Raw genomic sequence first — 72089 nt, forward strand, 5'->3', positions numbered from 1 at the left:
TAAGTATTTTCACAGTATTGTATAGTTTTATTTAAGTTATTATTTATCATGCTACGTGAGGAACGTCATTGCCTTCATATGCCTTCACCATAGTAACACACTTAATTTCGCGCACCTGGCTGCAATTAGAAAACACCGATGCCTCGCCTTCTCCTTTGAATTAATTAAGCTAACATTTTTAGCTGTCATTCAAACACTTTTACCGAGAATATAGCATTTCAAAAGTAAGCTAGCATACAAGCAACCTTATTTTGTTAATTAAGGACGGATTTATGGACTACAAATATGTTTTGGGCAAGACCACAGCATTTATCTACCTGGTTATACCGGAAGTCGTCGTAAACAGCGTTCCTGTCGTCACTGCTTCACTTCACTAGGGTAAGCTTTATTAAGTCATTAGCTGCTTGTGCTTGCTATTGGTATTTCAAACTAGTATTTTAAATGAATATCTTGAAGTGGCTGACTGACATAATTTTCTTTTGGTTGGTGTTTGGAACTAGGCCAAGACCTACAAGCTGTTGAATTACATATGGGTGAACAGTGTTTACCATATTTGGGGTTGAATTGTTTTGTGCACATGTCCCAGTTGCTTTTCTGCTTGTTCCTTGTGTTTTGTTTATTGCTATGGTCTGTTACAGAAAATAATTTCATACATTGGCGTTAGGGCTGTAAGCATGACTGCACACAGCACATTCACATAATTATAATCCTGTAATATTGGTTTCATGGGGAGTTCTGTATGGCTTTGTCACATGTTCTCCACACATTTCATATTCATCAGAGCATTAGGGAGATATTTAAACTGAAAGCCATGGGTTTATGTGACCGGCCGCTTGCTTTACTATTCTTCAGAACCGACAAATCAATTACATCTTTACTGCTGCTATTGTGTCATTGTATCATAACTACATTACAGTACAAGCATTGCATTTTTATGATTTTAATATTAATTTCTGCTGCATCATGGAGGATGTGTTTTTACTTGCTGCTACAAATCATGTGGTTTGCGGTGATAGTGATACATTCCCTGCGGTTTTGGGAGGATTAAGTTTACTATTGTCACTCCTGTTGTCTCAGTTGTGTTGAAAGTGGGGTGTGCTTGTGGGGAGGGTTGAGAATGGGGATAACAAATATTCGCTTTTTGGATAATTTGTACATTTACATAACAAATCTGTTCCATGAGAGATAGCTGACAGAGCTCTCATTTCATGAAGACAAGGTTCAAGGTTCAAGGTTCAAGGTTCTTTATTGTCAATCTGACATAGCTACAGAGTAATTATGCAGTTGAAAATCTTATGTCACAGGCTTCTCCAACAATGCAACATAATAACATAACATAATAACAATAAGAGCAAGAGCAATACAAAAATAATAATAGTTATAAAAATGAAATAAAGTTATGATGTGGAATAGTGCAGTATGAGTCTATATACAAGTTATTGGAATGATATATATATATTAGGTATTAGATACATACTACTGAGTAGCAGTTGAATGTTTGAAGTTGTTTCAACAGTTCAATTTTTTAACAGTCTCACTGCCCGCGGGAAGAAACTGTCTCCGAATCTTCTTGTCCTTGCCAGGATGCTGCGGTAACGTCTGCCAGACGGCAACAGAAAGAACAGTTTGTGGCTGGGGTGATGGGGGTCTTTGATAATCCGTAGTGATTTCTTCCTGAGCCGCTGGGAGTCCATGGATGGCAGCTCCGTCCTGGTGATGTGCTGTGCAGTTTTCACCACCCTCTGTAAAGCCTTACGATCGAGGTCGGTGCAGCTGCCGTACCAGGCCGTCATGCTGCCAGTGAGGATACTCTCTATCGTGCACCTGTAGAAGTTGCAGAGTATCCTGGAATCCATTTTGAACCTCCTCAACCTGCGGAGGAAGAAGAGCCGCTGTCGAGCTTTCTTAGTGATGGTGGTGGTGTGAAGAGACCATGTCAGGTCCTCAGTGATGTGGACCCCAAGGAACCTGAAGCTTTTGACTCTCTCCACCGTAGTCCCATTGATGGCGATGGGGGCGTGTCCCTCTCCCTGCTGCTTCCTGTAATCCACAATCAGCTCCTTTGTTTTGCTGATGTTGAGATGGAGGTTGTTCTCCTGGCACCAAGATGTCAGGTTTTCGACCTCCTCTCTGTATGCCGTCTCGTCATCGTCTGTGATCTGGCCGATGACGGTCGTGTCATCAGCAAACTTCACGATGGTGTTGGAGCTGTGTGTGGCCACGCAGTCGTGGGTGAACAGGGAGTAGAGGAGAGGGCTGAGCACGCAGCCTTGAGGGGCACCGGTGTTAAGAATCAGGGTGGAGGATGTGATGTTTCCCACCCGCACTGCCTGGGGTCTGCCCGTCAGGAAGTTCAGGATCCAGTCGCAGAGGGCGCTGTTGAGCCCGAAAAACTCATTTTGCACAATTTGATATCAATGACTACAGTCTGAGAAAATACTAACTAATATAATTCTAGTTGATATGAAATAGACCCCAATAGCTGAATCACTCTGGGTCTGTGAGAGTATATCATTATAAGGGGGGAAAAACACATTTCTGCTGCAAAGGTTGTGATGATTATTTTTCTGACTTCTCTAATCTTTGCTTTCTTTAAATAGTGGAGGGATCTTTAGGTCTCTTACAAGTATTTTATATGTTAGTGAGACATTGTCACTTTGCTCACTATGTCATGTAGATATTATTACATTTGTTTAATAATAATAATAATACATTTGATTTATATAGCACACTTTAAAAACAACGTCATCTCAAGGTGCTTCACAAAGCTATAAGGAACAATAAATGTTTGACATTTTCTTGTACTTTTTGTGTTGCTGCAAGACCAGGTTTCCCCTAGACTTGTGAAAAAACATATTTGGGAAATATACAAATATTTAGTAAGTAAAATATACATGTCGCAACTACGCAATGTGTCCAATGTGTCCAATGTGTTGGAAGACAAAGACAAGTAAAAACAGAGGTTCGAGTTCCAATTCAAAGGCCTGTTGAAAGTTAATTCCTAGTTTCTCACAGTTTATCACTTTTTGATATTATCCAACAAATTCTCAATCCTGTTTTGTTCTAATGCATCACTTAGTTGTGGTCCACCATGGCTGTATTACTTGGGCACACACAAGCTCTAGTTTTAATGGACATCATGAAACGGGAAACATTAATATCTACTTCAGTTGGATCTTAATGTGGTTTCAGTGCCACAGAAGATCTAGACAGGGCATCGGAGAGACAAGGCCTAATGGAGTTTTAATCGATACATGTTGGCAGGATGTATCTCGGATTCCTCAATAACAGCAGGAAGTGGAAATGCAGCCAATGGTTTTTAAATGGTGATGGATGGTAGCAACTGGTTTGATATAGGCAGATGGGAAGAGCGTTGGTTAGTGGCATACAGGAAGGAGGAGGACACAGATGGAGGGGATAGAGAGAAGTAGTTTGATGAGCACAACTTGTGCAACATGATAGACAGAGGTGGATGAGGGTTGGATAAAAGTAGAAGCTTATTAGGAAAGCTCAAATCAACCTTGACAACTTGGTAACGAACGTCTTGGTTGCCGAGGGCCTTTGACGCAAGCGCGCAGCAGGTGCCCAATTTGAAGCAAGGTGGAGGTCTGACAGGCCTGTCACTCTGTCTCTCGCCTCCACCGTCATCTCTTTGCTTTAATGATGTTGGGCCAGTTTTGGCTGTGGCTCTGTCAGCGTGGTAGGGTCACTGCTTTGAAGCCGGATGAATCATCTCATGGTGTATTGATTGGCTGTTAAAAAAGATAATAAATAAATTGAAGCTTGGATAGCCACCAAACTCATTAAAGGCAGTAAAAGGTTGAGTTAAAAACACTACTTCAATTCTCTAACCTCCATTGATTTGAAGTTTTTTTTCCTTTACCTTAGATCAAATAATATCCTAAATAAAAACTTTAAAGGTCACCTATTATGTAAAATCCACTTTTTCATGTCTTTTAAACATAAACATGTGTCCCCTCTGTGTAAAGAGATTCTGAAAGTTTCAGGAAAAAAGATTCTCTCTCTTTTTGTCCTGATCCATTTATATAAAAACCTGTCTGAAAATGAGCTGATCAGATTTTGGCAACTTTATGATGTCATAACGATGTTTTGGCTTGTGTAACCATTAGCCAATCACCAACCAAGGTAACCCCCCCCCACCTTATCACCTGAATCTCCTCCTAGAGCACCATTGTGTTCTTTTTAACCAAATATCTCTCAGAGGGGCGTGGGGAGGGGCTCCTTATTTTCATCTAAAGTAACAGACAGAGAATCAGCACTTTTGAAACAGGGCTGAAACAGAGGGGATTATGGGATGCTGCAATGATCTGTTTGGTGTTTGGAGCCAATCACTTCAGAGACATGTTCTGTATATATCTGCGACCTATAATATATTGACGAAAAACAGTATAATAGGGGACCTTTAAAGCCATTCCCCTGCTATGGAAGGAGATTGTCCAATCAAAGTTCTCAAAGTATATTTAGGCCTAGCACAGCTATTTAGCTACAGTGCTACATTCACAGCTATAATGTTACTGCTAACTTTATAACGTTACTCACCGTCACATGCATGCTGGACTGCCACCTGCCACCTGGCTTTCAATACAAAACCCTAAAAGGTTAATGTTAGCCTGGCAGACCCACACCTGACAACCTGGCTTAACATTACTGGGGAAGTGGCAACATGTGTCCACAACAGAGCACGCAACATTGTGCCTGATAACTCCCCCCGACAGGTGAACCTGTTACTCGGGCGTCTGCTTTCTCCATATTCTGCAGCTGGCGATAAATGATGGATACAACCCGTTTGTATATCAATTATAGTTGCAGCTTGGTGGCATGTTATAGTTGCCATAGCCACGATAGCAAAAATCGTGGGAATATTTGTGGCATTGTGAGAACTATCAGTCCTGTTTATCTGCTCTTACGTATAGGCTGTAAACGTTAGCATGTTGTGACGAAAATATGAGAATGATATATTAAAGGTGGGGTAGGTAATTTTGGAGAAACCAGCTTGAGTGCGCTAGATTTTGAAAATACACAGCTGGAATCAAATCTGCCACTTCCTTACAGAGCCCCTCCTCCAACACACACGAACGCGCACAAGACCAATGAGGGCACGAGATAAGTTTGTGCACAGATGGAAGGCTGACAGGCAGGTAGGCCATCCAGTTATTTTAGCCGGGCCGGCTAAAATAATTGGTCGTGCTTTTTACAGTATTACGGCTTCCACAGATGACATTTTTTTATGGATTTTTTGTCAAAGCACTTAAGATATTCATTGCTATCGGGATGTTAAGAGCATTCCATGGAATATAACAAAAAGTGTATCTCAAGCCGGTTTCTCAAACGTACCTACCCCACCTTTAATAAATGTGTGCCAAACCCCCAATATAGAACTGAAGATGTGACAAATTAGGCTTACTGGTGATGAGACGAATAATACTAGAATAAAGTTTTAACATTTTTTTTGTATTCATTGGAGGTGAAGGACAACATGAAAGGAGACGTGTGTAATTGCCATTTTTATTTTTTAACTAATTGATCCATTCATTAAAAAAATCTAATTGATTCATTTGTATCAATTCAATCAAGATAGTGGATGAATACAATTTTAATTGCTATTACTTACTAAATTGTCCCACTTTATTTTAATTAAAAAGTAAGAGTGCATTATTGATATTTTGTAATCATCGTGTGTAAAGGACAAAATAAAGTTATCTCTATTTCTAACAATCTTTATTGATACATATTTTAGACTTCTCTTTTACTAACCTTTGTTGGTTTCCATAATGAAAGAAAGAAGTATATACTTTCTGGAAAGAGCACCTGACGCAGAGGGATTTAAACACACTGGAAAAGATAAAACTTTATTTCTCCCTGTCGCGACAATACAAAGTCAACAAGTGCAATAACAATCCAACTGAAAACGGTACTGATCATTCTATCTAAATACATAGACAGAACGTGGTGCACATCATCATCATCACCACCACACCCAACAAGTGAGGTATCAACCACTACAAAGCTTCTGTGTACAGGTGGGTATTCAACTGTAAGGCAACTGTCACCAACCTGGAGAGACTGAAACACACGTGTGCTCTCTTCTTCCCATACATTTTTTTTTATACATGTTGTTTTATTGTTTATTTGGGAAGCAGTTTGAGCTGATATGATTTACAGTACCACATCATCACAAACCAGGCCAGAGTTTTTAAACAAAACAGAAAACATCACAACTTTAACATGTTAGGAAATACGTGAAATCATCCATTTGTGGACCCTGCTACTGCTTGTCAGAGGCAAATTGAAATTGTTTTTCTTCCCTGCGTGTGACTATAACGTTATTGATGGTAAGAAAAGACCTTCTTTGCCTTTTATTGTAGGTCAGAAAATGGAGCATAAACCCTGAAAACCATTACATACTCTATACGTGTTACATTTCCCCCACTCATCCAGCATGATCCTCTTCTTGCTACTCCCCGTTCGCCTCTTCTGTTCACACTCTGGGAATAAGGAGGCAGCTACAGAGAGCAAGAGAGTTTCATATATAACTGCTGATCACATGGACACATTCTATTTCTTTGCCCCTGAAAGCACAAGTCTGCTGGGGCGCACACGTAATTACACTTCAGCCATTTGAATGTGAATGAACTTGCTTTAACAACTCGGCAAATGTGAATATTATTGCTGATAACTGGGGATGAGGCCTGCAGCACATGAGTTCTGTTCAGAGGGGTCATGAAACATAAAAAGGACCATTAGGCGCTTTCACACCGGAGTACTTTTCCCTTTTAGTTCCGATAGTTCCTGGGATTTTGCGTTCACACCAAAAAGAGAACTTAGTTCATGAGAACTTTTCACCCCTTTTTCTTTCTTGGGGAGAAAAAAGTTCAAATTTCTGACCCAAAGCAGAAGAAGAAGAAGTGACGTCAGCGGCTTCATTTGCGTAATCTTCCCTCAGGGAACTTATTCCGGTGTGAACGCGATCTGCTCTTTAGTTCCATGAGGGAACTAAGTGCTGGGAACTAAGTACGGCAAAGTACTTTGTGTGAAAGCGGCTAATATGATGGCAAGACCCCAAGTCTCATGTCTGGCTTATGGCCAACTCCTAACGATTAACGGCATCTCCTGTTTCAGCGAGGACATTTCATATTACATACAGGCTCAGCAGCTGCCATTGCAGATGCAAGATTGGGACCGACACCTTCTTCCGACCTACCGTCTGTCCACCTGCTCTTCACATGCTGCCGCTCATATTCAGTCTGGCACCCACAGCTGCTTTGTCTAGACCTATCTGGATTACAGATCATTTATCTCATCAGTTATTAACAATTTGGGCCTGATGAAATCACTGAGCTGAAATGACAGTCAATGTATCTATTTGTCCAGCTAACTGGATTTGGTTAATCAATGTGTCGATGTTTGCAAAACAACTCCTAAGTTTCAGCCTAAAAAATGAGGATCTTCTGCTTTTCTTTGTCTCCCATAAAATCACTTGAATATCTTTAAAATATTGGTTGTACAATAAAGGTCATTTTAAACTCTCCCCAAATAGTTTAAAGCATTTTAAACTATTTTGTAACACTTCAAAGAGCAGATCATGTATTAATAAATTGATCAAATAATTGCCAGACTTCAGTAATTAAAACAATCTTTAGTTGCAGCCTATTGTCAATTAGACCATTTAGTAATTATTCAAGTAAGTTACAGTGATTTTACATATGGAAAGGATTGTTATCTTTATTTAATCATATCGAATAACATAACTAAACATTATTTGAGTTTTGGACCTGCTCTCAGGCTGTTGTAAATTATAACATGCAGTTTTATTATTCTCTCAGAAGGTATCGACCAAATGATGAATGACACATATCATTAGTTGCAGCTCTAAAGTGAAAGTCTTCCTTTAAAAAGTATTTTTTTTGTTTCTTTTTATAAAGCCAATAGAGAATGAGTTGGAGACCTTTTTTGACAAGAGTTCATTATCCTGAAATACTGTATGCCCATTTCATTGAGTCCTTATTAAATGTAAATCGTCCTGAAAGCTCTGCGATACACCTCAATGATTACCCAGCGCTCATTTGGACGGGCGCCTCTGACTTTTACACACCATGTCATTCTTCTGATTAACATACTGTACATTATTGCTGACAGTGAAAGGGGTTTTAATGGGTTTTTTACATTTGTTTTATTATGGCTAAGCGCTTACAATTGTCTATTTACCAGTGTGGGATAAAGAGCTCTCCTTATAATGGAACCAAATGGATATTCATTTGCATCATATTGCTAATGGAGCTGTTTTTCAGGCAGCTCCGGTAATGAGGAAGGGCAAACAAGTCAATGGATGAGTTTCCAGAGGCGACTGTCTCACACTAACTAAGTAATGCTCTCAAATGGGTCTGTAGGCTCATAGCCAAGGATTCATGTTTAACTTAGCATGAAGCTCTTTGCTGTTGTAAAGGCATCCCTGATCCTCATTCATTGTTTGGATGAATAACTTATTGAGAGTGGACATCCCTTTCCTCAGCATCACAAACCGAAAAAGAGAAATATTGATGACCTAATGTAAAACCTTTAGATCTACAACAGTTTATCTGTATGGCCTTGTGTCCTTGTCAGACACGTTACAATATAGAGAGAACACTTCATACAAGATATTGTTTTTCAACATGGCTGCAGAGACATTTTGTGTCTAGTTTCAGTAAGTAACAAAAACACTCTACTCTAAGTGAGATGCTCAGCATCAACCTAAGCTGTTACATGTTCCCGAATGTCAACCACTCATATATTTCTCTGACTACTTCACATAAATAAATCACCAAATAGATAACCCACATCGTGTCTAACTGCTACTGAACACAAACTGACACAGCAGTGTAATAAACATGTTATATTTAGAAAGATGAGCTCCTCGCTTCATGTGGGTACAGTTGATCCAGTTCAGCTCGGATCTGTTGGAGATGCTCCAGGCTTTGGCAGCCTTTTCAGGGGATCACTGAACACCTGTGAGCATTTCAATGTGTCGCTCCTCTGCTATGGCAGCAGCAGTATGGTCCTCTGTGTCTCCGGCAGCTTCTGTTCAGCTGAGTTTCTTACTGCCATATCAGTCTGTCAGTCCAAGGGGGGTTTGTGCTCATTAGAAAAGGGCAGCAGTCACTTCTTCCTACTACAGTATGGCTAATCCACCACTGGTGTTGAGTCTGTGGTCCAGAGAGGGGGCATCGGGGGGGGGGGGGGGCGTCTCCTCTGTACCATCAAACGAAACAAGGTGTTGCTACTCTTCAGTTTGTCCACTGCAGCATCGTTCTGTTCAGAGAAAAACAGAAATTGAGCATAAATGTTCATTTTTACAAACACAATCTTATCACAAGGTTCACCTTATACATTTTTCTGAAGCTTGAAACCACAATGGCTTGGACATATCTTAGCAGCTTGAGATGCCTTGTCATGAAGATGGTGTGGATATTATCGTTTGACCTAAGTCAGGAATATGTGTCCTTTGAAGAGAACAACTAAGGATTATTTTCATATTCAATCTGCTGATTCTTTTTTAGATCAATTGATTTTTCTTTCTATTAAATGTCCCGTCAAATGAAGAACACACTCTCTAGGATTACTTGCATACTTAGACATTTCAAGTATATCCCTACGAATGGATAAGAGTGAACCCTATTAAGAAATGGAAGAAAATAAATGGAGGGCTTATCATTGCTTCATCCTCTCCAAACTGACATGTTTAGCCCCGACTGCACGCCTGCGTCATGACATTACACCGTGTTGCCACATGAGTTGTTTGGAAAAAACCTGCCGGATCCTTTTGAACAACACGGACATGGGTTTTAGTTGCATGGCTGAAATCGTCTCTGATCCGGATCTGTTGTTTAATAATCCACATTGGTCTGTTATATAACGACATATTGGCTGGATAATCAGTTCAAGGCCTGAAAAACACAAACTAATAAAACGAGGCAGCTTTGCTTTTCAAAAAGCAATCAGATTTACAGGAATATTTTATAAGTCTGTAAATCTTGTAAATACTTTCAGCCCACCCCAACTCTATGAATCACATCCCACATCGCACCCAATTCTGCCACCCAGAATAATGCAACTATAGATGGGAAAATAAAAGTTTCCACTTGAAGGTTATTCTAATGCACTCCAGAGAAATTACCCAAATGAAAAGTAAATGTATGCCAACTGATCTAATAGTAATACAACAATATAAATAGCTGCTTCCTGACTTGCTCGTGGCCATGCCAAAAGTCATTCTCAACTTTAAAGGAGCTAATCCCTTTCTCATACACTTTCCTTTTCGCCTGCAGCAGAACTCTGTCCCTGGCTGCCTTTGTAGCATCTACAGTATGATGTTAATTAACTCACACCACATGGAGAGTGTTGCTTTAATTGGACAAGGCCTTGGCATGCTGCTCTGTGGACGGACAGGCCAGGAATCATTTCATAATGCACAATTATATTATTACCACAGAACCACTGAGTTCAAAGATGGATATGAATATGCAGGAGGCTTTGATCACGCTCTGACAGAGAAAAGACTTTGGGGAAAAAATATGTTGTGCTGTTTCAGTTGCTGATTGAAGTCAAGTGTCATTTCCCCGCTTAGTGCTTTTGAATGTGTTGAGATGGTTACCTACAGCCAAAGTTATGGAGACTCCATTTACTAGACTGAGTGATAACGCTGAGTCACAGGGGTCTGACTGTAAGAGGCAGTGTTACGGTAGCTGGTGAGTCAGGTATTTGTTGAATGTGTCGGCCGATGCCACCCTCACATGAACCGTGGCTGAGCTCAGCTGGCCCAGGGAGATACCAAGCCTGAGTCAGTGGGCGGTTACTGGCACGAGGTGCTGCTGCAACGCGGTACCAAGTGATTTATGAATCTCCAAGAGACTCTTTGACGTGTCCTTGATGTGCAGTGGTGCCATTTGATGTTGCCCAACATCTCAATTCTCCCACTTTCATCTGTGGCTGATCCTCAGCATACATTAAAACCAAGGTTGAACTAACCGGCAGCTATTCCCACTTATCCTTGAGGGTTGTTAGGAGGATATTAGGAAGCCCATACCAGCTGACATTGGATGTTAAGCAGGGGAAACCATGGACAGGTCGTAATCCCAATTATTCCAACGAACGAGTAAAGAGGCAGCTTATGTTTTTATCTTGATTTAAAGAGATATTTTTGAACAGCAAGTCTTGATCGGCACTGACTAAAGACATTTTACATTGATTTTAAAATATGCAGTAAAGCCAGACTGAAATGACAGCAGCAGATCAGACATGTCCTGCAGTTCTGAGAGAGGATAGTGTCAGAGTGAGCAAACTACACAAGGAATGTAAAATAGTAAAACATATAAGAGATTCTCACTGCCAGCTTTTTTCTTTTGGAGTCAAGATATCCAGATGTTGCTGCTGCTCCCCGGTACCACTTATTATTTCTCGAGGTGGACTACAGAGAGGGTTGGCACAAACTGGGATCCCGGCCAAACTCTAAATGTCCTAATAGCCACGAGTGGACAACCAATCGGTGCTGCAGGGCACTTAATGGCGATAAACAGGAACTGCTGAGTTTATTGCCGTTATAAGGGTTACATGAGAGCCCTGCCAGGATGTTTTTTTTTTTCCTGTGCCAATTTCATAGCTTAGTATAGTGGTCACCTGTCATTTATCTGACATTCCACCACAGCCCCGTCAGACAAGCTCAAGTAGCCCAAATAGCTCTCGCCCGGTGTGTATTCATATAAATGAATATAGTTCTACACTTTGCTTATTCCCTCTTTAGTCGAGAGTTGAATGAGAAGATGCATTCAAATATGCTGGAACAAGCAGCAGCTTAGTTTAAAGACTGAAAACCACCTCTGTCTTATTGTAACAACATCTGCCAACCAACCACATTTTCATATCAAAATGTTAATTAGTTAAAAAATGAACTCGGTCCACCTGATGAAGCACTGTGTGCTTGAGAGGTCTAAAGCTCTCTAATTAAAATGTTAATTAAAAATGATGCCATACAACACACAGTGATGTGGGGTTGACGGGGTGGATGCTTTAACAATGTATCAACTAACAAACACAGTGTCACTGATTCGTTACATTTAAGGTGTCTTCTGAGCATTTGTAACAATCAATCTATTTAATTGCAGTTTTACCTTTTGTGCGATATGTTGCCATCTAAACACAAATATGTGGATATATTTATATATTTTTTAACCAAAATTATAGTTATTTGTGTTATTAGCTGAGCTCTACAATCTTTCAACTGCAGAAGTGCCTCATGTGATACTAATATCACTTATCAATCATTGAGTGGGATGGTGCTGCCATGAGGTGTCACATTACCCTGAGAGTAAACTCCCATCTGCTGTCAATTTCCCGCTCGTAACGAAACAACGCATTCTTCCATCCAATCAAGTGACCGTAATGTCTGGCTTAGCAGACCTGCAGTTGTTTCTCTCACCTGGTTCGCACATCTCTTACTGAACACATTTTATTTGCTCAAACTGGTACGAAATAAATGAATAGGAGATTTCATTAAAGAGTATCCGCAGAGTGAAGATAATGACGGTTTCGCAGGACGCCCACACTGAACTCGAGCACTATATACCAGCTCGCTGACGTAGAGATATGGTAAACAATTTTCCCACACGCTGAATGCCAAGCTTAACTTTCTCTGAAGAAATAGATCATTGCATGTGGAGAAATGTTTTGATACTTTGACTTTTAGCTGTGACGTTTGCTCCGCTGCACTGGGTACCATTTGTTCTGGATTCCTGAGTTGCTGTGCGACTGGGTTGTTTTTAGATGTTGCTGTGCCCTATGTGGGACTTGACCCCATCTCTGTTTGTTTACATTTGGCCAACAGATGTTCAAGTGTAAGTGGACCCAGTTTTCTGAGACATTACCCTACGTCTTCTCTGGGGATGAAGATCTCTACCCCTGCAAAGAAACCAAGGGCCGTCTGATGACGCACTGTGTGGGCAACATCAGCTGTGGTGAACATACAGTATCACCCATTGTAACTTAACACATTAAACAAATCACAGAAGCATTATCTAGATTGTGAGAAGTGGTTCGCCTTGTGAGACTGCTCAAGTCTATTCTAGGCTATTCTTGCCCCAGAAACTGCTGGTGACTTAATTTAGCTCCCAGTATCTGTCAATTTCTCTGGCGGGGCTTATATAATAATATTCATAGCTATTTGTAAAAATGCTCCTGCTTATTAAAAAGCCCACACCGCTATCCATGTGTAAGTATTTCCCATCAATCATTGTCGGCATAAATAACAATGAACTTTACATGTTCTCCTATTCTTGTCCCACTTTGTAAATGAGCATTTTGCTGTGATTTCAATCACCGTTTTTAAAGACTTCCTCTGGTTAAAGCTGCAGAGCTGCCAGGTCAACCTCACAAGTCCAGGATTGATGAGTCCTATCACATTGAACTGACTTCATGTCTAATGAGGAGGCTCCATGGGTATGTCTAGTGTTAGTTAACCATGTTTCCACCAGCAAAGCAGTCCCACGATCCCTCTGCAGCATCTCAGCTCGCCTATCTATGGCGCACACAGTCCAGACTGCTTCTCAAAGCCATTTGTCAAACCTCTTCCCGCATTAAATTATCATGACCCAAGAGAGATGTCTACCTCTAGGAAGAGACGCTGAGCCTCAGTCTAACAGATAGGGTGCAAAGTGCTGCAGATGGAGAACTGCATGAAAAATGGTCTGCACATAAATGTGGGTTGGGGCAGACTCTATGATCGTGTGGCTGTATCATAGAAGTCTGAGCAGCCAAAAGAACAAAAAGTTCCCGGGGGCTGTTATATGTTACAGTTTCCTCCTGGCATCGTAAATCATCTTGTATGTTTTAACAACAGTCACACGCAGCCAAAAACACCTTGAGACTCCCGTGACTGTTCTCAAAGGTAATAAAACAGATAAACTGAAAGGACAGCAGATGATGCTTTGCAACAGAAACTCTTTGAAAGGGCTCTAATGTGACTCATTCATATCTTTCAGGTTAAATCAAAGTAAGGGGCCTCTGGCAGGCAGCGCAGCTTTCCCATTATACAGTTCTCTTTTATTCATTAATGATGACCTAATGAGCTGGTCAGACTTCAAACCCAAATGTCTCCATTAAAAGGATCTTGATGTTGAGGCAGTGCAGCTATAGAGATGAAAGACAAATACAGATCAGATGCTTTGCTGAAAAGTATCCATTAGTGGGCGGTGAGGCAGAATTCTTAAAATATTGATAAAGCCTGTTTCCCTTACTCTGAGGAGGGAAGCTATTAAAATGACTGAATTCTTTACCAGTGAGTTGCTATGATTCAGGAACAGATTTAGCATTATCCCTGGTTGTGTGTGTGTGTGTGTGTGTGTGTGTGTGTGTGTGTGTGTGTGTGTGTGTGTGTGTGTGTGTGTGTGTGTGTGTGTGTGTGTGTGTGTGTGAAAGGAATTTGAGTAAACGGGGAGCCTGATGTTTGAGCTTCCTCCCTGTTGGCTTGGGGAATGTATTCAAGAAATGCTCTAATTTGTCCTGACACACTGTTCCCTGCCATGCTGCTCTCTCTACGTAACAAAACATTCAGTTCAAAGACAAACAGACACACAAGGAAATGAGACACGGAGGGAACCTGTGTTTAAAAAAAGAAATGTAAGAGAACATTTCTTATAGGGGCATTTGAGTTTCTTTCTAAGCATCGGATACACTTTTAAAATAACAAGTCTCTGCACTGACATGCTTGTTAGAGTAGGGCAATTTATATTCATAATATATAGTCACATAGGGTAGAAAATCCTACTGTATGTCATTTTTTTTAATGTAAACGGCTTCTTTCTGAGATATAAATCTCATGTGTTTTGTGTTGACAGCGGTGTCGTCTATTATTAGGTAAAATAAGCTTTAATAGCAGAACTGATCTGGCTTCTTTGCTAAGTGAAGTCCATCAAAGAAGAGTTACGCAAAGCATTTACATTTTTGATAAACACAACACAACGTTTTTTTTAAGTTTACGGAATTATCTTTTGTCAAGCTATTATTATTATTACATTACATTACATGTTAGACGCTTTTATCCAAAGCGACTTACATACTCAATACTGTTGGCAATCCCCACAGGAGCAATTTGGGGTGAAGTGTCTTGCCCAGGGACACAACGACATGCTGACTGCAGTGGGGTTTGAACCTGTGACCCCCTGGTCCCAACACCAAGGCTCTATTCACTGCGCCACACGCCTCCTGCTACAAAGCTATAATTTGACAACCTTTTGAGTACGTTGACAACTAATGGGACAAAGGCTAAATATGTGCAACATTTTGTAATTCTGAGAATATTTGTATTTTTACAGGTTTCTCCCATAGACTGGGTTTCTCCCCCTTTTCTTTGACTTTGCAATAATTAATAAATATATCCTTATATTATCAGATTTCCTAGTGAACTAAGCCTCTGCAATCCCTACAGTATTTCCCAGCTGCTATGTACCTGTCTGAAATGTACACATTATTATTTGCACACTGCCAGCGCTCCCATGGAGATTATTCCAAGCAGACACCAGCTGTGGTTACCCAGGTGATTAGTGACGTAAATCTTATCTCAAAATTTGCTGATTCTCGCAGCTTCACATTAGATATACATGCCACACTGCAGGTTGGCGGTGGTCATGTGACGGACCGTGACTCACCATGCGGTGGATGTGTTGTAGGGCAGCAGTGTGGGGCTGTGGCTCTCCCCTCTCAGGCTGTTTCTGGGCTGGTAGTGGCTGGAGACGGTGGGGGGGGCTTGAGCCGGGGCCTCGCTCTCCTCCGGCATGGACCTGTGCCACTGACTGCGAGCCTTCTTCAGCCAGCGCCCGCCCAGACCCCATTTCTCCAGGTACACCCGGCACAGCTCATAGTTTATGGCAGAGTAGTAGAGAAAGTCCAGCGCCAGCAGCACCATCACGAAGAAGCCGTAGATCCACACGCCGACCAGGGCTGTGTAATTACTGCGGGGGAGACAGACGGGGGGGTATTAGTACTATTAATCTGGGAAAGATGATGATGAACACTCACATGCTAAGAGCTACCATCCAGAAACCATCGTATCCCAAAAGCTACGTCAGAGCTGCCAGTTGTAAATGTTTGCCGTTCATCAAATGCTCTAAAAACAAATACATTTTGAAAAACCCTACATCTGTTCCAATTGCTGCTTTTTAAAATCTCACGATTTAAATTGCAAAACAAAGTCATTAGCACAAGACGCCTATTAATCCATTTTATACTGGCTCCAGAAATAGCTATCCGAGAAATATGAGAAGCATCATTTGCCAAAACAGGGTTGCTAAATATCTGGGTGTGATGTCTTTGTTTCTGTGCTGAGGACATTTAGTTGAAAATTGTCACACACATTGAAAGGGACTCTATTACACAGAATAAACCATTATTAATCTGACTCCTCGACAGAGATGACACAGGATATTACTTCAAAATAGAGCTTAATAAAGAGGGAAACCTATCTTTTATGTCATTACGACACAGTTTGCAATTTGTTTGACTGTATGACTGAAACTCTCACAAAAAGGTGATGTTCAAGGGCTTCTAGTTGAGTGAATAAAGTGAATCCACTCCTGTCTGAAAATGATAGGTGGCCTTGGGATATTTATCTAAAGATGTGGATATAAAATGAACATCTGCGCTGCTTGAATGAGCACCTAGACAGGCTAATACTGCACTACAGTAAATGTGTCCGACTCCTTAACTACCTTTGCCTTCACCTCGGTGTTTAAGACATTTACTCATAATATAGTGTGTGTCTACTCAGGTAATTTGAGGGGGCAATAGGCTCTATTTGAGTGGAGGTTAGCAAACAAGAATTTGTGCACAGTCCTTGGCTACATCCATCATGACCACACAACTAAAACAAATGTTATTCAATATTTTACACGGCTCCCTCAGAGAATGAAACAGAGGCAATTGATTTTCTGTCAGAGGTTTCTAGCAGTTTGTGTTGCTTTACGAACATTTCATTGTGCAATACCTCTTCCACTCTGAATCTATTCTGATTCTGCATCCTTTTCAGCTACTCTGTAACTAAATGGAGAGCTATATGCTACAAAGCACTGACTTGTGAAACCCTCAGAGGACAACCACCTTTAGTGTTACCTTGAAGTGGAGGAACATCTAAAGCTATAATACAATGTCCTCCATGCAGTTTGAGTAGAGAGTAGAGTTATGGCCTGTTTAACTCGCTTGGCCAGAGGTAAATATCAAACCTGCAGTCCCTTCGCCCCAGTGAGCCAGGATGAAAGAGTGGCATAACAGGCCATCTGACACTTAAATGAAATATCATGAGCTGCTGCAGGGCAGTGTGAGCCACCAGAGACAGACGCATGCTGGGAGGGCATTAGTACACACGGCTGAGAGCTGCCACACAACAAGAGGATCATTTTTCTGTGTCATTCATTCCTGAATCTGTGGATAAATGGAGGGATGGATGGATAGATAGATAGATAGATAGATAGATAGATACTAGATAGATTGATAGAAAGAGATAGATATACAACTAGATTGAAGATAGATAAATAGATAGATATACAACTAGGTAGATAGGTAAACAACTATGCATAGATATAAAACTAGATAGATACACAAGTACATAGATATATAAATAGATATACAATTAGATAAATGGATGGATATATAGATAGATAGATAGATAGATAGGTAGGTAGATGGATAAATGGATAGATAGATGTACTTTATTTTCCATCCCAAATTGGGATGTTTTGAAAATAACGATTAAGCATGTCGGCAGGTATGCGTGTCCTCTGTAAAAAAAAAAAAGAATTATTGAAGTGTGGTTCACTATGAATAATTCTTGCAGGTGTCTGTACTAGACGTGATCCTTACGGTACGTCCACACGGCAGTGTGCGTTGAAGCTTGCCGGTGGGCGTGTCTGGCGTACGACCAACAACCAATCACATTAATCTCCCGCTCTGGACACACAAGCACGCGTTTGATTAGCTAGACGCTTGAAAAGTTGAACCTTTCTCAACTTTCAAAGCGAGCAACGGAGGCAAAGCGACGCGACGGAACCACAATGCAGTTCGGCAAAGCGTGACGTCACTCCATGCAAAGTGAATGGGAAGCTTCTCTGTTGAAGCAATGCACGCTGCCGTGTGGACGGGCCGTTAATATAAAAGCCAGCACTTAACACCTGCCTTTGTGTGAGATAAAGGCCCCGCTCACACAGGACCGTTTGCGTTTATGCACAGTATGCGTATTCAAAAAAGTCTTCCGTTCACATGCATTTGTTTCATTTAACGTGTCTGTTCAAACGAGGCCGCTGGAAACGCTGTAGTACATATGCTGGGACTGTAAGTGGCGCTGTAACTTCCGCCAAAATACACCAAAAGCCGCGAAGAAGAGCAACCGAGCAGCCCGCTGCAATGTTGCCATGGCTACCCTTCTGTTTAAGCCCCGAAACTGAAACTGAAAGAAACTGAAAGAAACCGAATCTGTGGATATTGCATCCCCCAAGAAGCACGTCTCCGTGGAGAGGACGGCTCAGAAAGAGAGATATTCTCTACAAACACCGGGTGAGATCCTCCTTTGTCAATATAATGGATCAATGCATGAAATCTGACTCTGTTTATTTTGTTTAAGGAGTATATTGGGCGTTAACAATTCTGGTTTGCCTTTTATAATATTATTTCATTCAAGAACCCCTTGTGCGTTTAATTAACACAGCTATTTTTGATAGTTGCTTCAGCAGTGAGCAGCAGAGGCGGGGCTATCGTTATTTTTTCAGGAAATATTCGTATCGAGGTGATTACATGGACTCGGTTGACCCCCCAGAGCGTTTCGTTTGCAAATCTATCCACCTTGGGACCCGTTATTGTTTGTGGGGTCAGTTTCTATCGGCCTCGTGTAAATAATAGGGCTATACGCACGCGAAACTATGCAGATACAAGCCGTTTTCTCCTCGTGTAAACGGCGCCAAAGTGGAGGCGTCCCAACACAACAACGGCTCTCAGCATCTGCTCTTCTCTGAGCTGGTTTGAATGCCTCTGTATGTGGATCGATGTCAACAAACCCTCTGAGTAAGAGGCAGACAGTGTCAATGAGTGCGATACTGTCGAGGGAGCGAAGCGTTTGTGAGCAAGCAGACTATAACCAGCTGTTTTATCTGATCTGAAGACGTGTCATCTCTGAAGCTGTTTGTTCCACTAGAGGCTGATCCCAAAACACTCTACAAGATTCAGCACAACCTATTTTCCCTAATTATCCCTAACAAGCCATACAGGCTTGCGTTTCGTCCCATTTGTTTTTATCATTGCAGTATAACTCAAAAACTACAAAAGTGTTATCGATGGAATTTGGTGTGAATTTCATCATAGCCCAAAGAAGAACGGATTAGCTTCTGATGTGAATCGAGCAACACTAAACCCATTAATAAAGCACTTTAAATGTTGCTCATTGATTTTGGAAATCAAGGCATTCAAGTAGCTATTCAGTCTAATGCCTGGGTTGTTATTCATCCATGGATTTAATTATTTTCCAACATACCTGACGTCCATCATAATCATAAGATCCAAATGCATTTCTTAAATGTTCTTAGTAAAAAGTTACACAATAAAAAGACAAATGAGTGCATACAGTTTGATCTGTCACATTATCAAAAAGTGAAGTTTAACGTTTTTTTAAAGTTATTTATTAACTTAATTTGCATTTCAAAACACCCTCTGTTGGTCCACCAGGATAACTTGAACAAAAAGCCAATCTAAAAGGGACAGTCCTACTATGTGCCTATAACAAAAGGACTTCATGTAGATAAAGACATATAAATGTTTCTTATCAGCATATTACTCTCCAGGCTTCAATATGTTTTTCATAATCAAATCTCAAAATGAACCAGAAAATAAAAATAGGACTAATGACCCAGAGCATGTGTTGGTGCAGGTGTGTAAAGAGGTTAAGGGGTCAAATGATAGCGCGTCTGTTTTGTACTTACTTGTGTGCGTAACCGTCTGAGGTGGTGGTGAGGTTGACCTGCATGACCACCTGGAACTCGCTCTCGTTGCAGCAGTATTTGAAGGCGGTGTTGTTGTGGTAGCAGCAGAACATGTAGGTCTTGTTGTTGTCTGAGAGGCGTGGGCAGTGAAAGCCGAAGTGGTAACGCCCCTTGTTGTCGGAGTACGGTTCACACACTCGGTAATGAGCTGAGAGCGCTGTGGATTTGTGAAAGGACAAACCGTAAGATGTTAAATAAAAAAAAATAAACAGACAGGAGGTATTTCAGTACGTCAGGAAACAAAAACACTATCACACGTTGAAATTAACTCATGACCTTTTAAGAGTTTGTGTTTCCCTCCCTTCCCTGAAAAAATGACAACCCCTTATTTGAGTTATTGATGAAAAACGGCTCCCTTTTCAAACTGCAGCGGCTAAACTACAAAGTACTGAATGCTTTTCTTTAGCCTCAGAGAAGATGTGACTTGAATGCTATAATAAAAGTGTAGGATTAGAAACTGAAAATCACATTGTAATTGCAGGAATAATCAGATAGGAGTTGTAGCCTTAAGGACCTGATAAAAAGATCGATCATCTGTTTTATTAAAGGAACACAGCAACTCAAAAACATTGAGTAAATATGATCCATTAGGTTATGATGCAAACATAGGGTCCGTGCCTCTGGGTGGATTCACTTCAGACCAGTTTCAGAATTTTCTACATCAGAAGAATAGTAGATCTAAGTTTATTGTGAAGGAATCCACAGATATGCGGTACAAATAATACTCCTTTAAATTCATTTTTAGCTGTGCATTCAAGTGCCTGCAGCTTAAGAAGAGATGAACATCTGAGCATCCTTGCTGCCTCAGAGGGAAAAATAACAATATTGTTTTTGATATAAAGTCTGGCAACCAATAATGCAAAATGAAATCAACAATCTACGTTAGCAGCAGCTGAGACTCCATCTGATGAAAAATAAATGATCAATCTGTCAGAGAAATGAACCAGATATGATTAGTGTCAGTTTACGGGGCTGATGATAGTAAATGCACATCACAGTGGAACAGGAAGTACCCACAAGCCTTCAAAACCTATCAGTATCAGCATTTGTTTGTATAGCCTTACTTTATATTACTAATAATAAGACCAAGATTGAATGCAGCGTAGTTTAATATAAAAACTGCTGGTTAGTTATTTTATTTCATTTACTTTTGATTTAATCAGTCAGGTTTTTCTTTTACATTCTGGCCAAGATAAGGAACAGTAAGAGGGAAATATGAACAGCAATATAAAACAGACAGGCTTAACACAAAATATACCACAAATCAGAAATAGACAACTTTAAAACTTAAATAGCATCTAAAACAAGCCAAGAGTTGTTTTAAACCTTTAAAACAAAGACCAAGAATTGAATGACACTTGTACATCCAGATCCTAAATTACTCCTTAAAGGTGGGGTAGGTAAGTTTGAGAAACCGGCTCGAGATACACTTTTTGTTATATTCCATGGAATGCTCTTAACATCCCGATAGCAATGAATATCTGAATAATGAATAAGTGCTTTGACAAAAAATCCATTAAAAAAATGTCATCTGTGGAAGCCGTAGTACTGTAAAAAGTACGACCAATCATTTTAGCCGACCCGGCTAAAATAACTGGATGGCCTACCTGCCTGTCAGCCTTCCATCTGTGCACAAACTTATCTCGTGCCCTCATTGGTCATGTGCGCGTTCGTGTGTGTTGGAGGAGGGGCTCTGTAAGGAAGTGGCAGATTTTTTCCGGCTGTGTATTTTCAAATTCTAGCGATCTCGAGCTGGTTTCTCCAAAATTACCTACCCCACCTTTAACATTGGGAGCCAGAAATGTAAACAACATATGCTTCGAAGGACAATTGAATGTGGACCTATATTGGACACATATATTGTAGGCCCATACCTATACAAAACATGTCTGTGAAGTTTTTTGCTTAAAATACCAAACAGTTCACCCTTTGTAGCCATGCCTCATACTGCTCATACCTCTCTTTTGCAGCCCTGTTAGAGAAACACGGATGTTGGGTTCTTGGCTTGAAAAAAAAAAAAAGAGAAGGCGGAGCTAATGCCTGATCAGAATTCTACCGGAGATAAAGTTAAATTCTGCTGTGATAAAACGCCATCCTGTTCTAAACCACATCAAGGATTTTAGCTGAAACAGTATGGAGCTCAAATGCTTTTTCTCTCTCAGGTTTATCACAAGGTGAGTTCCTTTTTGTATTTCCTGCTTTTTAAGCACAGTACAGGGTAGCTCTGAGTGTTAGCGAGGCTTGCTAATGTAAACAAAGACGAGATTACGTCCAAAACACGTCAGGCATTGTTTCTGATAGCAACTCTCTGTGGGTCCACCATCCGAAATTACGTCATATCGGCAGCAAATCTGTATCCGCTCGTTGTACCCCCGTTTTTAAAATATTTGGGTACGGAGGAAAAGAGAGAGGGTTTCATTTTCTGACGCTGCGTGAGTTCCCTGACGCACCGGGGACACATATTTATGTATAAAAGACATCAAAAAGTGCATTTTGCATGATAGGTCCCCTTTAAAGTTAAAATAAACTCGACCTGACTGTGTAATGGTTACATTGCTACTAAATAACTGCAAATATTTTTTTATAATTTCTTAGCTGCAAGAAATGTGAAACCCTGATTCAATTTCCGGGTGCGAAAGCCCAAGTCCTGCGGTGATATCAGACATGCTGATCAATCTGGCTCCAAGTGTGTCATCTGCTGATTCGATAATAAATAAACCTCTTTGATTTATTTTTGCTTGATCATTCTCAGTCTAAACACAAATAAAATCAGTTTCCTGTGAAGTGCATCCAGATTAGTTTTACTGTAACCTGTCTTTATCGTCCGTGTTTCCTTTCATCAGGGCCGACTAAAATCTGGCAGTAGAAGTGTTGTCACTGTGATTTAGTTCAAGGTCCACTCCTGCTGCGGGGTGATAGAAGTCTTTCAGCAATCTCAGACAGGGAGCGATCAGCATTTGAAAGGAGAGAGCTCTTTTAGATTATAATGAGCTCGGTGTGGCCAGCCATCTTCCCATTGACAACCAGGAGCATTAGTGGGGGTGAGATGAAGAGGGCTGAAGGACACGGAAAAGTTAAAGGTGTTTTTTTATTGGGAGAAAACCCTTTATTTGACCCTTTGATTGGTGTACTATGGTTCTGCAATCAACCTGTGTTATTTATACCCTATAGCTCCTTGCATGTGAAGGAGGGGTGAACAGTTGGTCGGTATAAGCACTGGCAATAAGGAAACAGACGTCCTCAACATGGAAAGTGGACCATAAAGTCCTCTCATGATGCAAAACGTAAAGCTTTAAAAAGAAAAGAGTTCAAGGAAAGTCTCTGGCTTCTCAAATGAACAACAGCTGCTGGAAACCATACAGTTGTAAACACATGCAACTGTTTAATTTAATTAACACCTCTTAATATTTAGGATACAGTTAACAGCTTGGCCTCAACGTGGCTTGGCTGTGGCTCGCTCTCCACCACTCGGATAAAAACCCTCAACATCTGAACACCAGTCGCTGCCTATGAAGTTTATTACGACTTCACTCACACGAAGAAATGTTTTTCTTCTAAAACACACTGCATGCCATCAGCTTACCAATAGGACAACAGAGTGTTCAATCAATCAATCAATCAACCTATCAATCAACAAATCAAAAATCCTGCTGATTCTAGCTTCTCTATTGTGATATGCTTTTATTCTTTGTTTTATAATATTGTCAATTGAATATATTCAAGTTGTTATTAATGTCGATCAAACCAAACTTGATAATGTAACTTTCTGACTATTTTTCACATATTTCAATATTTACGTTATGGTTTTTTAGGCAAATTCATCAACAAAACAGAAGAAACATTACAATTGAATACTGATTTCATTCAAATAAATAATGAATCTTAAATAAATCCACTTCTTAGTTAGAAGTTGGATGTACGGTCACGTTATTGTATTAAATCATTGTGGTTTCTAATTTACAGTATTCATTGCAATGGCAGGGATTTTCTCTATTCCAGAGAAGATGTAGTCAAACTTATTTTTCTGTGGTGTGGCAAGGGTGGAAATCCAGGTATAACACCCGTCTCTGTTGGCTGTTAAATGCATTTTTATGGTAAAGTTAAAACATGTTACTTTTCTTTTGATTGGCTCGTTATTAACAGATTTCCCTTTCTTACTTTGATGCTAATTCTCCTCCTGTTAGCTTTTGTGCCGATGTTTCCCCTCCATCCTTCCTCTTGCCCTATTTTGTCACATTTTAACTGAAGTTGGCATCTTTTCCCTTGTGCATAATGTATGTTATCTGAGAGATATGTGTTGGCTGGGTTCTTTCTTTTCTATCTTTTGGGGTTATAATGTGCTCTCTTCACAGTTTTATGCAGCATGGCCTCATTTACACAGCACCTTGAGGTTTAGCGCTTTTCCTGCCAAGTATACTTTATATTTTGGCAATAAATGTTTCTAAGTTAAAGTTAGGGTAGGCAAGAATGGAGAAACCAGCTCGAGTGCGCTAGAATCTGAAAGTACGCAGCCGAAAAAAATCTGCCCCTTCCTTCAGACTTCCTTACAGAGCCCCTCCTCCAACACACACAAACGCGCACATGACCAATGAGGGCACGAGATAAGTTTGTGCACGAGATGGAAGGCTGACAGGCAGGTTGGCCATCGGCCCGGCTAAAATAACTGGTCGTGCTTTTTACAGCGCCGCGGCTTCCACAGATGAAATATTTATATGTATTTATTGTCAAAGCATTTCATGTATTCATTGCTATCGGGATGTTAAGAGCATTCCATGGAATATAACAAAAAGTGTTTCTGAAGTGAATTACCTACCCTACCTTTAAGTGTCTCTGACTTAACTTCTGGCCATCAGCTGTCAACTTCTATCTCCTACTAAAACTGTTTATTTTAGGGTTGTTTTCTGTATTTAGTTCATGGCCCTGCTGGCTCACTCTGTAAAGGACTGTGACTTTTTGGAGCATCCAACGTTTATAGAAGCTGCTTCGAGCATGCCTATATAATCTAAGAACACTCTGAACATCTTATACGAGTGTCTAGAGGCCCATGTAATAAAATAAATATGAACTTTTGAAGGCCAGACAGATAAGCACACAGAAAACTTTACAGACCTGCAGTGGACAGCAGGAGGAAGATGACCGTCAGGACATTGAAGGACTGCCGGCTGGTGATAGTCATCTTCTCGTCCTCATGTGTGAAGAAGGGAGGGAGCAGAGGGGATGGATGGGGGGGGCGGCTCTGCTTTAGCTGGGCGTGGGCATCCTTTGCTTGTTGACAGCTCCTCTCACATGGCTGCTGCTGCTGGGAGTCAGGACTCCTGATGGGAACAAGACAAGCAGAGAGAGGAAAGATGAAGAGATTTGATTCAGATTTCTGGAAGTTCCTCCCCACTGTGTGGACAGCTTGTCTGGCAGAGAGCTCCCATCATGCCGTCTGAAATCTGTCCTCAGGTTTACAGAATATGATGGCTTGGGCATTCATTTAAATTGAAAGTGGCACTCCGGCCAAAATCCCTATAGTGACATAGTAACATTTTCTTTTCTGTTTTTGACAGGAGGAATGTTTGCACTCTATGCTGGCATTTTAGATTTGGAAACGCATGTTGTAGATTTACAGTATTGTACTTATTGTTCATGTTTTTATTCAAACAACCAATAACAAAAATAATAGTTAGTTTGATTGACAAGTCCATTACATTTGAGTATGTTATTTGACATTTATAATCAGGTAGTAAGCATGCAAATCACCCTAATAGAGGATTCACCTTTCAATGATAAATCAATTATTAAATCATATGTACTTGTATTATTTTTTATTACGGATTACAAACCCATAAAAAGCATTACGGTTGGTTGCATCAGTAATTCTGCCTTTCTTCAAACTTTCCTGGAAGAACAAATAATGCTTACTGATGCAATATGTCAGCACAAAAATATTGAATAGAGAACTAAGAGTAAATAATGAATATATTTCTCTTATTAATATTTAACTTTTATCTTGCTTTTTGATCAGCTTACCCTGTTGAGAACTAAGATTTAAAAAAAGAATGATCTAATAGCCAGCAGATATGTTATTATACAACTACTTGGCAGTAAAGAAAATGCAATAAAAAGATGGGCTTTCTCAGATAAATGTTTTTATAAACCAAATATGTAATAATGAATAACATAACTTGCTCCCTCAGCACAGTTCAGAGTTTTGATAGCAGAACTGCTGAAGAGCAGTTTTCCTGTAAATGATGCATCCTGGGAGTTTGTGAACTCATCTATCACTGTACAGTTAGATTTAAAGCTGTGTCACAGATATCCCTTCACTGTTGCTCAAATAGATTAATGGGATGGCGTAACGTTGTGCTTTGCCACGCTTGTTCCTGTTCTTTGGTAATTATTCCTTTAATAGTACCGGAGGACATTGCACGTAAACGGTCCCTGCCCATGCATAAGTTAAGGGTGAAATCGATCGTAATATATTACAAACTCCGTCAATGAACCATTTGAATTTAGCAGTGGCTTTACTTTAGTAAAGTTGAGCATCACCTTGTTGTTGAATGTGACTTTGAAGCTCTTATCAGTGGCCCCACATGTGACAGAGGAACCCAGCAAGAGCCGAAAACAGGGACGATAATGGATGGTTTGTTTACATTTGAGGGTGGTTAAAATGCAAGACACCAAAGCTAGCTATCTGCACAAGCTTTATGCCAGGTCGTTCTGAAAAGTGTTGGAAAAATGCGTATTTGCTCCTTAAAGCCATCAAATCTCCAATATTCATGACATGTATTCAATTTCACTTTAAGTACCAGAATCAGCAAATGACCTCAAGACCCCCGAGGGCTTTGGCTGTAAGTTTGTGCAAAGAAAGTGAAACCTTCTCTCTGCAGAAGCTGCATGCAATGTGTAACAAAACTCGAGTCCTGAATTATTGACGAGCCTCAGCAGCTGACAGCAGAAAGAAAACCACATATAAGGAGCAACAACGAGAAGTGTAGGAGAGCTGCTATGGCAGATCACATCCAGTGTGATGTTGCATCACCTTCGTATCCTGTTTGTCTTTTTCTCAAATGATTGCAAGTTGTTTTGGTGAAGAAAGTGCAGAGTATGGTACACAGAAATCTGAGGGGAAAGTTTTGTTTTGAGACACCACTTTGATTCACTTGAACCGATGATCGTCATTCACCGTGTCAGAATCCCAAAGTGATATATCATTTTATAGAGCAGCTACCTTTTGAAGCTGGGATGATGATGATGTGGTTGGTATAATCAAGAGGAGATGATGAAGGGGAATAAGTTAGTAGTACAACAAATGATAGAGAGGTTGCATACCATAGAGCTGCAATGATAAATATTTACCATCAATATGTATACTTGCTATACTATATAATATATAGCTATACCATATATTATATAGTATGTATACATATTGGCAGCATAGTATAGTATATGTACTATATATACTATACTATGCTGCCAGTACAGAAAGCGGGCTGTCAAGAATGTGCAGAGAGACGAAGCACTTAACCATTTTCACAGCTTTCACATCACTGCCCACCTGGCTAATCCATGCAGAACGCGGGCATAGCTGACTTCAGATTTAGAGAAGGTTGGGTGATGCACACCTCTAAAACCTCTATGTGCGTAGTTATAATTTTTTTGTTCATAAAAAGACGATTGATCTGAAAAGGGCCTCATATACTCATCTGTGTACTTTAAGCCTCAGGATTCACCCCAAGTTACCAAACAGCCTTACAAAGATCTTGAAACATCACATGATCAAATGTGATGGCGCTTAGATCTACTTGGGTATTACACATATACACATATTCACTTGGAGCAAAACAATGGGATCCTACCTGACCCGATTTAACTGAATTTAGATGAGACCCTATTCCTATAACCAGGGGGTTTCCCCTGAGATATATATATATATGTGTGTGTGTTCCCTCAGGGGCAGATGAAGACCCTAGCTGGTTAGAAACATGGTGTGTAGCCGCATGAATGTGAAATCAAGCATTACTTAAATATGTGGCTGTTTAATTGTGCCTTCCTGGATAAACAAATGTATTGTGGGAAAGTAAAGTTGTGTCAACACCTTGGAGAATCCCTTTGCCTGTCAGCTGCTGAGTAAGTTACTGTTGTTCTACGTGTTCGAGCTCCCTGGTGTTGCCCCGCTTTCTTACGTAATCCAAACAGCACGGGCTGATGGTTTCACACGATGAAAGCAATACACAAAGCTGTACTGTATGGACAGAATACGTATGTGGAGCACAGCAGGCTGCCTCTGTTGGAGTCTTTTAAAGCGTTTTGATCGGACAAGCTGTTCCCTCTTCAGAAAGCCAGGCAGCTGAGATCCCAGGAGACTTGTTAAAGTAGCATTTTTTTAATGTTTTTCCTCTCTTTTTACTTCTGGTGAGAGCTTGAGTGTAGTCTACTGTCAGTTGACAACATGTGCAGTTCAACGAGGGATTCCCATCTTCTCAAGACTCCTGTTTTTTCTCCTGTGTCTTTTACAACACATTATTTGGTCACACGGAGTCGCACCATTGTGACGTTACTGCCTGTGCTGCACTGTCTGCACAAGGGCAAGGTTCACTTCATCACAGCTCTGCATTTGTTTGCAAAGAAGAAGTGGATGTGAAGGGTTTGTTTAATGACCCTGATGGTAGTGAAGCAGAACATGTAAATACACAACATTGTACACCGCTCCCTGGGACTGAAATGTACTGCGCCGCTGAACAGGCGTGCAACACAGATGGAGCTACTGGCTGTTTATGTCTGAGATCCAAGTCAAATATACATAAAGACCATGACAACTCGGGGTTAGCCACTCTCAGAGTAAATGTAAAGGCTGTTACAGCATGAGAGGAAAAATGTAAACAACTAACACATTCCTAGCAAACCAAAAGCACACAGCTTGTGTACATATAACTCTATTGTTGCCTGACATAAGAAGGAAATATTAAGTGACCAATTACTACAGCTACCACTTTGAATCTAACAGCATTTTTTATCATGAGCACGCCGCAGAAAATCTGTCAGATGTTTGATAAGGGAACGTGCAGGGGAAGATTTATGATTATTCTCAGATTACACAGTGATATGCGACGCCTCCTCATCTCATGAATATTCTTGTCCAAGTCTTATCTTTGTTCAAACATTAACTTTAAAGTCACCAACATGTTATTGTGCTTTCTAGACATCATTATTTATTTATTCTGGCCGGCTAAGTCTTTCATTTAAGAAGCTTTCAAGTTTTTAAAGGCAGGATCTCAACATAAGAATTCTCCCTCCTGCTACAACCTAACTTTATTTTTAGTTAAAACATTTAGGCCTGTCATTTTGAGTATTAACATAACCTTTTATCTCCTGTGTGGATGATAGTAGTTGGATATTTATGCACTCGCTCTGCCTCATTATGAGGTTTGTGTTTTCCTCAGAGCACACAAATACACTCTCTGTTGCTACGCTGGGTCTTAATCCGTGTTAATGTGTGTTATCAATCACCCTAAAACACACAAGTTTGTGAGCATTGGGACTGAGGTGCAGTTTAGAGATGTGACTCCCACATCACTCGGGAAATGTGTGTGTGTCTGGCTGCATCTCATATCTGCTTCTGCTGATGGGCTCGAGTCCAAACAGCGATCAGTATTCTGCTGCGACGAGCCCCGTGCCTAATTGATGCTCCCTTTGACTGTCATCATAATAAATTGGGTTTCATTCACTTCTGATGAAATTAGGGCTCCACTCAGCAGCCCAATGGAGCTCCATTAGGATACGGGCCCATGTTGGGAGATTCAGAGCTATGATCTAATGATCACCATTGGCACAGAGTTGAATTGTGTGCAGCGATATTGTCAATGAGTGGCAGCCTGAGGCCTGAACTGGATGGTTGTAGTGTCCGAGGTTTGTGTTGAGTTTGTCACAAGACCAAGTCATGTTAACACAGTTTTGCATGGCTGTAAACCAGGGTCTCACCTCCAAGGAATTTTTTCGTAACATAAAACAATATGAAATATTTTACTAATAGGTCCTTTTCAATCATTTTTTTAACATCTTTATATCTTACCTCTCCAGCACAACTGGTTTCGTGACAATTATTATGGTAAGCACTGTTGAAAAGAAGGATTCAAACTGTTGGTGAGTGCGTACAACTTTTTTCTCCCTATAACTTTATGATACTTAAACTCAGGGAACCTTACTGATACCAAAGCTCTCATCTCACAAGTGTCAAAACGTGTTATACTTCAATACGTGGAGCTCATTGAGATATTTTGTTATAAAAAGGCAGATGAAGCCAGAGGTGGTTGTGACTGAAACACCAGCTTTTTTTATAACGACACTGAAAAAGAAAGTATATTTAATGTGGAATGGTTACTTAATCCACGGAAATTATTGTTTTGTATTGGCTATAATTATAGTATATCTCCATCACACATACTGTAGACAAAAATAATCCATGCTAAATTGTTAAAAACTCAACTTGTAACTGAAACCTTGCAAACGTTTTTCCTTGCATCACTGATGTCCAACACTACGAAGGATCATCTTTTTCTACAGCTGGAACTAATTTCACAAGAGAAGTTGACTGTAGGTCAAAAGCAATTCCTCTTACTGTTAAATAAAACCAGAATGTTACTTACTGGTAAGAATGTACTGTTCAGTGTGTTCCTTCTTGGAAAGACCATTTATTGGCTTAAAGGGCCAGCTATAATAACCTCAGGCTCTGATCAAATGTAATGCTGAGCTGCATGCTGCTGATTTAAATGTAATTCGTTGCATTTAATTTAGGATAGTCTCGGAAATGCTATTAAATAAACATTGCATTTAGTTGTATTGCCCTGAAAGTTTAAAGGTCCCCTATTAAACTGTTTTTCATCAATATAAACTTAACACATAAGGACATTTGATGATTTCTTTGTGGTAACAATGCTTCTTGGCAATACATCTTATACCGTTGGAAAGCCTGTTTTCTTACCTTTCCAATGGCACCACATTTGTGAGGAACAAGCATTTGTGGGATGGGCAGCAGAGCTGAGTATGTGGGTTGCGCCCATGAAGAATGTGACAAATCTCTTTCAGGATCTCTTTACACCGAGGGGACACATGTTTATAAAAGACATGAAAAAGTGGATTTTGCATAATAGGTGACCTTTAAATGAAAGCTCCCCAATTATTAGATCAAACAGAGTGATTTAAAAAGGTAAAGATAATAGGAGGTTGATTCATGGATCCTACTTTCTTTGTTAGCATATTTATTTGATCTAAATAGTTCAAATCAACATCAAAAATAAAGATGATTTAGTCATTGAGGTAACACATTTCCTAATTACCCATAAAAAGGCACAGAACATTTCTCCAGTATTTTTTGTTTGTGTGTTAGTTGCTCCAAACAGACAGGCCCAAGTAGCTTTGCATAACAACCAGCTAAAGCACAGTCAGGGGAATAACTGCGTGTATCACCAGGAGCTCAGAGCTGCAGAGCTGCACATACATTTGACTTATCAACACAGGTTGTTCTTTGGTTTATATAATCAGTCATCTGAATACATATCCCAGATCAAATATTCTAAATGAAGCCCAGAGGCAGCGATGTGTTTTGGTCTGGTGGCTTGATGTTGCTTGGGAGACATTTACGTCACAGAAGATGTAACGTCTGATAATTAGCACCCACGGTGTATTGTACAGGCAATGAATACAGTCAACCTGAAAAGGGAGAATAACACAGAAGGGTTGCCATAGAGCTTGTTGTGGAGAGTTTGGCTAATACGGCAATATATTGGGCTCCGCTTTTGTTGAGTGCAGCCATCCTTCTGCATGGGTGGTCTTTTTCAGTTTTTGACTTGGTAATGGTTTGTAAGCTTAACACGAGAGAAGAACTGTAATCAAAGTTTCATCTGCTGCTGGCTTGCTGTGTTTCTACCTGCTGAGAGCTGTCATGTTGATGGAAACCATTCTCACTTCATCATCAATTTGGATCACAAAGGCAGACTTGAAAATAATAGAGGTATTTGTCTGAGTATCTCCCTGGATCTTACCGGAATAATAACTCTGATTGACTTCTTCCTACAAAGCTCCAGTAAGCCTTGTAGTAATGGAAAAGCAGTGTCACATTGATTAGGACAATCTACTGTAGCAGGACTTGAAGTTTATATTTCTGCAGAGGAAAAGATCAGCATTCATCTGGAATTAAACCACCAGGTTCACTGCAACAGCCTCATTTCAGCATGAATAAGCAATCAAATATAGTCCAAGGTGATAGGAGAATAAAACTGATCCTTTGTCTCAAGTTTTAACCGCAAATAGAACGACTGAAAGGGATAATTATAACACGTCAGAACACCCAGGGATTAGTATCATCCAGCAGCTGATGGGATAGGAGTCTATTCCTGACAGAATCAGAAATGAACAGGAAGAAAACAGTTGCTTAGCAGTAAATATATGCATGCAGTGAAGGAGAGACGGCTAATGAGACATCTACTGGAGTCTAATAAGTTGAATTCATTATACAATCCAGGTCTCAAAGTCAGTGGGGGGATGAATCTTTTTGGAGCCCGATTTAATATAATGCAGATCTGCAGAGGTCTTGTTTCTGATGCAGTATGAAGGAATCTCAATTGATGCTGCAAGGGAAACTGATATGTAAGGTTGTTGATGTTATCTAACAGAAAAAGGTAGGCTTTCTTTTGAATAGCACTGAAATACTAAGTTGATTAATCACTGGGCTGCATGTTAGGCATTTTAACCACAATACAACTATTGTTGTAATGTTAACGTGCACCATGCTATTTGTAGGCAATAGCATAGGTCTCAGATATATAAAAATATATAAAAAACATGTCTATGAAGTGTTTTGCTCAAAATACCAAACAGATCACTCATTCTAGCCATGCCTCATATCCCTCTATTTCACTTCCTGTTTCAAAAGTGCTGATTTGGGGTATAAAGCTTTAAAAGGGCTGAGCTCATGCGGGACCCGGCAGCTACTGTCTAAACTAGATACTGCCGTGATGAAACGCCATATCATGGATTATCAAGGATTATTTCTGAAACAGTATGGAGCTCAAAGGCTTTCTCTCTTGCCGGTTATACCACAAGGTGAGTTCCTTTTTATTTCCTGCTTCTTCACACACATGCTCTCCAGTACAGGTTAGCTATGAGTGTTAGCGATGCTAATGTAAACACCGACCATATTACGTCCAAAACAGTCGGCATTGTTTCTGATAGCAACTTTCTGATAGTGCCGTGGGTCCACATTTCCGATATTACGTCATATCGGACGCAAATCTGGATCAGCTCCGTTGTAGCCCCGTTTTTAGAGATTTGGGTACGGAGGAACCAGAGTGTTTTATTTTCTGACGCTGCGTGAGTTCCCTGGCACACCGGGGACACATATTTATGTATAAAAGACATCAAAAAGTGCATTTTGCATAATAGGTCCCCTTTAATGATCGGGTCATGACAAAAACGAAAGTAGCAATGCTCACTTCAAACTAAGGGTTCACATGTAAAAGAGGACGGGAAGCACTGTCAAAGATGTTTTCCTATGAATTTCTCTAAGCATGTCTCACCATTACTGGGCTTTGGGTACCGGCCAATACCATGTACCTATCCAATGTACTATTGTTTGATTAATAAGCCGTATAGCTCACTGTGTTGAAGAGATGGGATCATCATTTTATGTGTAAGGCAACATCAGGCTTGACTTAAACATACAAACATATGTGTATATTTCCTGAATTGTTGGTTCAACATAGTTAAAGATATCTCCAAAGTGAATTGATTCATCGAGTCAGTTTCAGCTGCTATTCAATATCAGTTGAAAGTTAATTCTGGCCCTGGAAACTTGACAAACCAATCCCACCATAAGGTTCATTTAGTAACTATTCAGGGTTTTGCTTTTCTATAACCTTAGCTTTTGACTGCTGGTCAGACAAAACATGCCATTCGAAGACTTCGCTTAAGGGACTTGTTAACATTTGACAGATGATCCATTGATTAATCAAATTGATTTTCAAAATATTCTTTAGTAGAAATCCTACTGTGGAGCAGCATATCTTCTAGTTTACAAGAATGTCTTTGATCAAACAGATTGTGTTGAGTTTGACTGCTAAATGTCACAGAGACACACTAGCTGTGACAGTAGAGTCACTTTCAAGGCCTAAGAAAGTACTTCAGGAATTGTTCCTCAGCAGCTCCCTACAACCGCAGCTCCGTCAAGGTTTGAGCTGCCTGCAGGCAACACAAAGCCCTCATCTGTCAACGCATCGGCGCTTTAGACCTCAAATTCAGTTTTATTTGCTGTTTCGCTGTGACTCATGCAGAAGAACTTGTTTTGGCTCCGGGGTTTGGGAGACATATCCTGTATTAGCTGTGTGTGATGCAGACAGACAGAACAGTATCTCCCAGACACAAGCCAGCATTGTTTGTTTGCATTAACACCCCACTCTGGGCTCAGTTGGTTTCTCTTGGAAACGCTCCCCGTCATCATCTGCCTGACCCCCGGGTTTAAAATAGCTTCCACCCACAGACAAATAGCCTTGTGGGAATTTCGAAAATGAAGAAAGAGAAAATCATGACATGGGACAGTAATGCATGACAAAACTGCAGATAAAACAAAGCAGTGTTTTGAATCTTACTTGTCTCCCCTTTGGCGTGCATTAATATTCTATGTTTCCACAGACCACCCTGGATGTGGAGCTACACTAAACTGAGAGTTGGCTCTTGCAAAAATATATTGTTCTGCTCCAACAGCTATCTCACGGTATTCAATACTAATAAACCAACAATAAACAGGCCTGTAACAGTAAAGACACTAAAGTATATATTTTGTTTGGTTTGTTGTAGGTTAAACACTTTTCCCATCAATGTATCTCTTTTTTAGTTTTTGGCCTTTAACTTTGCAAGAGATTCCTAAACAATTATTGAAAATGTTATGGATTTGAAATTGAAACTGTTATAGCAGGAATACCATTTCTAAACACAAAGAGGAATGGCTGCAGGGAACAAAGCCAACAAAGGGCAAATGGACCCCTAACCCTAACCCTACACATGTAACTGCAACCTTTACAAAGAAACTTACATTTACCTTAGGCTACAATATATGAAAGTCTGTCAACATGGACAGATAGCACCCATAAGATAGAGCCTATTACTATATATGTGATTAGAAGACTCTGTTTTTATAGGTTTCTCATGTTGCCAATGTCAACGCACTAAAAATACCAGGATAAATAATAATCCAAAGTGACTTTTTGGAGTGTGTCTGATCCAACAGTTTCCTGGACACATGGTGTGGGTTTACCCTCAGATAACCCTCCTGAACAATAATCGGTTTTAAGAGGTTTAACACCCCAGACTAAAGCCCAGAAATAGCCGTGACAGATCCCCTGTAGAGATGTGGAGAGCTCTTGAACACCTCGAGGTCACAGAGGGCACGAGGGCAGCGGTCGCACTGTATACTGCCAAGAATACCTCTGATGAGAACCCATAATAATCCACACTGCTCCGCATCCAAACTCTAATGGTGTTTTGGCAGCGTGTTTATATGGCCTGTTAGAAAAACCTTCAAATGCAAGGTTTGTGGGGCGTTCCAGGGATCATTACTGGAAGTGTTGGTCGACTGGCCCTCATAGTGGGATTGCGCCTCATTAATGAGGCTGTCCTGACACTGACCCACGGAGAGTGAGCTCAACTCAGGTTTGCATGAGTTTGGCGGATCTCCTGTGAATAATAACTTCCTATTTTGTCCTGAATTGCTCCCCGAATGCCAGTGAGTTCAACTATAAGCTCTAATATTATACATTTCTGCTAAATGCTCTGAAGTCTCCTCTAAAAGAAACGATTTATGTGACTTGAAATGAATTTTCTTATTAGCAGTTACCTGCTGTTATTCACTGATAATGTGGACGTGATTATTGCATATATTTAAATTCTTATTAGTCATTATTGGAGAAAGGGATTATTTCCAGACATTACATTACATGGCGAATAAAATAATTATAGTCATTTGAGCCCATAATGACTCATGGATTATAGCGAGTCTTTAAGTAATACATTATCTCTGTCGGCATGGTGAGCACATACGTTCAGTGCTAAAATGTAGACCAATGTTCACACACACATAACAGTTGAGTTTACACCCCATGTAATGAGGATTTTCTGATTTGTGCAATTACAATATGTAAAGCAGGAGGCTCAGTGATGGCTGACTTGAGAAACAAAAGCCCTATCTCCCACAGGCGAACACACACACACACACACACACACACACACACACACACACACACACACACACACACACACACACACACACACACACACACACACACACACACACACACACACACACACACACACACACACACACACACACGCACCTTTTATCCACATTAATGCATTTCCTGCTTCGTACCAATGCCAGCATTAATGTGTCTCCTGCTTTAACAATGAGGTGTACCGCCGGTGGGAAGAAAAACTGAAATAATGTATTGTTTTGAGCGAGGGCGAAAAACCCCAGAGATTTGCCCACGATGACTGCTGGCTCGGAGGCACAATCTTTACTGTACTTCAATAGTCTTTCAGAAGAAGACGTATTGCTTTTTTGAGAAAAATATATTTAACAGCCATATGTTATCTGTGCATGTTAAAGTAGATGTTTTTTGTGTTTCAAAGGCCAACTAAATAGTTATTTTTAGGGCTTTTAGCCGTGTAAATGGAATTGAAGGTATATAAAATACCTGAGCCAAATGGAATTGGCTCAGGTATTTTATAATAACATATATAACAAATGACAATGTTAAAAGAAAGGTGACACAATGTAAAATGGTGTTTGTGTTGCTTCAAAAGAGCTACACCTTTTTAAGTTTTTCTGTTCAACCCACAGTTATTATTTACTGTAACTTAAAGGTGGGGTAGGTAAGTTTGAGAAACAGGCTCGAGATACACTTTTTGTTATATTCCATGGAATGCTCTTAACATCCCGATAGCAATGAATATCTCAAGTGCTTTGACAAAAAATCCATAACAAAATGTCATCTGTGGAAGCCGTGGTACTGTAAAAAGCACGACCAATCATTTTAGCCGGTCCGGCTAAAATAACTGGATGGCCTACCTGCCTGTCAGCCTTCCATCTGTGCACAAACTTATCTCGTGCCCTCATTGGTCATGTGCGCGTTCGTGTGTGTTGGAGGAGGGGCTCTATAAGGAAGTGGCAGATTTTCTCCGGTTGTGTATTTTCAAATTCAAGCGCACTCCAGCTGGTTTCTCCAAAATGACCTACCCCACCTTTAACTTTCTGACTCTATATCATTGTGTACTTACTGCACCATGAGGTTGTTCTCAGTGAAACACCAATATAGGCTCAGTGTACAATACCTGCTCAGCACCATACAGCAGACAATTCAGTTAACTATTAGTGAGGTGAAAATAGTGGAGCATTCAGTTGCTATATAGAGCCAGATATTTCACAAAATATAATCTGAAAATGTCCATATACTGTACAATGTTGACACAAAGACTAACAAGTACTTCCATGCCTTATCACTTCCAACAAGAATAAAGCGAGCATCTTCATTGCTGATCCAGAGGTTGCGTGCCCAGCTGTTCCTTCAGCCCTGTCCCTTGCCACTTGTTGTGGACGATGTAAATGCATGTAAGCCTCTACCTTGACAACACGCTCCTTTTATCTGGTGATAAAAGCTTTTCTCTCTATGTAGCACGGCTGAGCTAAAGTGACAGAGGCTCTGCTGCACCTCCGGCTCGATAATCAACATCCATTGTCTGACGCCGTCCGACGTTTAGCCCTTCGTCCTCTCCCCATGCATCTCTGCTGTCACTCGCATCTGCTCCCTCCCTGCAACACCTCAGAGGGGGAGGGGGGGAAGGTCAGGCCGACACACAGCTTTATATGGACCTTGTTGAGCGCAGAGCATTTCAGTTGGTGTGGATTGGGAGCGTGTATTCTACTGATGTTGAAGTGGCTTTACTGTACTATCTGCCTGTCGATTTCACTACATTTCAATACATGTAACTATAAATCTTGTTCTTTGTCACGTAGGAGCACATACAGTACAGTACATACAGTATTGTAATGTAACCTGCTTGTAAGACTCTGTAAATGAGGAGTTATAACACAGATTACATCTAAATTTGTCTCTGTGTTTGCAAAGGCAAAGTAGCTGAAAGTGTGACAAAAACAACTTGTCGCTTGTTTGCCAAAATGTATTTGTTTGTTTGTAAGATAACTATATATTCCAGTAATGTTCTTTAGACAATTCTGAGGTACTTGTGCTTTACTTAAATATCTCATGTTTCTCCTATTTTATACTTCTTCTCCACCACAGTACGTTTTATTCGAAAACAATAAGATTCTACCTTCAAATCATCAGTTATGGCACAATGTTTATTAAAATAGATGATTAGACAATACTATACCAGTAGCGTTGTTTCTCGTCAAATTGCTACACTACTAAAAAGCCGCTTACATGTTAATGCATCAGTATTAATAATTCAGCAATATAAATTATATTTAAGACCTGAAGAGAATGTTTAGTTTTCACACTTTTGGTACATCTTGAAAATAGTTATTCAGTTCTTTTAGTTATCTAGCTAGTTAAATACAAGTATTTTACCATTCTGGATTTACTAGTTAGTAAATAGTCTGTATTTCTGGTTGACTCCAACATTTGAAAGATGCTCTGTGTTGTGAATATAAAGTGGTTTGTTAGCAATGTAAACAACTTGAACATACATAGTTCTACTGAAACACAAAACAAAACAAGAATATTGTTGTTCCCTCATCATCACCAAGTCACATGTAACACTGATCACCTAAAGGTCAAACGAAGTCGAAGAGGAGGCCACGTGGAAAAGCTGAGTTGGTCACAGGTCAGACCAATAATGATCATTGATTTAGAGTAGGGTCATGCATGCAAACATTTACATGCTATGTCAACAGTACGGTTATTCTTCGAGTGTGTTCTCTGTTAAAATCCCCCAAGAGAGAAGACCCCTGACTTCCTCCCTCAATCAAGGTTTTAATTTAATTGTTAACCAAAATAAACAGATGTAGCTTATTATGTATGCATGGGAATAAACAAGAATGAACACTAATACTACAACATAAATACACATTTGCATATTAAATGTTGCAGTATTACATTTCCCTCGTGAGAGATCACTCATGTGTGATTGAACAGTTTCTTTTCAGTCAATATTACAAAGGTCTCAAGGGAGTTTGGATCAATGTAATGTTTCTTCCCTTTTGAGTTGAACACACACACACACACACACACACACACACACACACACACACACACACACACACACACACACACACACACACACACACACACACACAGTCTGTTATTTCAAAAAGCCACTGGGTGTCTGCATGTTAAAAGCTTGTTTGTTATTTGAATACCTTCAGCCTCTCATTTCAGTAACTGCACAAAAAGAGGAATCGTTTCCTGATGCCAATAAGAAAACATCCCCTTCGCCCCGGGGAAGCAACACACTTCAAAGCAATGTACATACACACATTGAAGAGGAAAATACTTCATCTAGACATATTGACATCAAGTTGTATCAGCTGCAAACAAGCAGAGAAAGATTTGACTTGTGTTGCTGTTGTACGTGTTGCCCAAAGGTCAGGGTGAATCCATGCAGTAGGAGCGCGCTACAGATATTAACGTTGACAGTATAATAGCACAAAATGCTAGTTGGCTTTCTGCCTTTGAAGAGTACACAGGGGCCACATGGAGGTAGAGACTAGGCACTGAGTGTTTGTGTGCGTCGCTAAATTATCATCTGTTAGGTGAAATCATATACTGAGGGGAAGCCGGCATCAAAGCAACTTTTCATCAAGGAACCTGTCAGCCTCTCTCTCAGTGCACATATATACTGTACACACACCTTTGCTCTTTTGAACTCCTTCTTTCCACCAGGCGCACAAACAGATCAACACAAATTAACGCATGAATATTAAAAGACACATACTGTACACCCACACACACAAAGAAGCGCAGGGCCGGGGAACTCGCTGTGAACCCCGGGGAGAGAGATGTCACAATGACAGACCAGATGAACCAAATGAATGCAGAGTTTTCTGCACTGCAGATCAGAAAACAAGACACTTCTGTGCACACTCAGTGACAACATGCTGCTGTTTGTAATGAGTGAAGTATGTTATTATTTGACTGCCATTGCTGTTTTCAGTTAATCAGTTATACACTTGGTTGGAAATAGTTCAAAATGATTTTTGGTGAGAGGGGGATAAGAGGATCCAGTGCACTCAAAAAGGCAAATTGAAGTCTGTGTTCTGTCAGATGTGAAAACCAATATATTTCCGTGGTTTACTTTTTAGCCTTTAAGCTGATATTTAAATTCAGTTGTATTTTAAATAATTACCAAAAGATAAAACTCCAAACAGCATGAAAGCCAACACAACACAAGCCTTTCACAATGGCAGTTTTGCACATAAAGACACTGTATTTGAGTTAAGCTAGACTGAGCTTAGTTTTATTTAAATTGACTTGACTTGTATGTTTCTTTTGTTTTATATGATGGTAAACTGAGTATTTGTATGTAGAAATAACAACCAAATGCAACGATAACGAGAACAATGTTGCAGCCCTAAGGACAACTTCTTTCATAATATGGTTGTGAACATTACAATCATGTTGACCTTTGCTTGTGGCTGTGCTCCCTTTAGGCCTTCAGCTGGTTTACCCACACACGTCAGGCCAATGTGGTTTGCAGCTACACTTTATCAAAAAAACATCTTTACACAAACAATACGCAGGTGAGGACAGAGCAGTGGAAGTGTTAAAATAACAGGGACAATCAAACTGAGTTAAACTAATCCAGTGTGAAAACCTAAGTTGTTTATTTATGTGTTCATGCTGGCCCTTCTGCCTCTTGCTGGTGTAGCAGGGGCAACACTAACTTTCTGTCTCAGGTGTCAATTTCCTGTTTTATTTCTCTTTTCAAATTCAGAATATATGCTTCTATTTCATATTTCAGTGGGTGGAAATAGCAAAGGAAGTTATTGGAAGTTAAACATAATAGATTAGAGAGAGTGTGTAGCTCAACACAAGCGATAAAGAGCTGGTAAATAAGATGCACCTTTAGTAAGACAGGCTGTTATGAGCTTTCTGTAAGTACTCTTCTACATTGGAGGAATTTGGCAATATCAGATACTTTGCTGAGGAAATGTTCAATTTCCAGCCCAAAATGTGTCTTCTGTTTGTATGTGATAAACTGGGGACACGCTTCAATCTCAGCATGAACAGAAAGTAGACTGCAATACAGTTTCAGTTTGTGCCCTCTCCTAAATAACCTCCGCTGTCTGCACTCTGATACGTCTAGATATAAAGCTGGATTGTGTGCAGTGACGGAAAGCACCGTTCTCTAAAGCTGATAGTTGGGGGGGGTTTTCGTGCCTTATCTAAACCGTGATAAGAACCACCACCCGTGAGATGACGATAGCGCAGTTGTAATAATTTCAGCTTCTTGCCTCTGACTTTTAGGCACCAACAAGTCTTCCTCTGCCAAAAGATTGTCTGCATCTGGTGCCGCCAGCGACTCTGCAGTTCCACCAGTTTGATCATCTGTTCTGAATGTGAAATGATCCTCACTCACAATGTTCACCTTCAGGGCTGCTGCCAAGCCACCGGTCACGACGTGTGTGTGTGTGTGTGTGTGTGTGTGTGTGTGTGTGTGTGTGTGTGTGTGTGTGTGTGTGTGTGTGTGTGTGTGTGTGTGTGTGTGTGTGTGTGTGTGTGTGTGTGTGTGTGTGTGTGTCACGATTTGGAAAAAAACTACTAATAGCGACTATTTCACTATTATTGTGTTTATGATATGATTCAAGATATAGGAGGGAATAATCCGTTTTGAAACATTTATCATTAGATAATACGAATTAAAATGATAACTATGATTGTGGTCTGATTTTTAAGGAGGATCTGTACAAACTGTCGAATACTGTTTGTAGCCCTATTAAAAAATGATGTTTCACATATTTTGCCTTTACCCTGTTTTATATTTGATAAAATGTGGATTAATTGTGTAGTCTTATTACCCTTTACTGTCATTTGTGTCCAGACCCAACTGTCCCGAGCTGTCTAATGTTTCTTCCTGCCATGGAGGTGACTGTCTAAGGTCCAGACTAAACAGAAAGCAGGGTAGGTCATCGCACTTGCTCGCTGCTTAATGATCCCTTTTAAAAGCTTCACTTTGGGGTTTTTGTATAAACACATCCTGCTGAATGTAGACCAACACTTTGCTGTCACTGAAATTAATGGACAGCGAGGCTTAGGCTTATGTAATATCCGTCCTTTTGTGTCAAAACACACACAGTTCAGAATAATTGCCCTACGTGCCTCCACCTGTGTTTATACCGAGAGCACAATACTTTTCTTTGATACATTTTTCATCAACCCGCCCCCCACCCCACCTGCTGGAAGGCTTTGTGGTAAATGTTGAGCTTGAAAGTCTTCAAGGAGAATTTTTGCGATCACCTACTGTAAATAAATACAGTCTCACAGAGTCCTCAGGGAGCTCATTCATCCATTCAGTAAAGAAATACACAATGCCTCACCCAGGCATCACAACAAGGAACCACAATCCCTAATGGGATTTTATTTCTTATTTGCTATTGTCCTTTTGTCTGACTATTTCAAAGCATGCCTAATTTCTTCCACTTGTGCTAATTAAACATGTGGGCTTACCTTAGAGACTCACTTCTTCCAAAACACACCCAAGAGACGTATTGTCCATATGCATGCATTGCACGGGCACACACACAAACACACAACACACTTTCTATGCGCTTGCAGTACACACACTTGTTCCACACAATGTCCCTTGTCATGCAAAATCATAAAAGCTCAAACCTGTGGCCCCTGGGCCAGTTTTCACACGTACACATGAGCGAGAGCGGGATATTTCACAGGAGGAGCAGGCTTTTGTGTGAATGAACAAAGGGAATCTCCTTCCTCTAAATCCTATCCTGTGCCACCATGCGTCTCCCACACGCCTGTTTCCAAGTTACCGGCTGCCAGTCCTGCTTAATTACCTCCTGTATAAAGTGACGGGTGATGAGAGCGAGCTGTCCTCACAGTTTCCTTCCTCTCGCTCGCTGTTACCTCACCTAAAAGAGAGACTCCACCTGACAACTGTACTGTATACCTTCGGGGAATTATACAGTCGTGTTGACCTAGAATTAAACTTCCGTAATTCACCTGGGGACTTGCTGTATGGAAAATAAATCTGAGGGACTTTTAATTATAATAACTGCTCTCACTTAAGATAACTGCTCTGTGAGGACGTTTCATCTAAGCCTTAATAGACGCTAAGGGAAGAAAGGCACATAAAAAGCTTTGAAAAGCAAATGTCTTGTGAGAAATAAAGTACAGAACAGAGGGTAAAACAATAACAGCAGGCAGTGTTTGCTTTAATGATAAGCAGCTTTTCCTCACTAACCTTTGCACGAGCCTGGAGGAAAAGGAAAGGTCTTTTTGCTCACTGGCAAAATGTACCACCCTGTTGCTCCTTGTTTCCCCTCTTCCTTTGTTGCGCCCTTCCTCACAAATAGATCCTCCTCATCCTCGGTAACCGGGGCTGGAATTAACAGCTCATGAGGGGAAGCCAGGCGGAAGAGAAAAGAAAACACACCAGGGAAGAAAAGAAACACTTCTCTTCTCGCCCCTAAGTCCTCCTTTGGCAGTGTATCCCCATCCGTCAGCGCAGCAACTGAGAGTGTGAGAGGGGGAGAGAGACAGATGAAACGATACTGAGTAAGTGGGCGAGTGAGAGAGAAAGTGAGGGAGGGCGGGAGGAGGACAGAGCTTGTGTGTGTGTGTTTGTGTGTGCGCTGAAGGGAGATCCTCTGAGTTATCTGCCTGTCTCTCTCCTCTGCATGCATTCCTCCCCGACAGAAGCCACGAGGTCAGCTGATTTCACTGTAACAAGACTTTATTTCCTCTTGAGGGAAAATACTTCCTGTTCTCTGCTCAACTTCCCTCATGAGTGCATTTTAATGCCTTTTAAAAACCTCAATCTCTCTCTCTCTCTCTTTGATGCACAATCTCTCTCTCTGTTTCTTGATCTTCATTTATGAGCTTCCTTGTGAGAGTTTATCTAATCTCCTCTCTCCCAACACCCCCTATCCAGAGGTTCACCAGACAAATGAACAAGAAATGACAAGATTGCACAAGAATGCATGCTGCAATTTCATTTCGGATACACTCTACAAACATACAAACAAACGGTGGCAACATCGTATCAAGCGCATAACTGAACTGATACGCTGAGGGAAAATCTGCAAGGCTCGTCACGTAGGAAAGAAAATTACATTCATGGTGCACATCAGACACAACCATCATCTGTTGCTGCCCTGTATTTGGCCAGAAGAAGCATAATGAAACATAAGTAAACAGAATACCATTAATATGAACAGTACGATCAATGCAATGGTAGTTTTAGTATCACCTGATTGGTACTATTTATTGTTATTTTATAACCAAAATGTAATAATCAATCAATTGAGAAGAGATAATCAAATTAATACATTTCAGAATACCAATTAATTCAAGTAATTCAGCAACAAAAGGAAAAGCCACTTTTTTGCGACTTTGAGGTTCTAAATGCAACAATTTGCAACGCTACAAAGTAAAAAGAAACCTGATTTCTGGTTATCTTTTATTTTGTTTAATATCTATTCAAAGGCATCCCTTTGGTCTACGGAAAGCTGTGACCACAGTTCACAGACTAATTAATCGGGGAAGAGGGGAAACAGATCATTGATAATAAAATGCATCACTATGTGCAGCTCTTTTTCACACGACTATAAAAACATGTGTGACAGAACAGGTGCTGGTTGAGTGTGCCAACAAAGAGCAGATTGACTTCCTCCCAGCTGTGTTCATCAACACCTTCACTGCTTATCGTAGCTCAGGATTCAATTAAAACGGTCTGAATGATATTCAAAACTTAAATTAAATCTTCTCAGCGCCTGGTATTACGTCACTTAATGGAACACTACTGGGAACTGGTTTTGTAACATTAACAGGCGTAAAGAAGAACCGTTATTACCCTGGTGCCTGGTCTGTGTGTATTGGACACGCTGTACAGTATGTGATCCTGCGTCTTTCCTCTCTGCCCATTCCTGATGTAACATGGCAGCCAGAGAGCCGAAGAGTTTCCCCTGAGTCCGGTACATATTGGGTCAATATGCACATGAAGCGGTGGATCAATCGGGTCACACGCATCGCTGAAAGGTCATTCAGGGCCCAACCTGACAGCTTCCCTAATTATGTTGATAAAGTGTCCAAATGTAATGAATCATGCCCACACCACAGGCCAACTGTAAGTTCACAACACAGCCAGGAAAGCTAAGGGTATGAACATATGGCCATGTCATCTTCACGCTGCACGCTGACCAGAGGTGCTCCCGTGGTGCATCATGGGTATTGTGTGGTCTCGGCTGGCGGGTGTTGCTTGGGGACTCATGGCAACATGCAGCAGGAGCTCTGATTTAGGGACAGTTTCTGTATAAGAGAGACTGTGAGGCCTGAGGCGGGATCGGGCCGTATGATGATCATCCAGAAGGAAGTATGCACAGCAAAGATGTGGACTGAGAGTTCGGAGGAAATAACTCGCGCTTAGAGTCATTTCCGATGCGGCACAATCATCCACAGGCCATCTATTGTTCTCTCTTTGATACCAACATTCAGTGCAAAGCAAAGACTTTTAAAGCTGGCTTAAATCAGATCTCACTAACTCATATTGCATGTGATGAAAGTGAATATGAAACCATCACAAAACCAAGGATGATTTTATTTGTCACAGAGAAGAGCTGTGATGAAACTCATGCCAGGATTGCTGTTTTTATTATGGAACGCTCACCCACAGCGCCTGATAGTAAATATTACACATTTATCTTACAACTCTTATGAAATATTGAGTGGTTTTAAATGTACTCGGGAAATGAGGTCATGTTAAATGGATGCAAAGCAGGGCGGACCGTTCGCTGGCGGCACTTAGTCACATGAACATACCTCCGATGACTGTAAAACAGAAACAAAGTACACTGACTGACTTCTTACTGTAAATAGATCAGTCGTTTTCCTTTCATCTCCAGGTGTGTGTCAGTGGCCGCACTGCGGGGGTGTATTCAGGACTTGAGAGGAGTTTGTCTTCCACATAACTGGGCTCATTAATAATACAACTGGCTGTGTACTGAACCTTTACATCGGCACAGAAGAGAAGGATCTTCCCTTTTGTGTTTCTGTTCAAAGTCATTCTTCCCTTCAGAGGTTCAGATGATGGGAGTTATTCTGTCTCGCGTGGCCTATCCTGCTTTAAGCCAACTCGGGGAGATTTCTTTGAATCTTTTTTTAGGAGGATCCATAAATGTAGAGGATCAGCTTACACAGTCCTCCATTAAAGCAGCAGGGTATTTGATACAGATGTGACTTCCAATCTACAAAAAAGAGATTTGGGCTTAGCTTTTTATTAGATGGTCCAAGTGCAGGGAAATGACTTTTTGAAAAGGCTTGTCCATATGTTGTTTGTCCCTTTTTCCTTTCTTAGCCCCCTCTCCCCTCTGCAGAACAGACCTATGGAGCTGTTACCTCCTTTTATAGGGAATGTATAGTGCTGGTTTTAAATTAATTTAGGTTGCAAAATGTAGCCCAGCTATGAACTAGTGTCCTGCAGCTGATGACTAGAGTCCCGTGGTAATAAAGTGAGTGAATGTCGCTGTCAAGCTTTCCTCAGGGGACCAGCTTAAGCGCACTAGATGGAGGTCAGAGGAAGCATGGGGAATTAGGCAAATCCATGCAAGTCATTGCGTGTCCTTCCGTCTTGAGATGGAAGCTACTAATAGAAACTTGCATCTTACTGCTTCCTAATGACTCAGCCAATCACAAGATGCCACTTTTGGACATTTGGGTGCAGTTGTGCTTTTGCTTTGATTCAATTCAAAAGGTAAGAGGGAAGAAGAAGAGAAAAACCGGCCATTTAAATACCCAAATGAGCACTTACTCTTGCTTATGAGTTACAGTTCATTGTTGTTCTTAAAGAATAAGCTTTCAAATGGACACCCCACCTCCATCTCCTCATGTGAATGTGACATGCTGGTGCTGACACAGCTTTTACAAAAAGAAAAAACAATCCAGAATCAGCTCTCTGTTGGAAAATCCCCCGACGAGTGGCTCTGCGTGCTTTTCTTCTTTCAGGGAAGTGTGTCCTCTTAATTGCCTCGAAGGTAGTGTTGCTTGTTGCAAAGCTTTAACCCCCATCTTGAAAGCAACGGGGTGTCACTTAACATCAGCAATTACAAGACTAATATCATACACTGCTCAGCCGTCTGAAAAATACCATGATATTAAAAATGCTTCCTCTTCCAAAAAACAAACAAACCCAGTGAACACACTAATATGCTACTTAACAGGCGCTCGCTTTTATGGCCTTGTTTGAGTACTTGTTGTTCTGAACTGACATGCTGCATTTATCCCCAAATTCAACGTCTGGAGGGAATTACAAAGTGAGATTATACGCATTCTTACACACAGAGAAATAAGCTTTTATCGTTGCAGAAAATAACTTTAAACAGCATTTTTAGATTCAATTATTGTTTGGGTGATGGATTGTATTATAGTAAAAGCCTAAAGTTTTCTTACTTCTTTTGACAGCATAAGTCTCTGACAGCCTTTGAGTCATACCTTCACTGGGCACTGTTTTCTGTGAATCAGTCGTAGGGCTAATCCATGTCATCTCTTAGTGCATGAGAAGTGACAAATGAGTCCTGGCATCACACTGAAATGGCTTTGCTCTCAAGAGTCACTCTGTCCAAACTTCAAACTTCTGCGGCCTTCATCACGTTGTCATGACTGAGGTCAGCCTTGAGGTTACTGCTTCTGTTCTGACAGCATTTCACCATCATCATGTAGTTACTAATATGTGTACCATCAAAACACAACAAGAAGTTACTCCTTTTCTTCTTAACTTGTCATTTAGAAAAGAGTTGTTATTCATGTGGGTAGAAAGGATACGAGGACTGAAGCAATGTCATTAACCTATTAGTTAGTCAAGAAAATTAAATTGAGGAAACTGTTTTGATTTTAGGTAAATCTATTGACATCTCCCATGTAAATATTCAAAAACACTCACTGGGTTGGAGTGTCAAATGTGAATTCTTTATTTTTTTGTTATTGATAATTGAAAATCTTTGGATTCAGGAATAGTGGTTGAACCAAACAAGTTATCACAACAAAAATCACTTTTGGTTTAGGGAATCTACTATTGTCCACAATTGTTGGACTTTCCATATGATTCATTGATAAATAGTATAAATAAATAGTAAGAATTCAACTTACTTACTACTTAGTTGTTAGTTGCAGCCCAAAGTATTATTTTCCTAAAGGCTTGATTTAAACATGTTGGTCTTTGAAATGACCAAAAGACACTTTGATTCATTACATTAGTTCATTTATAATCAGCATTAACCTTTAAGTATTTTTAACTTAAATTATCAGGGAAAGGTTTAGTCTGCCAGAGTTTTAGGGGTGACACAAATTAGAAAAAGTGTCTTGTGTAAGCCAACTGCTTAAATAGGGGGATTTAATCAGAAGAGACATACTGTAGAGATACATTTTAATGGACAAATTGCTACAAAACGTACATAACCCAAATGACTTTGCCCTCAAATTACCACGTTTGTAGGCACATACTGCTAATTTATAAAAGGATGACTCCTTATTCATAAAGTGTGTGCCAGCAGTCGGTGTCCACTTTTTAAAATGGTAGATACATCTGGAACAAGGCTGTTGAACTCATTTTTGTACAACATACTCAAAAGATGACGAGGCAGAGAGAAATGGCAAACGACACAGAACAACTCCATCAAATATTTACAGGCTGTCAATAGTATATCTGCTCTTTTCATCCTCAGAGAACACTGTCAAGCCTCAGTGGGGAGAGGAACTGTCAGACAAATGATACAGACTAATGGCATTTGAGGTCCACGTACATTTTGTATGAGGTTTTGTTGAAAAGCTTTCAAGATTAATTTATGTTGATGTCTGCAACACTCCTAATGTGGAAACCCCCCAAAGCAAAGTAACACACTCCTCTCATCATGGTCACTGACCGTTATTAATGCTGTCATAAAGCACTGGCATTATTTCTGTGTGTGAATTAAGATAATGCATTATCACAACAATCCTCCTAAGGAAGGTTTTTTTTTCGGCAATGTTTAAAGGTCCCCTATTATACTGTTTTTCATCAAGATATTATAGGTCTCAGATATATACAAACATGTCTCGGAAGTTGTTGGCTCCAAATACCAAACAGATCATTGCAGCATCCCATAATCCCCTCTGTTTCAGCCCTGTTTCAAACGTGCTGATTCTGTGTCTGTTACTTTAGATGAAAATAAGGAGCCACTCCCCACGCCCCTCTGAGAGATATTTGGTTAAAAATAACACATTAGGCGCTTTCACACCGCAGTACTTTTCCCACTTTAGTTCCGATATAGTTCCGAAATGTTGCGTTCACACCAAAAAAATCCGGAACTAGAACTTAGTTCATGAGAACCTTTTTACCCCCTTTTCAGTCCCTGCTAGAGAGCAGGTACTTTCGTGGGAGAAAAAGGTTCCCATTTCTGATTGGCTGGGCGGATTGCAAACCACGCCCCGTAAAACTCCCAAAAAGTTTTGTGAAGCCGCCATTTTATTATCCTCGCATTAGCATTATTAGCATTAGCATTAGTCCAGCGCACAAACGCAGAGAGACTAACTTATGGCAACACAAAAGAAAACATGGGAGCGGTGGAGATGAGGAGGTGTCGGCGTTCTGGCGATTTCCCCAACTCCGGGGACTTCCGGCCGGGGACTTCGGGTGGCAGTATACGCCGTGAAGTTGTTTGCGGCCTGCCAGTAAACCCAAAGCACAAGAAGAAGAAGTGACGTCAGCGGCTTGATTAGCCTAATCCTTCCCCAGGAACTTATTCCGGTGTGAACGCGATCTGTACTTAGTTCATGAGAACTAAACAGTTCTCATGAACTAAGTTCTGATGAACCTTTGTGGGAAAAGTACTGCGGTGTGAAAGCGCCTATTGGTGCTCTAGGAGGAGATTCAGGTGATAAGGTGGGGGGGTGTTACCTTGGTTGGTGATTGGCTAATGGTTACACAAGCCAAACATCGTTATGACATCATGAAGTGGCCAAAATTTTATATAAATGGATCAGGACAAAAAGAGAGAGAATCTTTTTTCCTGAAACTTTCAGAATCTCTTTACACAGAGGGGACACATGTTGATGTATAAAAGACATGAAAAAGTGGATTTTGCATAATAGGTGACCTTTAATAGCTTTCTACCTCAAGAGCAACCGTGTCTTTTGAAATGATTAATGGTTTGAATGTCAGCCTAGGTCAAGATAATTAGTCAGAAAATAATGCAGGAATTATAAGCACTGAGATCAATTCCTCTTTCTAGTGGACCCACTGGCTGCAAAGGATTTTCTTCTTTACAGCATCGATAATAAATCAGTGCTTTCGGACAGCAGCCTGTAAAACTGGCAGCCACTGGCTTCTAAGGTTCCTGGGATCAATGACAAACTCCTCCATCAGAGAAATGAGAGGAGTGATAAATGGACATAATTAGCAGAATTCAAGATACAAATCTGGTTTTAGTTCAGAGATGTTATGAGGAATTGATGATATCCACTAAAGAGCAGGAGGAGAGATTCATTTTAAAAAGCAATGCTGCCTTCTGTATTTTTAAAGTCTCAAATAAACGTAACTTCATTTGTGTTTCATCTTTTATACCAAATAATACTTTAAAAGGTTTCTGCTTCACCTCTAATTAGCTTTGTGTAGCTGAAGCTTCTGTACCTCTGCTAATAGTTTCCTCAATGTGGTTCTGTGAATTATAACCAGATAAGGAGCGTTGGATATTTCCAAGACTTTAGGTGGAAATACATTTGATTCTAGCGTTATTACCAAAAAGGGCACCAATAAGCTGCAAATCTGTGTGCAAAGAGGCTCCTGTTATGTCTGCCCAAGTGAAATCTATCACGCCTGGAAGTCTTACTCGGCTTCTCAGACGGTGATTCACAGTCTTTTCGTCACAATGTGCTCTCTGAAAGGAAATATAGATCTAACATTTGATGAAATTACCTACATAATCAGATTTTGTTTGGGGCGGCAATGAGGATATTATAAAGCTAATTATGTCTTATCTCGTCATGTGTTTTCCTCTTGTCTATTTACGCAAGATTCTTGTTTAGAGTAATGAAAATGGCATCTGCCTCATAGTCTGCCTTTTGTCGAGTTAATTCACATTAAGCTTCTCAAACCTCTTTACTTTTATTCCTGTCTCAAATCTGAAACATCCCCCACTTATACATCAAAGTAACAGCAGTCTCCTCATATATTTCCAATGTTTGCTTATACATGTCCGCTTTGTTGAATAAATCAATATCCAGAAAACGTAATTGTAGGAATCAAACTGGACATGCGTCAGTTATTATAAAAGAGAAAGCAGAATTCGATTTCTACTCATCGTTAAACTGATGTAAAACTGAACCTATTAGCCTCAGGATGGTTATTAAAACATCAAAAGCAAAATGAGTTTTGTCCGTCAGTGATGCATCCTGCCGGAGAACAGAAAAAAAACGTCTTCCTGGCCATGATCACTTTAAACCAAATGTCAAATGTTACGCAAACCTGAAATCTTCTTATGCATTTCATGTCTAATTGTCGCCATAAGAAACATAAACGTTAAAGTCACCTACGTCTGAATGCCATTATTGAACAGACAGAGGTGTTATGTATTCGTACTTTTTTAAATGAGTGTAAGGCACGAACTGACCTCCCGACCTGAACATCTCTGTCTGCTTCCAAAGAAACCCAATTAAGGCTTTTCCAACCTTGCAACGTCTCGTTTCTGCTCTTAGCCTCTGTGCTTTTAGAGTTCAGTTTACATTTAAAGACTTCAACACTTTGATGTATCCTGTAAATATAATGTATGATGTCCTTTATTGTTTTATGTTTCATGTGGAACCTATTTGCTGCAGGTCTCCCTTGAAAAAGAGATCTATGATCTCAATGGGACCAATCTGGTTAAATAAAGGTTTGAAATGAAATGAAATGAATGTATATTACCCATCTTCCCTTCAGTGGCAGTGTGTTAAAAACTGTGATAAGCTTAACATGAAGTATTTATTTATTTAAAAATAGGATAACAGGTAAACGCGGAGGAAATATCTCAAATATGTATATGATCAAAGACAGAATCAGTTTATAGTTCTTGGTTATAGACAAACAACATGTGATGCATTCAGTATACATACTCAAACAAAATACCTACTCTAATCCTCTAAAACCATTACGGTTTGGTTTCACTAGAACAGGGAAAAAGAGCAAAATGTCATGACAATTCATCCAATCGTTGTTCAGTTTCAGTCCGGACCAGATTGATAAAAAACATTGATTTGTTTTGCCGTCAGCAAGCCATGCTAGCGTCAGTAGATAGCAGTGGTAGAGGTGTAATGTTGATTGGTGTGCGGTTGTGACGTCAAGTAGCAGTCACATTAAACCTGGATGTGTCAGTGCAGCGGGTGTACCGTTTATTTATCTGTGAATAAATGCTACAACTCCTCAAGACTCATGCTAAGCTACTGTGTCTTGCTTGCCACATGCTGATTAAGATTAGCTCATAAATTAGCGCCAAATAACAATAATTTTCTTTCTGTTGGATTTCTTGAAGAACCTATTAATATAATTGGCTAAACATATTTGAGTTGCTTTTTGTAATTAAATGGGCATACGATATGGTCCCATCTACATAGATCATAGCTCCCTGAAGCAAAATCGTATCGTGGTAAACTCTGTTATACCGGCAATATCGTATCCTTGTCCAAAGAATGAATATAATATTGTATCATGATGACAACTGAATAACACTCCTTCAGGCCAACATACCTGTCCACAAGACCATTTAACTTAATGTCTGAAAGACTATCAATTTTAAAATACGTAGCCTGCACCTAACTTTAAAGTTTCTTATTGAAATGAACCTATATATAAATGATAACCAGGGTGAAAACCAGGTTGTAGGAACTGAAATAAATGATACACCATCATCTGCACTTCTGTTTCTGGGAACAGTAAGGATTTTGGATTGGAGCAGTCGTGGTGTTAAAATGTTATTCAGCTCAATGACACAAACGTTAAAGTCCATTGAGGCTTTAAAGGAGTTCCTCTACAAAGCCTTCAACAGGAAGGGCACAAAAGACTGTCAGCACTACTATTTATGTAATGTTTACATTTGAGGCTTTTAGAGACATACTTATCCAGAGGAGCTTCAAATGGATATGTAACAGCCAAATGACACACAGTTTCTGTGAAATCTTTCAAAGTTCCTCTGTAACTACAACACTGCCACCACACTGCGGTCTTTACTGGACAGATTTATAGATAACTCATACAACACTACATTGTCACCAACCTCCTTACAATGTGAACCCTCTGTCAGTGTTGGGAGGGACACTTCTTTTTAAATTATATTGAATAGCAGCTTGATTGTGAACATCACACTTTTTTACAATGCCATCAACCAATCAACATGTGTTGTGTATACCAGGGGCGGACTGGCCATCGGGACGTTCGGCTGGTACTGAAGTGGGCCGATCGGACGATGTGGACCGGTCGGATAAGTCACTAGCACTCCCCCCCCCCGTTGACAATTTACTAGCGGTGATTACTTGCGGTACCGAGGTGGGCCGGTCGAGAGTCCCGGGCTGATTTGTAGTCCCAGTCCGCCGCTGGTGTATACTGTCAGTTCCATGATCCCAACCAATGAACAGTGATAGTCAAATCATAGCTTAGCAACAGTACTAACTATAGGGAAGTTGAAGTGATGTGTGTGGAGCTTAAACCGCTGTGAAACCAAAAACAAAAGAATATGAACATTCTTTAAAATTTGTGATGGTTGTGTCATGTTCTGCGAAAACTTCGGAACACTCCTGAGACTTGTTGCACGACAAACAATTAAAACATGAATCATCCGAATGCCTAACCTCAACTATATCACAAGAGTTCTGTCAAATGAGGGTTCCCATCAGTAGGAAACATAGCTTTCTTTTTCCAAAGCTTGACTTATATAATGAAATAACTTAATATCATATGGTTGAGTATCCTCTTTTACGGCAAGACATACTAAATTACTTTATTTTGAGTAAACTTTATCCGTCACCTGTTGATGTGATGTGCTAGAATCCAGAGCTGATAAGGATGAGTCATTATATACAAAAAAGATGCTTGAATCAACTAAAAACCTTCTTGTGTCATACTTTTAAGCTACATTTAGAAAAACAGATAATCAAAGGCCCTGTCCACACGGACACGGGTTGTATCTGCTACAGTTCTCTATCGTATGGACGGTTCGTTCACACGAGGCCGTAACGGAACCGCGGAAACGGAGCCCTCAAACGGTAACGGGTCCCAAGGTGGGTAGATCTGCGGACGAAACGCTCTGGGGGGGCCTAACGGCTCCGTGTGTACGTCCTATACGATCATTTCCTGATAACGATGAAGCCATAGCCCCGCCTCTCCCTACCTCTGCTGCTACAGATGTTAGTGCAAAATCTACAGCTCCTCTACCACAACCATTAGCAACAAGTGGACATGGAGAACTACATGAACTACATGTTGCTAAATCCACATCGGAGAATAAACAGAAGGGCAACCAGGCAACCATGGCAACCATGCTCGGGGGGTCTTCTTCGCTGCTTTTGGTGTATTTTGTGGCGGAAGTACAGCGCCACTTACAGGCCCGGCATATGTACTACAGCGTCTCCAGCAGGTCGAGCGGTTTCGTGTGGACGGACACGTTTCTTGAGCCGATACCGTGTGGACGGAATACTTTTTTGATATCGAATTCGGTTAGTTTTCGTCTCCGTGTAGATGCAGCCAAAGAGTAGTCCTCCGTGGAGAAGATCTTGTCTCTGACATTTTTGTTGATTACAGAAGGAGCAGTGATCAGCACTCTGATAGTCAATCAGCATAAGAGCCATGTGGTTTGATTGCTCGAGGTCGTTAGACAGCTATTCAGTCAAACTCAAGAGCCCTCTCGTGTTTGAGAGTGGCTTCCTATGTCTCTAAGTGTGTCTAGTTGCATAAAATCAGGCGACCCTGAGATGTGAGTGGGCCCCATGGAGCACACTACTCGTGACTGATGAGCTGACCTCTGACCTCAGAGTGTGTGACAGCATTACAAAACCCCCCTCCTGTCTTCTCATGAACCCTTAAACTAGATACTCATAAACTTGATCCGTTTAATCTGAAACGGATGTACTTTTTACTTTTGCTCCAATTAGATACTTTACTTGGTTCTGGTTGTACAAAGATGGTTCTGCTCTAATTGGAAAAAGGAAAAAAATAGGGCATATCATTAGAAAGTGACATTTCTAGGGCTAGTCTCTGAACAGTTATTCCTTTGCTCTGCTTTAATTAGAGGCATCAGACACCATAAGTATCTAATTTGAGAATATTCAAAGCAGCTGATTCTGCAGATCTATGATCAGAGAGAGAGCCAAGTTGCTTTTCAAACATGCATTGCAGCTACAGTAAAGGTTAATCCTCTCATGTAAAGAAGCACTTTTAGCTGCAGGGAGTGGAAAGAAATAGCATTTTGTGTGGTGAAACATCAAACTATAGATAGTCTTAATAATGCATGAATTGATCTATTCACACTATTGACCTTTTGTGTCTTTTGTTGTTTCAATAGTGATGGTTTGAGGGCATCTTTGAAGCCTGTATACTGTGCATCTAAGTGTAGTAAAGATGGCACTTCGTTAAATCACACCATTCCTACACGTGTGCCTGGGAAACGGATGCTTTATTTCTGTCATGAATCCAACTCTGGAGCTTTCCATACTGGCTGACTTTAATGTTAAGTTTGATGTTATTTCATAAAGGGTCAGCCAGCAGTTTGCTGTCTAAAAGCAGCACAAGCTTTAGTTTTAAATGTGTGTCCTTGCCAACCAATGTTTGTCTAATCCAAGTTCTTACTAATCTGCCTTGCAGATACTACATAATGGACTGTTTTTGTGTGCCGGACGTTGTCATCTTGGGGCCTCGAGGTTCTGATACCCAAATGCGAAGGTAAGCCTATAAAGATGTGTATGTCTCCCTTTAATAATCTATTCTGTTTAAATAGTTTAAATGCAATGGATTTGGATTGATCTGCTTAAGGTCCAATATTGAACTCAATGGAGATATTAAAGTCTTTATACTTCCTACTCACTAAGGTAAGAATAAAAGTCATTTATTGCATTTGTTTTGAGGTAGACATACAGTTTCAGAAGATCTGAGGGGATTGTGTAAGTTAGTTAAGAAGAGACAGTTATGATCCTAGATGGTCGCAGTGCAGAGGCAAGTCATGGAGCTTCTGATTGGATTTGAATGACTGAAAGATAATGATGAGCACCAATCATGACAAGTTAATTTCAGTTTAGGGCCAAATATAACTCGCTGTCATCTAATGCGTTTTTAGAGGAGGGAGGGTCTTAACCACTGTGCCCTCTCTACAGAGAATACTTCTTTCTGTTAGGGTGGAAGGTGTGTATTAATATGATTAAACAGAAAACCCTCAAAGTTGCAGTCAAAATGAATTGAGCCACTGTCCTTATTCAGAGTACGAGGTATAGCAACAGTACTTCTGCTTAATTATACCAGTGTATTCTAACCTGTGAAACTGGCACACTAACCAATGTAACTGGCTGTGGTTAAGGGGCCGTGATGTAATGGTGGAAGAAGTACTCTGACTCGAGGTAAAGTAAACATACCACAGTATAAAACTCTTACAAGTAAAAGTCCTGCAAAAGTTAAATTAGTCAAGTAGAAATGTATCTTCATATAGTTTACTCTTGCTATATCTGTAAAGGGCACTAAGTAAATGTCTGTCAGCTGGAGTCCAATCTTACAAAATAAAGTCTTCGCTTTTCCTAAGTGGCCTTGAGTAAAACACCTAACCCCTACCAGTGTGGAGTTTCTGAGTCCCAGAGGAGCAAAACTAAAAGTGTTTTCTTCTATTGGAGGAGTCCATATGCATTCACAGAAAAGCCTTTGATACTATAGAATAAAGGGGAGACTTTTAGAGGACCTGCACTGACTGCATTTGTTCTGAATGAGCTGCATTCCTTTATTTATTCATTTTTTGATTTAGGTGTCCTTGGTAGTCGTCATAAAATCGTGCAGTTGTTATTCCATCCAGTGTTTGCTACTCTAATCAAAGCGGTCACATCATCCAGTAAAGAATCATCCACTGGTGGATCATTTGTGAAAGCAACAATATAATTATACAGTAGTAGACTGCACGAAAGAACACAGGGTTCATGCAGTACAAAGGCAATTAAATGGTGTTAGTTAAAACAGCACGACACTAACTCGGCATACGAATATAACTGCAAGAACAAAATACTTTGCACTTAGAACAGCTCGGAGACCATAAAGAGGCATGGTCATTTCTGAAATAGTGTTGTCCATTTCTGTTTCTTCTTCTCAAGAAAGGCTTCAAGGGCATTCAATGTGTCCTTCTTTCAGTGAACAAATACCATTCATTTAGTTACATGCTGCCATTATAGCGGCTTTAACAGGAAGTGCTTCAACATAGCTCCTCTGTCAGTCAACTTCTCAAAAACAGCCCATATTAGATAAACGGTTGTAATTGGCCGGCCTGTCTTTGGCAGCTGAAAATCTGACGGCTCGGGACCAGTTGCATCTGCGAATGTAAATAAAACATGATCTTGCAGATTTGTCTGGTTCCCAAGCAACTTGTATGCTCGTCACATTCTGCTAATGTAAGTCTACCTTCCTGTACTTTCTTGCTTCCAGGGATACGCTATAATTAGGGCGAAGAATAGAGATCAGAAAACCTGCTACATGTGCACGTCATTTACTGAGTTGTGTCTTTAAACCAATCACAGCAGATATCCATAATCTTCTATCCTCCCTTTTGTGCTGTGCCAATATTTGAATTAGCAACAATTATTTGCATACTTTAGAGCTCAGAGTCCTCGACCTCAGTGCTGAAGCACCTGCAGGGCTTTTGGAGATTACTCTACAAGGTTCTGAGAGATTAATGAAAATCTGATTTGCAAATATATGATATCGTGTTCATTATTTATGCGATGAACGCTTTTTGAAAGCTGTGAAATGACTCAGCAATATGATACAATTATACAACTGTAAGGCTTACACAAAGTGGCGTCAAATGAGCCAAGAATTATGTTTTAATGTCACACTTTGCCTTAATCTGTTGTGTGACGGTCTTAAAAAGCCATTTCTGTTCAGCTTGAGATGTTTGTGTTTTCCGTTTACAAATAGGAGGTCTTTACAGGAATACTGCAAATGTAATCATAGCAATGTGTTCACACTCAAACCTTTGCTGAGCCAACAGTGACACATTGTTTTTAGAATCGCCTCGAGGAAAGGCGGGATTTACTTTGATCTTTGACACACACACACGCACACGCACACGCACACACACACACTCGGAACAGACGCAATGTGTCTTGTCTTTCATCTGTTCTCACTGTGTGATTCCATCTGTCAATTCTTCAGTCTTAATGCACCTCAGGGCCTGTGTTGTGTCTCTCTGTTTTTGTGTGTGTCTGCTTTAAAGCTGGTGGGAGGAAGAAGAGAGAAACACACGCAGAGAGACAGACTTTTTTGCCCTTTCTGAGACCTTGCAAAAAGCAGACAAGGTGATTTCGATTTGATTTGTCATGAATCACAGAACATTAAATCAACATGACAGAAGACAGACGCAGGCTCTGACCAAACACTTGGAGGCCCACTGCATGCTGACATTGCGTAATGCTTTCAGGTTCTTATTCCCTCTTGCTTTATTACCAAGATTTCGTATTTCGATAACTAGTAACAGAGCTGATTTTGGCATATATTAATGGATCAGCTATAATAAAGCAGATTAAATCACAATCCTTTCTTCAAGGTTCAAGGTTCAAGGTTCAAGGTTCAAGGTTCAAGGTTCTTCATTGTCAAACTTCTTTACTTTACTCCACTTTTTTCACTGTGGCAATTCTTTTTTTGTCTGCTGTCCAGAAAGGTTATCTTCCACTTTTGAAATCTATAAGTTAAATAAAACAATAACATAATTTAGACATCATTAATGTACATAATTATGTCCGTTGTTCATGACCCCATCATGCAATCCCAACCAGCGGTCCATAGCTTTATATCTCAAGAACGTGGGGATCCCAATAAACAATCACATCACATTGGACTCACAGAATATAGGATGGACATTCTTAAACAAAACTCTACTTTCTTCGTCACTGTTTTTGGTTTTTAATCTGACCAAACCTCAAAGAACAATCACAACATTTACTGATCAGAATGAGGATTTTTTTTTTTTCAATCGTCTGCTGTATTAGTAGGTTAACAAACACCTAGACAAGCATGCACAGATGCACCTGAATATCTGAGGAAACAGAGTGTAATTTGATTTGCTCACTGAAGGGCCGATGGCAGATGAATGTTGACAGCGTGCAGGTATAGACAGGCAGCTGCTTTCAGCTTCGCAGAATAAGCAGCCAGGTGGAAATTAACAAACAAAATAATCTATTCCAAAAGCACTTACTGAAAACAACCTTCCTTTGTTGTAAATTGTTCAGTTTTGAGTGCTTTTTATTCATCTCCTTAAGGTGGGCGATATCGCTGCTGCCATATGCTGGGTGAGCCCACACCGGTGTAATCTTCTCTACTCCGTCCCTATCATCATTTAATCATTTTCTGAGAAATGTGCTCACTGAACCTCAATAAAAACATTCTGCATGATTTAGAGTTAATGACCGGATTAAATCAAGAGTGACATTGACAGTAAAAGGCATGGATGGATTTACTCTAAAGGTTGATGCACATTGAGCAAGGTAAACTATATGGAAAAGAATATAATGGACTATGGATAAGAAAACATTTAATGTGTAGCGCATCTTATTCTAATCAGACTTACAGCATCGGACCACAGAATTACAAGTATGTTTTTAAATCTGTGTCATTTCTACTCCATTGTGACATTTATTTTATGAACTTAAGATCATAAGAAACCAATTTCACTTTTGGATTCAGGAACCTTATCATAACAGCAGGGTCTTAATTTCTCCATGACCTTAGAAGTTTTGATTGGCGGGGCTACTAGCTACTGGTTGTGTCTCCAATGTCAAAGCGGACCCAGGCAAGAGGCCAGACGAACAGAAATAATTGAAGTTTCAGGAGAAGTGGCCAAAAGAGGACAGATGTGGGATGTCAGGGCCCCCCCCTGAAGCACGGCCTGAGGGAGGAGGGGGGGGGCCGGGTATGGTCCCATAGTTCTGGCTGAACATATATCAGCCTTGTTGATGCCTTTGAGTACACAAAGAGAGGAATGACAGGAAGCCAGAGTTTGTGTGAGTACAAGTGATGTCCAGTTCTGGCTCTTCAACACATTTCAACAGCTGGGACGCGACTCTTCCTCCATGTTAATATGTAGCTGTGGATACTTCAAAGTCTTATGGTTATGAATCCCATCCTACAAAGAAAAATAAACACTTCCAAGAGTCCATTTCTTTTGGAGCAATTAGTCTTTCAGCTAATTGTTTTGGTTTTCAATCCAGCACCTTTTATTTTGTGTGTTTTCATAGCATTGCAAGTAAGCTACATTTAGGCTAGTGAACATAAAGTATTTAGCAGTGAAAGGACCGGGTATTATTCTTAAGAAATATGGGGAATATTGGACTTTTCTATCCATCTATATGAGCTATATCTTTTTGCTGAATTCATTAATAAACAGAAATGGCAGATTAAGAATGAGAAATGGAATTTAGAGAAGCCTCATGTTCGTCTTGATTGATCATCATAAAATCCATCAAAGAAAAGGCAGACTTGACTTTCTAAAATATGTGTATTGATACACCGAGTTTCCTTCTGGTCTGCTGGAGCATAAATGCATAAAAACACATCCAACACTTTGCACTTTAACAGGATTTGTACCACTTTAAAAGCAATGCTTCACATCATTTAGTCAGTAAAGCAGTGTTCATCTCTCTGCTTTATCTCTGCAGCAATCTCCTTTAATATTCCATTTCAATTTCACAGAACTCAAACTGGCACTCATCTGTGATATCTGATACACAGTGGTTTGTAAAGGCACAATGTACATGCAGATAAAGAGACAGGAACAAATGAAGCCTGCATGTTGTGCTTGTGTCAGTCGCTGCTGTCCCTCGTGTGCTGTCTTTAAACATGTTTACTTCAAATCTGCATGTTAGGATGCGTGATTATTACTTTACACACCGCAAACAGAATCCAATTAGCAGCATTGGTGTGGACAGGTTTCTGTGATGTTAATGAAAGGAAACGTTTGAAGAAGAAGGGGAGACGCTCACCAGCAAAGCCGTGTTGCCATGGCAGGGCTGACGCAAAAACATTACCATCCTTACACACACACACACACACACACACACACACACACACACACACACACATACATACATACATACATACATACATACATACACGCACGCACACACACACACACTTGTTGGCTATTTTAATCTCCACTAGACTGTAATTTGAGTGCTCCAGTTCTGACCATTGTAACTAAGGGTGCAAATGGGAAAAGAAAGTGAGATGGATCAGAGGCTGACAGGGGGGGAGGTCAGAGAGGCTGGGGGGTGAGGGTATAATAGGAACACAGCCCAAAGTGCCAGCAGGCAGGGTCAGAGGAGCCACTTGTTATCCAGCCCACCTTTGCCCCCGTAACACTCTTTCATCTGCTCTCACCAGAGAAAGCCCCCATCCTCCTGTCCAATTGCACTTCACTCTCGAAAGCAGTCTCACAGTATGAGGGAAAGTTTTGTCTCTGAAACGCCTCTGTAGGAAATACAAAATTGCTTCGTTTTGCATTCACAGATTCTAGACAATTTCAGAAAATTGCTCATAACATATTTTGATATTTTCATGTTGCTATGCACACTGGGGCATCGTGTGTGTTTGTATGTGTGACATGAATAGACGGCCGTAGTGACTCATGCAAGTGTACTATACTGTAGTCTTATGTTGTACCCGTACCGACAGGAGAGCCGCAGCACTGGACAAATGCCACGTTGGATTGCTTGCGAGATGAGTGGGTGGAAGTCAGGTCTATTCTAGGACCTGGACAGTGTTTGCTTTCAGACATCAATTAGTCTGGAAATAGCAGCAAGTCAAAGAGATTATTACCAGGATGAATCAGAGAGGAGGCAGAGGAGGCAGACACCTGTGCCACACTGTTTGTAATAGAAGATCTCAGACAGCTGTCATACTCATTAAAGTCAGAGATGCTTGCATGTGGCCTGATCTAAAAGCCTGTGTGCTCCAACAGGCGAAATATGCTTCGTCTTCTCCTCATCATCACTCCTTCTATACTAGATATGATTACATTATTATGGATCCTGTATAGAACACAAGTACTTCAGATGAAAACAAGATTAAGCAATATTTTAAAGGGTAATTCAACAGGTTCAAGTGAAAGTCATGTGTTATGGGTTATAAACCACACTGCCAAATCCAAAAATATTTATAAAGACAGCAGGTATATAAAATCAGGTTTCTAAATCCTGGAAAAGCTGCTCTGAAACACTGCAGGCGTGTCCGCAGTAGGCGCCGTGCCATCTGAATGTTAATGCAAGTGCACTGCTGAAGACATTATGTTCAAGACCCTTTAACTTACACTTGACGTGGGATTGCACTTCTTATTTTATTTAGGAACTGACTGGGATGGAAAAAAGAGTGCTTCAGTCTAACCTCCATTAGATTTCGGAACACTGTTTCTCCGATTTGATGGAAACAATTCATATATGCTGTACAGGGCATGGTTGGGGTGAGAGACAATGTTGTTGGCAAGCTTTCACATGTTATTATGGTAAGTTTATTCATAGGTTTCTCAAGAGTTTAGAATCTATGAGCAGGTTTTCATTTAGGGCTGCAGTTTTGACTTAAAAGCAATCATGTGCACCAACACTTCTCGGATTCGACAGTATACATTAATATCTTTTATAAGCAGACTGTGACAACCTGCCTCTGTTTCATTCAAATGTTTTACAACTCTACACCACAGGAGGTACAATGGGGTTTGAACCAGCCTGTGGATCAAACTGCAAATCACCATTAGTTTGCAAAAGGTAGCCATTCAGAAAGAGGGATGAAAGGCAGGAGAGGGAAAACGAAGGGAAGGTTTAATAGGAGTTCAAAGGGAAGAGGAAATATGAACCATATGTGCGAGCCCTAATTTTCTTGGTTGTAAAAAACATTTTTTGTATATTGGTATTTCTAATAACCGGGCAGTGTGCCTTGTGGCTGTTTTCATGTGCAGCCCACAGGCAAACAAACAGTAAGGCAATTAGTCAACGGTTAAAACATACAATGTAGACGAGTTATACCTCTCAGAAATGCATTATTTTCTCACAGGTCACTCATAGTTTACAGCTGCTCCACATTCCTCCAGTTATTCATCATCAATCATGAGTGGCAGTTGTTCATTTGTAAGAAGAAAACTGCCCTTCAAACATAAGTATTGCGATTTCTTTCCATTGTTTCCTTTTGAGCTCTGATGATAAAACTGCTCTGTGTTTTATTTCTCTCCGTCAGAAATTGAACACGTTTCCATGGCAACCACACCGCCAGCTGTCCAAACCGAGATAACGTAGCAGGCGGAGTTGAGAGGGAGATATAACCATAAAATTCCCATTGTGATCCCGTAGATTAGGGAAAGATGTTGTGTTGGTAGAGTCGTGCGCTTACCTGGCTCACATCCGCTGGGCCTCATTCAGTACAACACTTCTGTTCATATATTTATAGTGCATTTTATTCAACAGGCGTACTAACACAAAAGATAAGAACATATAAGATAAGAAGGCATTACATAAAGAAACATAGAATATAATGCTTTTGAGATCTTGTGGTCGTGTATATGTGTGAGTGTTTGTCTGTGTCTGTTTCTGTATGTTTCTGTGATATCTCTGTCTTTGTGAATATTTAACTTAAAGGGGACCTATCATGCAAAATGCACTTTTGTACGTCTTTTATACATGAATATGTGTCCCCGGTGTTCCAGGGAACTCACCAAGTGTCAGAAAACACAACCCTCTCTATTTTCCTCCATACCCAAATCTCTAAAAAAGGGGCTGCAACGGATCTGATAAAAACTGATCCAGATTTGAACACTGTCCTGACGTCAGGACAGTGGCGCTACGGCTATTGGGCCAACTCCACCAATCAGGAGGAGACAGCCACGGCCATTGCCGTTCGAAAGCGCTGGAGACGCTGTAGTACATATGCCAGGCCTGTAGATGGTGCTGTTCTGCCCTTGCAAAAACAGAGCTAAAAAAGTGCACATTGAGCGAAATGAGGCATGGCTAAAATGCATGATCTGTTTGGTATTTAAAAAAAAAAAAAGTATAAATATGCCTTATATAGGTATGGTCCTACACTATATTATTATAATATAGCATGATAGGTCCACTTTAAACTACTGGACCAAATCCCCTTTTATTTTCTGTGCTCTCTTGTGACTTTATGCTGAAGGACCTCTATGGTCTGAAGTGGTCTTTTCTACTTACTGTCATTGATTCCTGAATCCTCACTGCTCTTAACCGAGCGGTAGGAGCATCTGCTTCAGTTTGGACTGTTTTGGAGAGGGTTAATGGCTAACAGCTAACAGAACTTCAAACACAGCTGAGTACATACACACTTTGAACATTACAAAAAGCTTGAAAAAGGTTTTAAGGCTTCTTTTCAAAGAAGGCATTGATGAAGAAGACGTGGTAGAGGGTTCAAGAGAGTGGGTCTATGACGTCTGAAGACACCTTAACTGATTAGACAAGCTGGCCTTTCTTCATACTAACAGCTTTTATCTTATTACATTGGTGTATTTTACAGAACACAGATTTTTAACAGGCTTCGTATTGGTTTGATAAAGTTTGCTTTATTCATGCGCTTTGGGTGAATTTGATGATTACACTACTTATATATTCATTAGCACTTCTTGGCATAATGGTTCCCACAGGTTTCCATGTATTCTGACTGCATTGTGCCAGTGCAGGCACGAATGCATCATGAATGCATCAGTCGGACCACCATCTGGCAGCTCGTGCAGTATTCGTCCTGCTGGGCTCTGCAAGGGCCCTCACCAAAATGGCAGGATTAGTAATGTTGAAACAGCTTGCCTGACACATACAAGCCTTATTTACATGCCGGTCCCTAAAGACTGAAATCGGTTGGCTGCTCTGTCGAAATCTATAATTTCAAGGAGTCGAGAAATGTAGCGCACGTGTCGCTAAACACAACAACATCGCTGGTAATGTGTGAATGTACATCGTGTACAATACAGATACGAAGTGTACTATATAATTGAGCGAAAAAGGCCAATAAGACTGAAAAATGTGCATCCCTCATCTCTCCCAGTGTCTAATAAAGTTACCATGACAACCAGAGAGTAGAGGATTGCCCTCGTTGCACTCGAGCTGCTTTTTGTTAGAAAGGTTTCCCTGTTTCTCCTGTAGTGTGCTGTTTTCACCTCGTGATTATAATGATACATAATCTCTCTGAAAATATATTCCCCTCGAGAATGTTTTTTAAATCAAACAGAGGAGACGACTTCAGAACGACTGAGCTCATAGCAATTTAGAAATCAGTCGCACTGACTCAGCATTCACTCCTGCATTTGAAAAGAACATTGTAAGGGTTGCATTTTTAAAGCTAGACGAAACTGCTCCCTCATAGTTTTCAAAAGCACAATATATGCAAAAATGTTTTTCCTTGTCCTATTGTATAGGCTGTTTGTAGAGATTGTGGTTTGGGGAATTAGATTTTTTAAATTTATCATAAAATAAGATAAGATAAAATGGACCTTAACAAACCCCCGTGGGGAAATTCAGTAGTCATCATGTTTAAAAACGGATTTTTCTCAAGATGTTTCATTACTATCTGCGTCAGTAATGAGGAAACAATCATCGAGGCACTCGTTGCATTCTCGTAATCAACACTGCACCTGTTGAGGAGGATTACGCTGTGAGCCCACTTCCACTTGGATAATCCCCCTTTAATATGCACTTCATGTAATAATGAGCTGCTTGACTTCTCTGATAGCATGGCTTGATTCTGATTCATTGCCACCCCACGGCTTTGTAGGGCTCCTTCTCTGTCTCAGCAACTCAAAAACGTTGTTCCGCTATTTTGTGTATAACCCTACACAGCAACGCTACCCCTCCACCTCCTCTCTCGTCTTTCTTTGCCTGCCAAGGGAGCGACATCTCATACGGAGAGTCAGCTGCTCTGATCTGAGTAGGCTCCAAGTACTGACTGATCATTGACCTAACGCATACAGCGATAAAACAAATTAAGTGAGCCTCAATAACACATCACCCCCACCCTCATCCACCTTCACTGGCTCCCGCCTCCGGTCAAGTCACGTGTACAAACTCCTCCTGCTAACCTACAAATCTCTCCACTCCCTAGCCCCTGCATACATCGCTGACCTCCTTCAGCCCTACACCCCCTCTCGTCAGCTGCGGTCCTCCGACACAGGGCTGCTCTCTATCCAGCGCTCCAAGCTGAAATCCTTTGGCGACAGAGCCTTCAGTGTCGCAGCCCCCACCCTCTGGAATTCTCTCCCCTCTGCTATCAGGAATGCCGACTCTCTGGACACTTTCAAACAAAAACTCAAACACCATCTGTTCACCCAGGCCTTCAGCCCCAGCTAAAATGCAGTACCCAGCAACCTGTTTTTCAACCTGTGTGTCTGTGTGATTATTATTTTTTTTTTGTTTTGTTATTTTATCTCCCATTGTAAAGCGTCATTGGGTTTCTTGAAAGGCGAATCGAAATAATAATAATTATTATAACCTTTGTGCTTGTTGTCAAGCTACTAGCGGTACAAATCGAAGGAGACTTTAATACGATGTGATGTTTACATGGTTGATAATTGTTGTATTTTTGAGAAGATATTGGATCCTTACAAATGTATTGATCTGAAGAACAGAGAGACATGTAGGTGATAGTGTAACCAAATCTTGAAATGAAAAGGATATCTAAAATATATGACCATTAACTAAAATAAACCCCATGCGCATCTTATGAGCCAAGCTTCTATAATTGAATAAGACCTCATTTATTGAAATGAATTTACATGGTATTGTTTTTTTATTACAGGGTCTGAACAGAGAAAGGAAAGAGGAAAGAAGAAAGTCGACTGTGAAAGAGCCATCAGCAGTGTAACCTTCACACAGCATTGTTCCCACACTTCATACAGCCACAGCGCTTTGTCATACAATCTAATTTAAATAAATCATGCCTCTAGTTTCCTTATTAAATGACTTTGTCAATTAACCAACAGAACAACCAGAACAACATGTCCGTATTACATTGTGTTCTCGCAGACGTCACTTGCTTTTTACACGTAACTACACAAAGGGTTCAGAGAGTCTTATTTGAACAGAACACATTCAAGGATAATGAGAGAAATCTTCATTTTCTCTCTCTTACTTGCAGTGACACTCAAGAACATGTTTTCTGCCTTTGTTATGCTACTCTTTGTTTAATTACGAGCCGCTGATTCAAATTCCACTCCCATCACAATACTGAAACACACAGAAAAAGAAAAAAATGGAATGAATGCAGGAGCTGACATTTTAATATTGATTCCTAGCTTCAGCAAGGAGATGAAGGATTGTGGCCACATGAGAGCAGGGAAACTCATCAAGGTGCTTGTGATGATAAATGAGAGTGACAAATATTGTGACATAAATGTTAAAGGTTATGTGTGGCATTAGGCACAGAGTGTACCTCCAACCAGGAGAGTGAGCCACGTCATTCTCTCCTCTTCCAGCTCAAAGGAGGGACGAGCAGGGGCACCTAAATGTCACATCTGCCCAGCCAGTGCATGCCGGCGGTTCCTCTGACAGCCAGCGAAGCCACAGGCTGCTGCTGTTCTGCCTTTTCCATAATAAAGTACCTGTCTCAGTACTGGCACACAATAGCTTCTGTCATAATGTCACGCCTTCAGCCGACAATGGGCACCACCACTGCTGCCTGGATAGCCAAGTGTGTTTGGAAAGATACCAGAGTGTAGCCTGGACCTTTTCTCATTCAGGGGAGAATGAAATGTAAAAAAGACTAGAAATCCATCTTTGTTCAGAGAGTTTTATGTAAGGATGCCCTGTGTATCCAACGTCATTATATCTTGGAGAGGTTTTATAAACCAGCATGAAATCGTGAGAAACATGCACACTGCTCCCTTAAACCAAATTGAAGTCATTACGTGGCAGATTGATGGGAGATTGCTTCTGATGTTTAAAGGCTGTTTTAAATGCCTTTTTCACACCGTTGTATCTATATAAATGGCATCATTCACCACATTGATTCTTCTCTGAATCACAGGGAGGAGACTTGATGGCCACGAGGGGAAAAAAATAATAAAAGTGTGACAGTTATTGAGGGATTATGCGTCATCATTGACATTTGCAGAATTTTTTTATCGAGCAGTATTCATTATCCGGTGAATTACTCCCTTTTTAGCGCCTAATCAGCCTGCCGCAGATTTGCTTCAGCTCATGTAAAATGTATTTCATGCTTCAGCTCCCATTGAAGCATGGCATGAAAACACATTCACACCAGGGAACATGTCACGGGTATGTAAATAAATGACACTTGGGGAGCTTGAATTTCATGTTGGGGTATCATTGAGAATATATAAGCAATTACTTATATAAAATACTATACAATTTCATTAAGTACTCTTCAAAAATCTACAAAAACACAGGAGTGAAAATTAATTCACAGGATGTCAAAACATTGCATTCCTTTAGCGTTTCTGTTTAATGTAACCCAGACAAGTTGCACTGTGGCCGACCTTTAACTGGTGAGAGAACGAAGCTATCCACCAGGCCTATTTATATGGAGAGCAGCATCCATTAATATGTTAATACCTGCCACTTCTTCCCCGCTTCACATTTAAGAGAGAATTAGCTTGACCTTTGCTGCCAACAAAGTCAAGATGGCCTTATTCAAGAAAGTGATTTAATGTCAATTACCCTTTAGTCCAGGGGAGCTGACAGTAATGCAATATACAACAATTGATTAACACAATGTAATAGTTCGAATTTAACTTTGAATCCAACAATTAAAAAGCTAATCTTGAAATTAAACTGGCAATTCAGTTTAGTGTTGTAGGTTAAGATAATTTGCAGGAATGTACTTTTAAATAGGCTATTTCTGGTGAGTATGGCACTTTAATGGTTATCTTTGGACCATAAATATTTAAGCTGTATAGTCCTGTAAGACCTGAAAGTTTGATATTATTTATAAATGGAAATCCAGTATTGAATCCCTTTTTAATCAAATCTGAATCCTATTGAAACCCTATTTTTAACTGGGGGTCGATACATGAGGGCTCAGCAGTCAATATTGGCAAACATTGGTCCTAATGAACAGCAAACATACATTCCCAAGTCTTTCTATTCCTCACAAAAGCAATGTTTGGTTGAGCTTATATAGATCGTAACGTTAATGTATGTATTATCTTCAGCGAGTTGTTTACAGCTTTTATGCAGTACAGTGTTCTTAATAGGCGATGTTTATCATCTGACACGAGAGGCATACACATCAGAGCGCTCACACTCACCAATGCTCTTAAGGTTCTCATTTTAACAGCAAGATCAATATTAAATCAACAGGGGGAAGAAAACAATATTAGTGTTTGAGAATGTCATTATCATCGCCCAAGGCAGTATCATGTTTGGAATTAGAAGAGCACAATTGGGCAAACAATGATATTGCTCTCGTGACACCAAATTGACTTAATTGATCCACATGTAAGACTGAACTACATTAGATGTTTTTCCCCTGTGTCTTAAGATTCATGATATCTTCGGTTATCTCGAGTATGTACGGCAAGGAACGGTAACCTTTGGACCGAGTTGAATTCTATCCTGCCTTCTTTGATGCTGTGGGACTTAAAGGTCACCTATTATGCTAAATCCACTTGTTCATGTAGTATTTTATACATCAACATGTAAGTTGTAAGTAATCTGAAAGTTTCAGGAAAAAAGATTCGCTCACTTTTTGTCCTGATCCATTTATATAAAAACCTGTCTGAAAATGAGCTGATCAGATTTTGGCCACTTTATGATGTCATAACGATGTTTTGGTTTGTGTAACCATTAGCCAATCACCAACCAAGGTAACCCCCCCCCCCTTATCACCTGAATCTCCTCCTAGAGCACCATTGTGTTCTTTTGAACCAAGTATCTCTCAGAGGGGCGTGGGGAGGGGCTCCTTATTTTCATCTAAAGTAACAGACAGAGAATCAGCACTTTAGGAACAGGGCTGAAACAGAGGGGATTATGGTTTGCGTGTTTCAGCCAAACACTTCAGAGACATGTTTGTTTATATCTGAGACCTATAATATATTGATGAAAAACAGTATCATAGGGGACCTTTAAGAGGGTTATAGGCAGACTCCCTCGTGTTTTCATTATAGAAACGTTAACGATGGTATGAATTGGTACTACTTGAGTACTTCTTTTCAACACAACCTTCATGCTTAATGTAAAGGTATATTGAAGTGCTAAGCATTGATAAACTGACTAGGAATATATTTCACATTCTGTAAAATGTCATGCTGTACTTCAAGAAAAATGGTTTTGTGTTGCCCTCACTTACCCGTAGCGAGTGACAAACAAGCTGTACTGGTTGCTAGGAGAAGTTAGCCATTGTTTTGCAAATTGATGGAAAAATTATGTGTCTTTTTTTCCGTGCCTCAGTATTGCACCCTCACGTTTTTTCTTTGTGTTTCTGAGACGCCAGCAGCAACTTAGAGGTCTACAACTAGAATTCTGCTTTAGACAGAGAACTTAGAGCATGTTGTAAATAGCATATTGCAATATTAGAAAGAAGAAATATAACTTTGCACAATACCAGCAGGACTCAATTCATGTCTACAAAGTGCTGCTAAGGTCATCAGCACCTCTCTGAAAGCTCTTTCTTATGACTGCATGGCTGAATTTACAGAGTAAAGGTGGATTTGGTTTTACTGCTGAGCCTGAAACTCCAGTTACAGCTTTGTGATTTTGACATTAGCAGCACAGAAGGGCCAGTCTTTCTGCAAAGAGTCAATGTCCGTAAATGACTCAAAGGTCAATTTCCACAGTCTGGGTACATTCACTCCAGAGGGCGAGCTATGACTCATGCACCGGGAGTTCAATTTAGCTGACCAAATTCAGGTGGTTTTTAAACAAGGAGTTTAGAGAATGCTGTTACCATCACTTGGTTTGGAAATGTATGAATCAGAAACGTTTAATGATATCATATCCACATGCTGTCCATGCCTTTGTTCTTTAATACTCCTCAGTGAACCTACTATGAAGCGGCCGAACTATAATATACTCTGGGAACGGACGTTTTCTGGGAACAGAAATTGTTATTGAAATACAATTTTATAAGCGAGTTCATTAGAGAGTCTGCATAACACTGGACTGAGGCGCCTTTCACACCCGCCATGGTGAGAATAAAGTGGTAGTTCAGGTCACTGAGAGTTTGCCGTTTTTGTCGAATTTCATAGTTACTGACATTTGTGTTTAGATGGACAAATAAATAAAGATAGGACTGCCGAGCAAAACTAATAGATGGTCTCATAGTTTGGTGAGGTGGTTAGCAAATGGGACTCCATCTCTTTTCTCTTTTAATGATCTCCCTCGTGTGCTTTGGCAGATATGGAGTATGAACACCGTTCCAACGACTGAGGCAATTTCATTACACCACGCAGTTTTAATGTGCGCACTGGTGTTAAGTTTAGACAACACATACCCAGGGGTTTAACAAGTTTCCAGCCTTTTTTATTTAATGTACTTTGACCTAGAGGAGCATTATGTAACGAATGACCTTCATTGACTTCTATCCGCAACTGCTGGGACCTGCATGGTGATATAG

General features: G+C 40.4%; 1 protein-coding gene across 2 annotated transcripts; it reads right to left on the reverse strand.

Moving 5' to 3' along the window:
• Window positions 1–6990: 6990 nt before the first annotated feature.
• Window positions 6991–43843, reverse strand: shisal1b (shisa like 1b). Of its 2 annotated transcripts, XM_034149422.1 has the most exons (5): window positions 43539–43843; window positions 25176–25381; window positions 20007–20223; window positions 15696–15998; window positions 6991–9309 (listed from the first exon to the last, which is right to left on the reverse strand). In XM_034149422.1, coding segments are annotated over exons 2-5 (588 nt in total). In that variant the 5' UTR covers window positions 25243–25381; window positions 43539–43843; the 3' UTR covers window positions 6991–9308. The 2 variants fall into 2 exon arrangements, with proteins under 2 accessions (XP_034005313.1, XP_034005312.1); XM_034149421.1 differs by lacking the exon at window positions 6991–9309 and having other exon boundaries at window positions 15692–15998.
• Window positions 43844–72089: the final 28246 nt, after the last annotated feature.

This window comes from Trematomus bernacchii, unplaced genomic scaffold, assembly GCF_902827165.1.
Source record: "Trematomus bernacchii unplaced genomic scaffold, fTreBer1.1, whole genome shotgun sequence".
NCBI classification, from domain to species: Eukaryota; Metazoa; Chordata; class Actinopteri; order Perciformes; family Nototheniidae; genus Trematomus; species Trematomus bernacchii.

Excerpts from the sequence above, each read along its gene's own strand:
- shisal1b (XM_034149421.1), bottom strand. The coding sequence starts at position 25,242 with ATGACTATCACCAGCCGGCAGTCCTTCAATGTCCTGACGGTCATCTTC. Across the intron at positions 20,224-25,175 it reads CCTCCTGCTGTCCACTGCAG|CGCTCTCAGCTCATTACCGA; the intron begins GTCTGTAAAGTT and ends ACAAATCCACAG. Across the intron at positions 15,999-20,006 it reads TCAGACGGTTACGCACACAA|TAATTACACAGCCCTGGTCG; the intron begins GTAAGTACAAAA and ends TCTCCCCCGCAG.